Source organism: Argiope bruennichi, chromosome 2 (assembly GCF_947563725.1).
Source record: "Argiope bruennichi chromosome 2, qqArgBrue1.1, whole genome shotgun sequence".
Classification (NCBI taxonomy): domain Eukaryota; kingdom Metazoa; phylum Arthropoda; class Arachnida; order Araneae; family Araneidae; genus Argiope; species Argiope bruennichi.
In genome coordinates this window covers 50,271,591-50,343,679 of record NC_079152.1, presented here as the reverse complement: position 1 = coordinate 50,343,679, position 72,089 = coordinate 50,271,591, and the positions used below count along the sequence as shown (strand labels likewise).

Below are 72,089 nucleotides of genomic sequence, written 5' to 3'. Positions count from 1 at the left end.
TATATAATAAATCATATTTACTTTTAATAAACTGAATTATTGAATTAATAATATGAATAAGATTTAAGAGGTCACAGAAAATTTTTCTTGTCTTCAGTTCTTTTAGAAAATATAATATTTTATATTTCATTTCATACCGTGCCAAAAATGACACTCTTCCAGATTTAGTTTGCAGTAAAAGGTAACTTACTGAATCTTTAATTAGAATTTTTGAAAAACTAATTATTCCATCAATTGTTAAATCAAATCTTCAGGCGTGTGTTTAGAAGCTCTATTTCTTTTGATAATATCACATTATGTTGAAGATAAATTCTGTTAAATTTCCATGTCTTTCCTAATTGAAAGAAATGTTCATTTTAATAGATGTATCTAATTAAGTAGATTTTTAAATCAAATTTTTTTTATTATTTTAATTATTAATGGTAACATTAAAATTTCGTTTAAATCGTTTAAAAGACAAATTGGCGAAAATAAGTCTGAGAATCTATTTGAATTTAAATGAATTATAAATTTAGTTTTAATTTATGTTTTAGTGCTTTATTGTTATTCTGAAGTACATCATATTTTTGAAGACATTGATTTTCATGTATTTTGAACAATTTTTTTATACCAAATAACATCAGGTTGTAACCTAAAAATAAAAATATTTTTGATTTAGCACACACGCATACTTACACATATATTCTGTAATGATATTTTAAAATCCTATTTAAATTTTAATTAATTTCCGAATTTTTTTCTTAATTTAACCCACATTAACTTAATTCTAAATTGTTATCTTAATTCTATTTCCTGATCCAATTCCACCTTTTTTATTCAATTAATGCCACACGAGCTCTGTAAAACTGCTTTAATCAGCACTTTTACATGTTACAATGAAGGGATAAAAATCTGCCATTCTAAGCAAATTCTTTTAATAGATGCCTATATTTCCCTTTCCTATTTCTACACGTGTCAAAGAACCATTAATAGAATCTCATAGTATAAAATCCCCGGGGAAAAAATATTTTTATCTTCTTTTCAGTCGTGAAGTGACGTCTTTCTTGTACATATTATGCCTCCCGGGACGGAATGAATAGGAAGTTTTAAAAATTCAAAAGTGTCAACTGCTTAAAAAACATATTATATATATATATATATTACGAAACATATTAACAACAGTTAAAAGATGAGACACATGACTGACCGAAAACAATGTACAGTAGTATGAACCTGTTTAGCTAAGAGAATGATGGAAAAAGATTTGTTTATTTCTGTCAATCAGAGAACACATTTAGCCGATGCCAGAATGATTACAGAGAAATAAAACAACAATTTTTACAATCAATAAAATTATTTCCAAACAAAATTATTAGTAAAATAAAAAATAATTTTTCTAGTTTTTACTTCTGAACTTATTATTCATTATTTAAATGTTATAGAATATTGGAATCAATTTTTTTTCTCTTGAACTCACTAACAGAATTCGACAGTGTGGAATCAAAATTTAATTACATATACTATCTATAATCTGACAATTAAGTTTTGAAAATAGTTAAATAATATATTATCTTCGAAAATATTTAGGTACACATAAATCATCAGGAAGCAATTGAGCGGTTACAACATTCCATTTATATAAATATGAAACAAATCATCTAAATAAAAATAAAAGTTATTATGGCTTCGTATGTATGTTTGTATGCTCTGAATGCCCTGCATTAAAAATAATGAACATGAAATTATTTTGATTCCAAGAATCGAGTATATCTCTAAGAATTAAATAGAAATACACAAGAATAAAACAAGATTTCAGCCCAAGTATTTTATTCGGAACTAAAAAATTAAAAAATTAACAGAAAAATATTTATCAAAGTCTTATGAGAATGTTTTTTTATCCCTCAATTTTAATTTTAAATCATTAGCAATAATGAAAAAAAATGAATCCTTAGTTTAAATATCAAAGGACAGATATTTATACATAGGAGAAAAGCAGCATTTTTCTATTATTAAAGATTGCAATTGATAGTAAAAGTATGTACTGACTTAGTATCATGAAGAAGTTAATTGATAGTAAAAGTATGTACTGACTTAGTATCATGAAGAAGTTAATTGATAGTAAAAGTATGTACTAACTTAGTATCATGAAGTTAATTGATAGTAAAAGTATGTACTGACTTAGTATCATGAAGAAGTTAATTGATAGTAAAAGTATGTACTAACTTAGTATCATGAAGTTAATTGATAGTAAAAGTATGTACTGACTTAGTATCATGAAGAAGTTAATTGATAGTAAAAGTATGTACTGACTTAGTATCATGAAGAAGTTAATTGATAGTAAAAGTATGTACTGACTTAGTATCATGAAGAAGTTAATTGATAGTAAAAGTATGTACTAACTTAGTATCATGAAGTTAATTGATAGTAAAAGTATGTACTGACTTAGTATCATGAAGAAGTTAATTGATAGTAAAAGTATGTACTGACTTAGTATCATGAAGAAGTTTAATGTCCTAACTGTATTGAAGCCTTGCGATTGATTTTATTTCTTACTAAGTTTGGACATATTATATTTAGTGCAGTAAAATATTAGCTAAATCTGTAATATTTTCTGAAAAGTAGAATATCTGAAAATGGAATCATTATCTGAAACATAATTTCGCAACAGCATTTCATTACTTGAATATATTTCAATATGCATTTCAAAAAGCTTTATACAAAAATTGTATTTGCAGAATTTAATTGAAAAAAATAATCTGCCTTTCATAAAATCAAAAGATGTTTATATCAGATCAGGAGTAATCAGTTTATTTTATATATGTTTGATGATTTTTAATACAAGATATTTCGGGAAAAGAAATAAATTGAATTCCTAATCTCTTAACGAAAAATATCCGCGAATACTTTGAAGTTTTTTGAAAAGTGTACTACAAAGAAAATCTTTTGAATTTTTAAATGCGAGAAAATATAGGAAGAACGGAAAATTTCCGAGTAATATTAATTAACCAAGCAATTTTCGGTATCTTCGTCAAAAACAACTTTTAATTTATACCCCATAAAAAGTAGTTCGTTTCAAAATTGCCTCGTGGAGGCATCTGAAAATTCATTATCTTTTAGAAAAAAAAATATCCACGCTTGAAGATAAAAACACTGTAAAATGTTTCAAGAGCTACGTAGTTAAGATTTTTAAATTTTATGTTGCAAAAGATAAAATAAGGAAATAAATTTAGCTGTGTATTTTTATATTCTTTTTATCCGATGGAAATTAGAATAAAAATTCTTTTTCCAACTAACCGGCTATAAATTAGTATTTTTATTTTTTTCATATGAAATTAATAACATTGCGATTTTTTTTCTGAAATAACCAAATCCAGTGAATAATTAGCGAATGTAATTCATTCAAAGATGAAGTTTGATATCTACATTGTTTATTAATTGAATAAAACAAAAATTAACTCATGCTCTGATAAATGCCGAATTTCTTCTAAAGAGAAATGCTTGGATTTGGAATAAAAGATGTACTATTATAAATAGAATTATATTATCCAAGTTAATTGTCTGCAAGCATAATAAGGCTTATCAGCCTGGAATTGGTAGACATGAAATTTACAAAATCATGTGATAATACTTAAATATATGTATATCCGGATTAAAATAAAACAAAAAAATTCCTTTTATAAAATATGTCAGGCTATCAGAAACATGAGAACTTGTGTTCTTCACCAGACACCTCCCCCTTCTGTCAGATCCTTAGGTTCCTAATAGGAACACACATAAATATGTAGTCTTCTTGCATACATACTGTTTATTCTCAGATTTTGAAAACCTTCGCAACTATGCGCATGCGTCAGGAAACGTTTATTTCATTATAAAAGAAGAAAGTTGAAAAGAGGCGATGTTTATATTTAGCAACAGGGTGAATTCAGATTATTTGCAAAATTAGGAGGCGTAATAACTGCCCCTCCTTCTGCGTACCACCCCTTAGAGTAATACAAGCGTCGAAAAATGTTATCTTGAAACGAACAGTACTTCTTTTATAGCCATCTTTTCTTTATAACTGAAATTTCATCCTGGATATGATTATGAAACTGTGAAACATGCTGAAAGAGACATTTTGTAGCATTAGCTGTTATAATCTCATAAGATTGCTTTACTCGGTCACCGGATAAACGTTTCCTTCTGTACGAAATTCACAGCCAACTCACATCAAAAACTGAAGTCAAACAAATATCATTCAGAAAAAGATGCGGTTTTAAAAAGAATGCATTGTGAAAGGCAAGTATGATTGACTAATGACTTATTTCTTTTTACTAAAACGTGGTTAACTTTTTTGTACATATTTTATTTAATAAATGTAACAAAATTTTTAATACAATCTGTATTTGTTGCTTCTTATTTCTTTTTTTTTTTCAAATGAGCATTGAAAAGCTGAGTTTTCCGAAGAATATATTATCAGATCATTATGTGGAATTCCAATAATGGACACTTTCAACGTATAATTGTGGACAACCAGAAAAAAACTGAGACAAATATTAAATCTCCGAATTTGTTAAATAAAAAATATCAAGAAATTTTAAAAAGAATTTTGCAATTAATTTTTTTAACTACTACTCTAATATCATAGCTTCAGGCTTTCTTTCTTCAGATTTTGCTTAAAAGTTGATTAATCCATTCATCAGCCATTACAGCAGGATCGTGGTGGTTTGATGATAAAGTATCAACATCAGAGGGCTCTAAGTTCGAAACTAGGAATTTTCCTACTCCTCAATAGACGACAGGCAGGCCATATAAGCAAGCAAGACGTACGTTCAATCGGTTCGGGCAAAAAGCCTGGGAGTAAGGTGGTACAGTTGTTTGAACAGGAACGCGCCAATTCAGATATCCTCATCTTCTAACTGATTCAAAATCACGAGGTTTGCTCAAAAACAACCTTAGTGTAACTTCAAAACAAAATTGTAATATAATTAAACTAAATTGAATTAAATGCAGTGCAGTTGGCGACTTTTAACTTCAGGTTTCAAATCTCTGGCACCCTAAAAGTTGCCACTCGATATTAAGTATTTTATTGGTGGACCACATCAGAAAACAAGATTTTTATATTAAAATACAAGCAAAACAAAAAAAAAGTTATGATCGATTGGAAACATTATTAGAAGTCTTGGTTATCATTAGAACCATAATAAATGTGACTCTTGTGTTATGAAACTGTACAACAACAAGAAGAGTGTCATAAGAATCATACTGAAAGCGAATACTAGATAATGATGAAGAAAAAAATCGAAATAAGATACGAATTTCTAATTCGAAACATTATAGCCTAATAATTTCTAAGGTTTTTGTAAGTTTTTCGTTTTTCTTTGTACAATTTTTTATACTTTGTTGCAATTGTAGCAAGGTAACTTATTAATACACTCTCAATACACATGTATATAACCGCAGAATCCAAAATAATGAATGTAGAAAAACGCAAATTAAATTTTCAAAAATTTTAAAAAGATGTTTGATAATATATTTCAGGAAATCGCTATCCAAAAAAATAACAAAATCCAAATTTTGTCTCGTATTTTTTCTTTCCATCACGCAAGTTGCGTGTTCTATTTCTCATCAAAAAGGTAAGTAGAGATCCTACAATAAAAAGAACAAACAATTTCAAAGAAAAAAATTCTCTCTAGTGTCTAATGTCATAGTCGAAAAGTAGGATAAACATCTCCAAAAACTAAAAATTGTAACAATTTTTACTTATTAAAATTTAATTAAGACAGTAAAATTCACTTTTGGGGAGTTATAAAGAATTTAAACGTTGATTTTTTTAAACTGTTGCTGGCAGAACAGCACCAAATGGAGCTGAATTCTTTCATATCGAAGTAAAAAAAATAGCTTCTTAATCCATAGTAGATTTCTGCTGAATATTTTTAGATATCATACAATTCACGCACAGCAAGAGTCAGCCATTGTTAGATTGACTAGAATCGGAAAGTTCAAAAGATTTTTGGGCACCCAAATCTTCAACACAATAAGTCCAGCAACATATATTCACCTGAAGGCAGATTCACATTGGGAACGATATCGCAATAAATCACAATGTGGAATCATCAAATTATATAACATCTTTACTCGTGTTTCGAAATAAATGAGAATGTAGCATGTGAATTTTGTGTTTTTTCAAACTTGCAGATCAAAACACACTGGCTTAGCAACAAGAACCCTGTTTTCCAGATCGAGCTCCTAGACTTTACCATACAGATGAACGGGGAGGTCAATTTTACACTCTCTAAATTCGTATAAAACCTTTAACCCAATAGCCAAATCGAACCTAATTTTCTCATAAAATATAAAAAAAACTTCAGATAAATAAAGTCATACATTGACGATCAAGGGGATGAAACTTCCGATAGTTTAATTAAAGAGCGTAGAACAAAATATATTGAATCAATTACGGAGTGGATCCATCCACCGCAATTACTTTAACCCTTCCTAGGGACGTGGGAAGTATGCTTCCCACCAAATTTATCAATCTTTGTATGAAATTATGTAGGTTGGTATCAGTTCTGACAAATTTTTTTAGAAAGACAGAAACTTAGATGCTTCAGTTCTTTATCTTACACAAAATGATGTGTCTTGATTTGTTACTTAATTAATAATTAACCATATTAATTAATTAATCAAATTAAATTTATCTAATAAGCTATATGAATCCTTTTTCTTATTCTAATTTCAACCTAAAAATATTTTAATATAATATGACTAGAAAAAAATGGCCCTTTAAAGGATTAAGAAGCAATTAATATAACTTTCAATCAAACAGTGGCAAATAGGATGAAACTGAAGTAAAACAGAAAGAAAAAAAAAAAAAGAAAACAGAAAAAAATCTACGAGTACTTTTTTCGAAAATTTATTTAGCATCAGGCCCATGGCAGAGTTATGAAATCGTGTTCACCACAGAACATGGTAGTCCGTTTTACATTTTAATTCAAGCAGATTAAATCTGAGTAATATAGATATATGCGGATATGGTGGAAATGGAAAGCCCCTGAATGATGCCATTCCTGTCTTCTTACCACTTTCTTTCATCAGAGGGAAAATAGCATTGCTCTTAAAACTATATGGTACATTTCAAAGATACAAATCCAAAGAGTCTGAGGCATTTTTCTCTAATCAAATAACTTATCAAAAGAGAATCCTAAAAAAATCCGCCCGTTTTTTTACTAGACTTAAAATTAGTTTTTCAAGCATTATCTTATTTTTTTTAAGAAACTCTTTATTGTAGACACACATGCATATATACATACACACACAAAGAAACACGCACACACATACACATATATACATACACACACAAACATGCACGCACACACAAACAAACATGCACGCACACACACACACACACACACACATACATACATACACACACAAACACGTGCACACACATACAAACATGCACGCACACACAAACAAACACGCACGCACACACACACACATAAACAATGAAACACACACAAGCATGCACGCACATACACAAACATGCACGCACACACAAACAAACACACACACACACACAAACAAGCAAGCAAGCACGTGCGCACACACACAAACAAACACGCGCACTCTCATGCGCACACAAACGCGCGCGCACACACACACACACACACGCGCACTCTCATGCGCACACAAACGCGCGCGCACACACACACACACACACACACATTATATATATATATATATATATATATATATATATATATATATATATATATATATATATATATATATATATATATATAATTTTAGAACATTTCCTAGTCCTAAGAGATTCGTTAATCTCATCTAACCTTTAACCAGAACTTTTCTTAATATGAACATTCGAAATGTTTCTAATTTTGTATGATTACCCAATTTTGAAGGTATTTTATTTTTGGTAGTTGTTTTGTTTCGATGCTTCCGTTTGCTTTCTTTACGTTTAGTTTTTTTTTTTTCTTTCGTCCGTTCGTTTGTTTGTTTGTTTTTGTCCGCTATGTTTTATTTGATTTCAATTTTTTTAGTTATTATTCTATTTCCCATTTTCCTTCGAATTCGTTCTACAACAAGATTTTCCATTAAGCATAGTGCCTTTTTGTGCAAAGGCCCAATGCCACCAGGGACTTTTTTTATATTATCTTCTATAGAGATTTTTTTTTCTTCTTATACTTTTTCAAACAAATCGATTTCTTTTTTTCTTTCAGATTTGTCCATTTTAATGTTTAGGAATCCTAATGAATTTAAATACATAGGATAAGCAATGATGTTAAAAGTCATGTTAAAAAGGTAAATAAAAAAGTGGAGCCGTTGTTGATGAAAAATTAGCCGTTAGAATAAAGCCGTTATTGATGAGAAGTTCGGAAATCTTAATTTCACTATTATTGACAAGCATTTTTATTCAGTATTTTTTATTAGAAGAAATATGAATATTTCAGATTTGTAAAGACAACTGTTTCATTTTTAAGAAAAATGGAAATTAAATAAATAAAAATTAAATGTATGAATAATTTCGAAATAACACCATTTATAAAACTGCGTCCCATTTCTTAATCATACCTTATGTATTCTTATTTCGTAGAAATAAACTCCCAAATTTAAGTACGTGTCTCTTTACGGCAGATTTCTTACATCTTTACAAAGAGATTTTCCTGATGTACGTCAGGAACTCAGAAAGATCAATTTGCGTCAGGATTCCGTGACATTTTAATATAATGAAAAATCTAGTTTCTCTTCAGTTAAATTAAAACGCGAGATATTTAAATTTACAGTAACCAGGAAAGGAAAAAAGAGAATTTATCGTTTGCTAAAATAAGAAATTAAAAATAAAAGATAAAAATTAAGAAAGTAATTTATCAAAATTAGAATTCCTTTATTAAAAAAAATGAAATATTTAAATTATTACAACACATACGGATACATCTAAAGATTACTATTAATATGCCATTGTGTTTTATTTTATGAGAATTTAATTAAAGTAATTTTTTATATTTATTCTATTTGGCTTTTTTTAATGACTATTAGAAAAACGTTATTCTTAATAAAGTTACAATTTTATGAAACATTTTTATAGTAAAAGGTTATTTTAAAACAAACTATAAAAGAACATATCTAAAACTTATTCTGCGCATAGAAAAATTTTAAATGAAAAAAAATTATTTTCATAATGGATTTGAAATTTAATGTCATTCTAATTTCAAATTCAGAAAGTCACAGAAGAAAAAAGAAAAAAATTATCTTATTTTAAGATATATATATATTTATATAAGGATGAGATTTTCTTTTAAATAGAATCTCATCAGAATAAACTTGGAGCTATTTTTCTAGGAAGAAAATCGCAAATTCTTACCTTTTAAAAGCCATGAGTAAATTGTGATTAATTTCCAAGGCGCTCTTCAGCAAGCGTAACTTATTATTTACTATTGTTTATTCTACTGTTAAATTAACTTTTCCTCCGTAGGGATCGCGTATACTTTTTAAAAAATAATAAGGCAACGAATATTAGAGCATGAGAAATAACATTTATTTAAACGGAGAGATGGGAGAAAGAGTTTCACATCTGCATATAAATAGAAAAAATAAAAGCATTGTTCCATTATTAATTATGAAATAATTTGCGATGGCAATATGCTTCTTTTTACCGTTTATTAGCTGCACCAAATCTGAGTGTTCACCAATAAGAACCCAGAAAGGCATATAAGTAATTTGTCATTTTTTGATATGAAAATATTGTTTGTCAGGAATTAGTATGAAAGCCTTATTTTAAATATAAAAATAATGACATAGTCAATTTATTTTTGGATATAATTATGAAAGAGTTTCCTCTTTTGCTTATTTGAATCCATTTGCTTATTTTCCGATGTACCATTCGATTTCCGTGTTATGATTTGCTAATGATCTGCAATTTTTCGACATCCCAATTGAAAATTTTTATGAGCATTTAAAAGGATTTTTAATCGGCACAGTTAAAAGATATTCTAAAATTAATAAATCTGATGTTTTTTCCATTCCTATAAATTTGCTTGTTTTTCTGTTTATTAAATTCAAGTTTGTTTTTTTACAGACATGGCTGAAATAATTGCTTTAGTATCGTCATTAACACCGACATAAAATGAGTGTTCACTTTACATAGTAGACGGATATTACATTTAATGATTAATTACATCATTATCCATTAATTAGGGATATTTGAGCATTTCAAAAAAAAAAGAATACGGAGTAAATGGTTTTAATGAAATGGAGCAAAACTTCTGGAAAAATATGTTTGTGTTATGAAGAAAATCTATACTATTATTATAAATGTGAAATTTTGGATGGATGGATGGATGTTTGTTAGCCAATCACGCCAGAACGGCTGAACAGGATTGGATGAAATTTAGCTGAGAGATAGATTATAGTCTGGAATAGGACACAGGCTACTATTTATTCCGTTTAATTAAGTGCTTAATTGTGTATTAATTAAAAACTAACTTTCCGGCCAAAAATTGCCAAAATGAGCAAAGCTTCAGAGTTTTTTTTTTTTTTTTTTTTTTTTTCCTTTACGCCAATGAGATTAGGCTTAACATGATTTTGACTATTATTTCAAACGATTCTGTTTATTTTCTTAGTGTTTGATACATTTAAAATTAAACATTGTGAATTAATCGATCTTTCGGATTCATTCTGAAGTACTTTTGAATTAAAATAAAACAAAATAAAGGAAATTAAAAATTTATAATCTATATTGCGTTACCCCAACTGGCGTAGAAAATTCATACATTTGTGTTGTCCCAGTTGGCGTTGAAAATTCACGCATGCGCAGGAGTGACAAAAGATAAAGCCATTAATGCTATAAATTCTAATCTATTTCCACGCGTACGGAGTCGCGGATAAAAGTTAGCATTTCATATAAAACAAAAGCAATTGGTGGAGTGTGTAAAATGGTTTCTGCAATATAGTACGCTTGCAAACTAATGTATAAGCTTGAAATTTCTTTTCATGACTCAGAAGACGCACCAGGGGTGAATTTTTAAGCTTTAAATAATAAAGAAATCAGAATGGGGCTGAAGGTAGCTGGATATTTCCCATGCACTGAAAAACATACAGAGTATCATATAGAAAGTTTCTCAAGGCTGGAAAAAAAAATAGAGGCTTTGAAATAGATAGTCTCGTATTTACAATAAAGCAAGACGGCTGGTATTCTGTTCTGAAATATTATAGCAGATATATATGTTGTCGGTATCCAAGGATTTTAGTTTCAGGGCAAACTATTTAGAAAACGGTTGGGAAAGTTGGGTCTATATGACCGAAGACGAGTCCACATTTCTTGATTACAATAACTCATTGCTGGAACTTAGTTTGATGTAGAGAACATGCTGCCTAGACATCAGAGGAGTGGACTTATGTACTAATTTCTGTCGAATCCAGATTTTTCCTTTCAATCTGGATCGTATATCAGATTCATATGCGAAATAATAGGGATCGTTATAACCCTTTAAAACATCATCGAACATTATTGATTTAAGAGAGCATCATTCTGGGTTCTGGTACAAATCTTCATACCCAGCATGGAACAACTGCACATCCAAATTTATCGAAACATCATATTATTAAAGCTTATTCATCAATTCAATGGATGCAGACTTTTTCTTTATAGATAAAATGTCCAGCTTCACCGTGCGACAAAAATGGATGACTAGCTATGTTAGAGGATAGTACTGTATTGGCAGTTCAACTCGCTCTATTGATTTGAAACCGATTGAGTATTTATTGGGCTAACTGAAGGATTGTAGAATGTTATTCATCTTCTAGTTCTATTCTTCAATTTTGAATTTTAAAAAAATTTAGTGGAAAAACCGAATAAATTCGTGCTGAAAATGCCTAGATGTTGCATTGAATGTCTCGCAGAAAGTTTTGTATGAGCAAATTATGCATTCTGTTTTAGCACCAGGATTTTCCATAATTTATTTAGTACTATGGTATAATCATCAATAATATAAATTTAATACCTCTTCAACGTTTTTGTTTATTATCACAGCTTCACAAAATGGGGGTTGATGGAAATAACTCCAGACGACAGATTTGTTTACAACAAACAAAATTAAGTAAACTCAAGAGCTACTGTGAATTTCGGAATAGGATTTTATGCACATACATTAAAAGGCTATTGGATCGAATTGCTACAAAATCTCGATTTCCACAATGAAAAAATTTCGAGATACTCGTTAATTAACTTGACTAATAAATTTGCCGACCTAAATAAACCTATCCTTTTAAACCAATGCCATTGGCACTCATTTTATGAAGATGCGAAAACAAATAATAAAATTACAAGGGTTTTTTTTCTTCTGTTGACTGTACATTTATGTAGGACTCAGAAATCACTACTATTTTAGAACGCACATTTAATTACATTTAGGACGATTAGGACATTTAGGATATATATACATTAACATAAAAGAATTGAACATTCAGTAGATTTCGTCGAATACGTCGCGTCTCGTCTTTCGTCCAGATCCGTCTGATCTGCCACGTCTTTTCTCTCGTCCAGATCCGTCTGATCTGCCACGTCTTCACTCTCGCCCAGATCCGTCTGATCTGCTACGTCTTCACTCTCGCCCAGATCCGTCTGATCTGCTACGTCTTCACTCTCGCCCAGATCCGTCTGATCTGCTCTCCGTCTAACCAGCGTCAACTCCGTCTAACAACCAGCAGATGGCGCTCGTCACTACATTTATTATACTTATGGCTTTCATACTTAAAAGGCATTATACTTATCGTCGAACAATGTCTCATACTTCGTATCTGTAATTATTACTGAATGATTGAATGGATATGAAAATATCACCCACACATACATACAGAAAGGAAGGAAAAAATACGCTATAAATTTGCTTGTTACAATGCAAATACAGGTGGAAAGAAACCATTGGGATACCTTGCTTAATATTGGAGGAGATCTAAAAATAAAATATAAACCTAAACCTAGAAAAAATTATAAAATAAAAATAAACAAGGATCAATAAAAAGAGGAAACGCTTCACTTGATTACTATGAAAGATGATTAATAAATGTAAAAATAAAGCAATGGGTGTGATGTCCCAGAAGAATTCTTGAAAACTTCCTAATGAAGGTAAAATTTAGGCCTCTGCATAAGATTTTGGACCATGAGTAAAGTCTTGGATGCTACAAGTGCTCAGATTTTTATTTTGACGGTCCTGCAAGTAAGCGTTCTGTATTTCATAATATAATAAAGAAAGCCGAATGTGTATATCATCGAATGAAACCAAAATTTGATACCCAATTACAATGTTAATTATACTATCACAACCCAAATTTCATTCATCCACATTTGTTATGTCTATTCTGTAGCTGCAATATACAGATCCGCAGACAGTCACCCATTCGACGATTTTGATTCAAAATTTAATTATAAACAACATTTTAGATGTTAAAAATGTGTACAGCCACCAACAAAAATAATGGAACACCTCAGCAACTTTCTTATTTATTATCGCATTTTCAACTCAATTCTTCAACTTCATTACTCAAGAATATAAGTTTTTTTAATCGAAAAACTGATTAACCGAACAAATTAAGATATTTAACTAATATTTCGAAATTTGGACATTGCGGAGACTAAGATTTTTTAAAAATTCAATATGATATGCCATTTTATAATTGAGTACCAAATTTCGTCCCAAAATTAATAATTAATTTTGTTTATAATTATTTGTTAATTTTATTTGCTTAAAACTCCGCTTAAAAGAGCCGTCCAATAAGGACCAAATATTAAATAAATTTTGGATTGCGAAAAGAAAAATGCGCATTTCTTTCCTTTTATTTCACTGAGATTCAAAAAAAAAAAATATTTAAGACCCAGATTGATCCTTAGCATGAACATTTATTTTTAAATTCCAACTAATATATGATCTTTTCACTTGAAACTTAAGCATTTCATTACTTTTTAAAATGTTCTCGATTCCGCCTTTTTGGTTGGTCTAAATGTTTCAGTACGCCAAGGAATCGTTATTGCGAATGAATTCATAAGTAGAAAACTAATTCGTATGATGGCATTTTAAGCAAATAAATTTATTGACTTCTATACAAAGGAAGAAATTTTATTTTCCGGCCGTAGCGATTTTTAATTTGATATGAAATTCATTTATCTCAAAAGTACTTTTTTTTTGTAATATAGATAATACATACACATTTGTTTCATGCAGATTTCAAGAATATTTTAATCAGATCAATAGAATAAAAGTAAATTTAGGAGCTTATATTACAAAAATAAAGGGTAATTCAGAAGATCTTAACTGTTTAAAATAACTCCATACGTACAATAATTATTATGAAATAATTGTCGACTGAATTAACATTATTTTTTTTTATTTCGCAAGAATGAAATAATTTTTTTTATATCCTCGTATAGAATTGTAAACATCTAATAATTTTGCCTCGCGATTTTGCTGAAATTTTTTGCTTTTGCTCTTTTTAAAGTTAAAAAAAGCCCTTATTTGAAATTTTCTTCGCGTGCCTGTGAAAAGGCATGGAATTTCTTATGTGGTATTTACACCAAAAATGTAACATTGTATTAGGTTTTCACTATATCAAAATAAGGGAAGATATGTTTGCTTATACGATTGAAGGCATGAGAACTCGATAACTTAGAAAAGGCTAGATGAGTGAAATTCAGTATAAGGTTTTGCTATCAGATTAAAGAATCTGTAACAAAATTTGAATCAGTTCTATCAAATGATTAACTGCTTATGAGTTTGGCGATATCTGAGTGTTCAAACGGATTTGCTGAAAAATGCAAAAAGCTAGATATATAAAATTTTGTATGTAGATTTGACACTGAAAACTGCATTCATGTGTTGAATTTTCGATTCAATCATTTAATGCCCAAAAATTTATTTTTATTACTGTAAATTAAGCAAAACATCAATTGCCATTTAAAATATTTTCATTAACAGTGTTCATTTGTAATGCAGACCCAATATACATACAGCCATGAAGACAGCCTTAAGAAAAAAAAAAGGACTGCTTTGAACTTAATGTTTCTGAACCAAATAAATTTTTCCATAGTTTAAGGATTATTGTATTGTCAATTCCAGTAGTAAATTAAAAAAAAATCATCTAATTTAAATTTAAATTGCATTTATCAAATGTCATCAATACATTTTCATCATAAGATAGTGTAAAAATTATTTGATAATTCTCACTACTACAACCATTTGAAATATTTGATCTTAAAGTAAGCACATAAAACTGCCTAAATAACGTAGGAGATTAAAACTCAAATGCATCTAATATTGTTATGGAAAAAAACTGTAGCAAATTTTTCAAAATCTTCCACAGCGGAATTCCAAAAAAATTAAAGGTAATTTTATTCTTGTATTTTTCTACAGCATTCTCAATCTGAGCTTTAAATCTTAAATAAGAATCACAATCTTTTGAAGGTGGGTTTTCCTAATCCTCTTTTTATCCCAAAAATATTGACCACGGCGACAATATGATTTGAAAAATTAATAAGGGAAAGAGGTGTTATTTATTTATAAGAAAAAAGTAATCTAATCAAAAATGTTCATATGTTGTTACTGAATTTTTTTTTAAATCAAGATATTTTTCCCTTCATTATTTTAGTTTTAAAATAAGAAAAGCGTGCAAAAAAAGCAAATTGTAGCAGTTGCATTACTCTATCTTCTCTTTTGGATAACAGATGGCGATGCCTGATTAGGTACGCATCCCATAGTGCATTACGATTGTAATAACGATGAGATGAAATACTATTCTTATAAAGTGTGCGTGCGTAAATGTCTTCGAGTTTGTGTTTGTTTTGTGTGAAATGTGATCATTAAAGAAATGTTCCCGAAAACATGGGTCCTCTTGCTTCCAGTGCACGGATCATAATGATCTTCATGCCACCACAAAACTATGAAAGAGTCTGTATGACATTTCTTGGGGTTAGAATATAATATAAAACTCCCCGATCTATAAAAACTGCCTTTTTTGCATTTGCAATACAAAGAATGCATTTTTTTCTTCATTGCACGCATAAGAAGAAAGTAAAATTACCAGAAAGAATGAAATCATAAGCTGTTCCTGTCTTTTCAATTTTTTTTTTTAAGTTTTTTCCACGCTGTTTATTTAAAGCATTAAAACCTCTTACCTTTTAAAAAGTTTTGTTTTCATTCTTAGGAAAGAGTATTGTATTGCCAAAAAGCAGGTCAGAGGATATTCATATTCCTTTTTCAAAAAAATTGAAACAAAACGTAAAATTTATAAGATGAGATTTACTTAAGTGAATTCATCTTCCATCATCATAGAAAAAAAACTGTGCCATAGAACGTTCAGGTATTCTCTAAATCATAATCTGATAAATACTTGTTTGTTGAGTGAGTTCTCTCAATTGTTGGTTTGCATTGTTCCATCTCGTGCTGTGTCATCTAATTTTGCGAAGAATGATGCAGACGATAATGGAATACAAAGAATTTGTATCGAAGTAAAAACTATTTATAAATCCAAAAACGAGAGTTAATTACCGAATCTGTAACTTTCACCTGCGAAGCCTTTGCCTCGCTTATTTAGGTCGTCCAGAAATTATCAGCTGCAAGATCGCTTTAAAAATCTTTTACGTTCTTTTGCAGTTGTTCTTAGGCTTAATCTTTATCTAATCTAGACGGTCGTAAATTTAAACTGTAACTGTGATTGCAATAAATGAATTTGAGCGAGCATAAAACATTATTTCTGCATCTGATAAGTTACTTCCGTGTTGCCAATTTCAAAAGCAGAATTTATTCTCTTTTATGGTACTGATATGATATATGTATTCACCAGACGCAGGTACAATGCATTCTTTGCATACAAAAAAACTGTTAAGAAATGCTACCAACGTTTACTGTTCATTTTAAGATATTTCTTAGTATTAATTTGTCAAAAGGTGAAATTCAAGAATCCCGTTTTGTGATAAATGATAGATAATCCATTCTCAGTATTCGATTTCATAATCCTAAAAACTTATATTCATAATACACATTTAGATAACACAAACTAAATAAAATTTTTGCTAAGTTGTAAAAGCGGAAACGAATTTTTGACACTTTTTCTGCATAGATGTTGATAACAAAAATCGATGGAATTACAAACATCAACAAGCTTATTACTTGATATTTAGAAGTACTGAATTTCAATTTTCATTGATTATAATACTGGTCTTGAATTATACACTTCGTATTCTAACCATCGTTACAAAAAGAATTCTTTCTGTTTAACCCTTTCCCGGCGGAACGCTCAGAAATGAGTTGCTCTCTACGCTGTCGGCGTGACAGTCCTCCTCATCAAAATCAAAAATTTTTTGGGGCAAATTTTGTGCGTTCTAAAGAAAACGCCGCAGATCGATGTCTGCTAATTCCTCGATGTTTTCAGAATCAGATTCCGAACTACTTGGCAATAGGCGTCTCTAGTTGTATGTATTTTGAATTTTACCATTGTATCCAATTTCCCGAAGCAATTCGGAAAGGTCAGAATCCAATGACAATTCCATACCATTGCAGCTCATATCCTTCATCCATTTTTTTCATGATCAGGACAAAATTTGTATATAATTATATTTGATTATGTATAAAAATTTCTGCACAAGAAATGTATGCTGCTAGTGTGTAAAAAGAAAAAACGACTTTATGGACATTATTGGGCAATTACTGATAACAAAATGTGGTATCCTCCAAAATTTATGGCGGTAATTTATTACTGTTTTGGTTCATTTGTTTTTATTTTCAATTAATTATTTGATTTTTAATTTTTTTTTTACAAAAAACTAAAAATAATGCAAATGATAATTACCAAGTAAAAATTCAGAACAGGCGAATCGACACCACAGCATACTAGAACTTAATAAAATCTGCAAACATTTTGGAAACCTATTTCAGGGTAGGATATGTCACAAATGAACGACTCCAAAAGACGCTGTTCGTTCGGAGAGAGCAACTCTGACTGAGCGCTTATAGGTGCTGTTCGCTCAGAGTAAGCGTCTGTAACTGAGCGCCTAAAGGTGCTGTTCGCCGCGAAAGGGTTAAGATCCAATAAAAGTGGAAATTAATGCTACGCTTACTCTCTAACCGTCTTTCACTACAAATCCGTCATCATAACATTTTTTATCGCGATAGTAATTATTTTGACTTAAGAAATTAATTACATAAAAATTTCTGATGTTGTGGTTACTCAAAGTAAATGTACAATTTTTGTGAAATTATCAGTATATCTTAAAAATAATTAGTAACTTCTCTGTACTTTTAAAGAATTCCTTTTTATGTATAGTAGCATCCTTTGGCGACCAGTTTGTTTTCCCAGACTGATTTTTCAAGCTGTTAACACTTAATATATAACTCATTTTTTAAAAAAATTTCATCTTGGTACTTGATAGAACTGAGAAGTATTAATAATTAATATTCTATAAATAACTGTAAACGGAAACTAAGCAGTGTATATTCTTCGAAATAATAGCAATATCCCAATCCGGAGTTTATGTCCAAAAATCAATCTTTTTAATTTTAATTAATTTTAGCAAAAGTATACAATTGAATTTTTGATGGATATGATTGAATTTAAACATAAAAATATTGTTACTGTTTATATTTTAAAGTTAAAAATTTATTGAAAATAAAGAAAAGAAGCTGGATAGGATTAATGTATTGTCGCCAAAGTTGAATTCTTTTGTAGCATAAATCGCCAAATGTTATCGTGGCATTTTCTTAAAAGCTGTTTGTTACCATTTCTGATAAACGTCCAAAATGATGGATTTTAAGTTAGTTTTAAATGACTGGCATGCATTTTCACATATTTGGCGAGAAACCGTACATAAATTTTTCCGAAAAACCTCGTACAGAAATGAAATTAACATCAAAAGATTGTGAGTTTGGATATAATACAAAAACTGTTTTTATGATATAGTTTTGGAAGATATGGTTATCAATTTCCGTAGTTAAATCATAGCAATTATCTATCTGGCGACAGTAATGCCTATTTTCGCGCTCAGTTAAACTTTTTTTGTCACTTATTTATTGATTTCTTTTACGTTTTATTTCCTTTATCAAATGGAGTTATAGGGAATACGACAAGCCCCTCCAGAAATGTTTGAATATCATATTTTGAAGTTCCATTAATTAGCGAAATATTGAAATTAATACATCCGTAAACAGTTCAATGAAGCAGTCTGAAACATTAGTATAACGATTTGTTTACATTTGACTGCTGCCATTCAGTAATAAAAAATATGAGCGATTTCTATGCCACGTACGTTAGCATTATATACATATACTTGCGTCTTTTGATAATTATAATTAATTTCTAGCGTTCTTTAACATTTAAAGCGTTAACTAAAATATTACAGTATCAGATATGTTTTGTTGAAAAACTAATAAATCACATAAAACTTCATCTGTATTTAAAGGCAGTAATATGGAGTCAAAGGATTTTAATTACACATTCTTTATACTTAATTAAATTTGAATTAAATTATTACATTAAAGTTTTCTTACGCGGACTAAAATAAATAAGTATTACTATAAATTAATTTGAGGCATTAATGAGGTATTTCTTCATAAAAAAATGAAGAAGAAATTAATTTACCACAAACGCTTCTCTGCTGATTAAAAGATGATTAAAATTATCTTTTGCATGACTTTGGATCTTTTCGACAACAACTAAATCTGATCATAAGTTTATTCGTTCAAAGGATCATTGGCAAAGCCTGTTTTGTATTTTAATATAAACCAGTAAAAACACTCTTCAAATTCAGTTTCAATTAGTTTATTTATATTATTTTTATAGCAATTTCTAATAACTCAAAGGTAAAGCTCCAAAACATTCTATCATATCACACGAAGTCGATGTAATTAATATTCTTTTGAATTGCTTATATTTTAAGATATTTGACTTTAACCGTCACTGCTTTTACAAGAAATTTTAAAATTTCGTATTTGTAGTGGCAATATATTTTTGGTTGAGTTAAAAATTTCATTTTAGTAAAACATTCCGATTCTTTATTAATAAAGAATTATTTGATGTTTTAATTATCTAATTACTTATAACTGTCATGCCTTATTTACTCAAAGAGCTATGACTGGAAAACCAGCTTGCTTAAATATCTAGTATATCTTTTTTATGATGGAGATGAAAAGTTTTATGTTTCAATACTTACATTAAATCTGTTAGGTGTTTTCTTCGACAAAAAGTATTACCAAAAGCAGATTTTATCATTTCAAGAAGAATTAATTGCAAAGATATCAAGTAAAAGAAATAAGTGGCTACACAAGTTAAAAACTCTTTAAAATGTTTCCGACATCATTAGTTCAATATGGTAGTCCTCAGAAGGCTATGCATCATTCTACGAAAGTAGATATTGAAACGAAGAGACAAAAAGGAGCAAAAATTGTTCCAGTTTACGCAGATGAACAAATAACAATGGGTAGCACGGAATTGTTGGATGTCCTCCTGCCGCCTCGAGCCGTTGAAGAAGACGGTCAGTTTTGGTATCAGTGCGTCAGCCGAACCCCTGGAACTCCCAGTGACCTGTTGCGTCTCCAAGAGCAACTGGACGCAGAACTGCTGCGCAAAGGAGCTAGAGAAATTGGAATTTGTCCCACAAGAAGTGAACTTTATACACAGTGTTTTGAGGAGTTGATTCGGCAAGAAGTGGTTGCTTGTCCCGAGCGGGGCCGACTCCTGAGGATGGTTCAGCTGGAAGCGAAGCTGTCACTTTCATCTGCAAGAAGCTGTTACGAAAGTGCTTTGGCATACGGAATCAAAAAGAAACTGATGTCCAGCAAAGAAGTGTCTCGCCTCACGGAGGAAGTGACAAAGCTTCTATCGAAATTGTCCCAGATGGAGACTGTTCAACAAAATCTCGAACTTCAAGTGCCGAAATTGAAAGATGTTGGTGAGGCGCGCGAAAAAGAGATACAGCAGAATTTTGAAAATGAGGAAGCAAAAATCCGGAAGGAAAATGAAGTTTTAGTAGCAGAAATGATGGAGTTTATAGAGGTCAGCATAGAGGAAGAAAAGCAGTTATAAGTTGTAAAGTTAAAAGTGCTATTCCGTATGTTCTTTTGGTTGATATCTAAAATCCCTTCCATCTACTTCATCAAAATATACCAAACCACACCATCTCAAGCGCTATCTTATTCTTCGACGTTAAATTGGCGATAGGGCGAATTGGAATGGCTAGGAAAACAGTATTACAGATTTCCGAAATTTAAACCGTAATTTTAGTTACTATCTTCCTCTTATAGGAGTGAATGTATTATATTTACTTTTATCATGGAATTTTTTTTCCTTTTTTTATTTTATCTTGGTAGTTTTCAGTCAGTATTTGGGCAAGCTTTTATTTGTTGTTGAGCAAAAAAACAAGTATGCAAACGATTTCCCGATGCTATTTTCCCGTTAGGTGGCCCTAATCACTGTGAAGCTTAAACTGCTTCCATTAGCATCAACATTCATAGCTAATCGAGATACCGCTTGGATTTCTGAAAGATACTGCCTTTATGGAAAATGTCATTTCCTCTATGCATCATCTTGTTCATAATTTCGTTCTTGCTTATTAATCGGATCCGGGACAGTTCTAGGGACGGATAACATTTGGCGATTTTCCGCCAAATTTTTCTCGCCAAGCCCCGTGAACGCAGTAATCTTCAGATTTCTCAATATTATGACTATTTTCCAAGAGATTTTGGCGCCAAATTTGGCGGTACCCGTCCCTAGGATTTAGCCATCAGATCCTATTATTAAATACAATTAAATTTTAATTTCAGAATAACTATTAGAAAGCGATATTTTGTCTATTTATTTTGAATATTGTCCCTGGCATATAGTTAAATGCTATAAACCATGGAATAATTGGCGATTTTTTTTGGTAATCAATCGCTATTAGTATGTATTCATCTTTAGTTAGTTAAATGTCTGTTTTTGAATCTAATGTACAGTAAAGTAATTGTACTACTGATCTTATCAACTAACCATAAAGTACATTATATTTACATAAACCCATGTTAAATATGTGTCTCGCCAGTGCTGCCTTTAAAGTCGAACTTTAATAACTATTGTATGAAATTTTCTAGTAATGCCACAATATTTGTCGTTCAGCATAAAATGTGGCGAGAAATATTTATTTACTTCCACGACAGTCGCCAAATATTGGCAGCTATTACAAGAGAAGTTATATTACTCCACAAAATTGGCAAAAAAAAAAAAATTAAGTATTGTTTGCGGCATTTGAAGAATTTGGGAAATATTTCGGTTATTTCGAGCTGATGAAAAGGAGCACAATTGCCAAGTCCGCACGTATTCTCTTTTTCTCATTGAGGTCTTATAAACTAAGACATGTAAACTGCATTTAGCATTATACTTCCCGAGTATGATTGTTAGTTTTCCATTTATATAAAGAGGCGTTGTTAGTAGTTTAAGCATTTTGACAGAGTAAAATAGTCATTTATTTTCCAATACAACAACTGTTTTAGTATCTTTCCAATAACTCCTGTCATGCGTTAATTTTATAACGCATTAGTGCATCAAATAAGCATACCTTATGAGTATTTCGTAGTATATTATAAGACAGAAAATGTTTAAATAAAGCTATTTTTGAATTGAAATTTTTGCATTCGATTAATTCGTAGTATTTTATTTTTCCCATTTTTCTTTTGAACTTTTTCAACTTTTTCAATTGCTGCACAATTTTTTAAAGCGAAATTACGCTGTTTCAAAAAAAAAATTTATTTTCTCGTATACGAAGCGTAAAAAGAAAAAGTATTATGATCATAATAAAAGCCCGACAGCAAATTTTGTGGGATTGAATTGTACACTTTCATAAGTCAAAAGACGCCAAGTTCGCCAAACGGTAAGGAAAAAACTGCACTCAAGCTGACATAATTACTGATTAAAAATTTGTTATTTCACTAGAGAATTTAAATGCGTAATCATCATAGTTAAGGATTTACTAATCTGTAATTTTCCTTGAGAACTTAAATATATAATTTTGGATTTTTTAATCGTTATCCATTAGAATAGCTATGCCCTGTGAAATCTGCATTTTGAGCCTGTATAACGAGCGATCGTTCAGGTTCCTTTTAATTCTAAAAAGAACAACAACCACTTGTAGCTTCGCTATTAATGGGGTTCTTCCCGACAGTATTATTATCATTATTATTTTTTAAAAAAATATTTCTACTTGCGTTCCTTCCACTTCTCAGCAATCAATGAATGTACAGAAATACCAAAGAAACCTTAAAATCAGTAAAAGAGGAGCAAAAAATTCGGTACATTTCCGTTAGCCGTGCGCAAACGAAAAATCGCCAAATAATGTAGAATTCCGCCAAATTTCTTACTCCAAATTCGCGTTTGATTCACAATTGGCGACATTTGTGCCCGGAAAAGTACCAAACGGAAAAGTACCAAAAATTCTATGAATTCCATTAAAATACAGGCTTCATCTTCAAGAACAGTGAATAAAACAAACCATTTCAAACAGCTCTAGATTAGATGACATTTATTATAATAATAAACTCAAAATTCGTTTATAAATTAGCGAAAAAGAAAAAATGATTTTTTTTTCAAAGAAACACTAAATTTTTTTTTATTATTCAAAACAATCTTATATTTTCATTTTCAAATCGCAAATCACGTGTTATTTTTTTAAATATAAGTTCTTTTAAAATTTGGCAAGTAGATGGACCAGCTCAACAATTAAAATAATTGGCCAAACGACTGCAAACGGAACTACTTCTTTTGATTATTTGGATCACCGTATTGGCGACAAACCTAAGGAGCACTTAAAAATTTATGTCAGCGTTTTGACGTATATTCACCTTTGGCATTTTCCAGAACCGCCAAAAAATTATATTTGGAATCTATTTGCTTTTATGCTTGTGAACACGATAAATCAAAATCGTAACAACCAGAAGATTAAATCTGGTATTTGTTCTCTTCACCTGAAATTTATTATATGACTTCTGTGATATAATAAATCCGTCAGCTACAAATCTGTATCTATCCATTTTTATTCCGATTGAAATCAGATTTTGGCACTGATATTTTTTGATACTTTTTTTGACATTTGATATATTATATAGTAGCAAGATCGCATATTAAATGTCATTTATCATGTGTTTTTGAATTAGCGTGTTTATTTACATGGAAATGTGCAGAAGATATTTTGATACAGGCTATCTTGGCGCATTTGGTTCAACAATTGATACGGATCAATACATTAAGATGTTAAGTTTGGATACCGAATTCCAACCGTTTTATTTACATTTTCGTAGTGAGTGTAAGTTAATAGCGTGACAGACTTTTATTGAATGGGATTTATTAAAAATTTTATAGGAATCCACAAGTTTAGTGTAAAGATTACATATCAAATGCTATCCAAATAATTCAAAACATTTTTTAGTTTTCGTGTTCACAGACGTTATAACAGGCATAATGTCCAAAAATATATTTTTCGAACTCAAGGAGCCAATGCCATTTTCTCAAACAGGAAAATTCATCAACATTTCGTGTTCGGACATTTTGACGATTGCAACATACACCAGAAAATGAACCTTCGGGAGAATGGCATTGTATGCAATAGTTAAGGAATATTAACTTTGGCGTAAATTTAACATTTTTACTGAATCTTTTGTGCCATTTCTGGATATTAATCCCTGGTATGCGGTTGAAAGTATACGAAAATCAAATTTGTGTTTTAGACGCCTTTTTATAAACTAATTGAAACAAAAATTTAGCACAAAACTACATTTTTAGTCATAAATCCGAAACTAATTTGATTTATTTAAGTCCTTGCGTTTTCAAGTTATCGTATTTACATGTTTCTGAAAATACAGACAGACAGATGTTCAACCTGTTGTAGGATTTAGCACAAAATTTGGTAAATGTCAACACTATGTATTTTAAATCTGTGTAACGAATTTTATCTATTTAGCTCTTTCCATTTTGTAATTATTGTGTTAATCTATATTCGGACATACGGACTTCCTTTGAATATTCACTAAAAACTAGATAGAAATCTGCGAATACCAAATTTCCGTATCAATAAATTGAAATCGGCAGAAAACCGAATACCAAATTTCAACCGTTCAACTCACAATTTTTTGAGTCACAGATGGACAGACAGACGAATAGTTTTGAAATTTCGGTAAGTATCTACAATATATATGTTAAATTTGTGTGCCGAACTTTATTTATCAAACCCTCTTCATTTTGCAGTTATTGAGTTAATTTTTATTCAAACAGGCGGATGAATAGATTTCCTCAAACCGGAGTGTGTTCAAAATTTGATAGAAATCTCGACAAATTTGGTGTAAAGACCGTATAGCAAATTTCACCTGTCTAGTTCAAAGCGTTTGTAAGTTATCGTTGTCATAGATAGACAGACGAACATTTTCCAAAGTTGTGTTTATTGCACTTAGGGAGGTTTAAAACGTGGAAATTCGACAAAATCTGGAATTCAGATTTTTGGGGGGATTACAATACATTCTCTATATTACGCATACGAAGGAGTAAGCCAGCGTCCTGTCATAGGGGAAAGCGCGTCTTCCCCGTGATCTGGGCGTCCCGGGTTTGAGTTCTGATTCGGGCATGGTTGTTCTTTACCCTGTGCTTTATCTGAGAGGTGTGTGAAAGAACCCCTCCCCCCTGTAAAAAAGGGCTGTGCAAGCGAGTGTGTGAGTGTCATCATCATATGAGCTAGAAGTCAGACTTCTGCACTCGGGTGCTCAGGGGTCTTCACCCTCAGAAGCTACTGCTCAAACTCGGCTTAAATCACTGATGTAGTCTACGACGAATACCTTAAGTAAAACAACAACGAAGAAATAAAAATGATGCGTATATAATAAATGAATTAGCTTTATAAATGAATGATACAATAAATTAAATAAAACGAAAAGTGTCCTTTATCCGAATCTCACAAAACGACAGAAATTGTTTATTTTTAAAGGATATGGATATAGATTTCTGTGAAAACAGTTTATTAAGAAATTCCCCACACTACACAAGAGTAGAGTAATGAAATTCGATATGACACCCGTAGCGAATGGCATAACATCAACCGATTCATTACTTTGTACGGATTATTAATTGCGTTTCCTCTTCCTTATCATTATTTATTCCGTTAATTAGTCCGGTGATATGTCAACCATTTTCCAAGTCATCATTCATCAATTAATCAAGTCGGCACTTTCCCAATCGATTCGTATATTTCAGGTCAAGAAAGTTTTGTTCCACCCGATGAATGAATGAATGAGTGGGCTAATTTAAATTCAACGACATTTACGACAATGTGTTCTTTAGGTGTGGAATATTCAAAGCATGCCACAGATTATTTTTTTACACTAGTTAACATTTTTTATTATTCTCTTATATGTTTAGTTATATTAATGTACCGTTTTAAAGCAACATTAGGGCTATTTTGGCCATGTAATTTTGAACTGCGGTCAGTTGACGAGGACCTAAGCTGGCATCTTCTCTCCAAACTTCCACATCACACCAGCGGGAGGACGTTTCGCCTCGACGGATTTAACGTGCGCCAAAGTAGCTTACACGATGGTTCTTCGGAGGAATCGGGTCCCGAACCCGAAACCCTCCAGTTCCGAAGTCGACCAATCAAACTATTCTCCATACAAAGTTTCAAACAAGCATCCTCACCCAACTTCATCAACTCGTAAAGAAAAAAATATATTCCACTCACCCTTAATCCATTCTACAGGTTCGAAATACTGTTTTCCATCCCATTTACCCGACATCCATTCTTGCACAATTGCCGACATAACAAATTATCAAGGGAACGAACCGTTAGAGCACCAAAAGAATTACGAGAACTGCGAAGAACTTTATTGCAGTTGTCTTTTGAAGTGAGAATGCAGACGATTTCGTAAATTAATAATGCAGACGATTTTTTAAAGCGCAAACTGACAATTAAAAATTGCAAAAGAATAAATATTTTCTGTTCGCATTCACATTAAAAAAAAGAAAGAAGAAAATAACTTATAATTATAAGCTTAACTTTTAATATTTAATAAACTTTTAATTATAATAAAGAACAAAATTAAAATCTTTAATCGATATTTATTTTTAATATTTCTAATTTAACATTTTTCATAATACAGTTGTAGTTCATGTACAACTCAACCATTGCAAAAAAATAGTTAACAAAACAGCATTAGGGTTGCTAGAACATAAGTAGACTAATGGCTGCTGGTGTTGTTGTTGTTGCTGCTGCTGCTTATCCTCAAAAGATCAGGCATATGTCAAATCAGCACCAATCTATAAAAATAAGGGGATCGAATGTTAAGTCTCCCTTAGAAAGTCCGATGCAACCAAGAATGTGATCCGGTGAAGCTGGATGGTCACAGCATTTTTTTACAAGTGGGATGGATTTTTCCCGCCACTTTAAAAAGAAAGGCATTTAAGGTGGCCACTTTTTAGTCTAACCAGAATAGCTTGGGACCCACGGTCATATTTGATTTCCGGCAGGGTACCAGGGGATATTCCTGTTTACCATTGGTGCGCAGGTGGCATATGCCATATTAAATAGAGTTTAGATGTTTCATTTGCGTATAGTTCTTGATAAGTAAGTGAAGAGCCAGTAGCCGTTTCATACTCAGTCCCTCTTTGGCCAATCTATCAACGACCTCATTACCACTAATATTTACGTGTGACGGGATCCGTTGGAGGAGGCTTTGGGAGATCTTTCTCAGTTTGAACAGAGTAGATACACTGGTTTCACTAATGTGGTAGGTGCACTGGCATATACTCATAAGAGGAATGGGCGTTTGAAGTGAAGTGAAGTGAAGAAATCAGATATATAATGGTGCCCAAAACTAAGCAATGGTGAATAAAAGAGAATGTGACTATTTCTGGATGAGTGCTTATTAATTCTCCACAGGACATAGTTGAATATTCTAGAAATATTCTCGAATATTCTAGAAATGAATTCTATAAAAATTCTAGTGTTCACTTTCATTGACAAACAGACAAATTTCATATGAGTGGATTTCGTTTAATTTTGAAATAAATCTAGAAATTTGGTGTAAAAACCATGTACCAAATTTCATTCGCCTGATTTAATTCGTTTTATATCATCATGTTCACAGACAGAAATAATTCCAAAATGTGTTTCATCATTCGGGAAAATTTAAAACGTGGAGATTCATCATAATCTTGACAACGAATTTTTTTTTTTATTACAGTACTTTTTCATTCTATATTTCGTGCACGACAAAGTAAAATTTAGCCCTATTTCCATATTTCAAGAATTTTTTTTTTTATCATAAATATCAGCTCGTGATTTTTTCTTTTTTTCGACACTAGTTGATAAAATTCTACAACATGCATTAGAGAAAATGATAAAATTTTAAATAAAGAAAGTTTCAAAATATCGGTCTCCATCCTGCACATGGCTACACCTCTATGATGTTAATATACATAACATACGCATTCGCTGTTCTGCTACTGCTTTTATTTAATAAGAGATTTGTTATCTGCTTATGATTCCTTTAATTTTTGTAAGTTATGTTCTTTGTGTACACCTTGGATTCATGTATTTTTTTCAACCGTGCATCGAGTTTTATATTGTTGAATGAAACACCTATTTTCATTATTCATATTTTTTGTGCATCTTTCACCATAACCTACCAGAAGATTTCCTTATTAAAGTGTAATAATTTCAATTTCACAGCAGAGTTTATTAAAATTAATAGCTTGAATTCAAACCACTTTAATTTCTAAGTTGCGCGCTTTTTGTTTCCCCCGCTTCTAGAGAAATTACATGCGCCTAAAAAAGAAACACAATCACATCAAAACTATAACGAAAATATCTCTTGACATTATTACAAAATGCATTCTTTCTTGTGGTAGTTTTCGCGTTTGTTTAAAAAAATTAATAAACAACTTTTAAAAGAAATCTAAGAATTGAAACTTTGGCTTGGACATCATGAAGAAAATGCAGAAATCGTTCAAAGAAATCATCGACTTATACCTTTCCCAGAAAAACAATTTCACACACACACGTAACATAGACATTATCTCTTAGGGTCTTGACTTTGAGATTCCTGTAGAGATTTTTTTTTATACGTGTCGATTATAGAAAAGGTATCTAAAGTATCTTCAAAAAATGCTATGTGTGTTAAGTATTTTTATCCCTTCAATCGGAAAAGGAACCCAGAATATGTGCAGAAACTAAAACAACGAGAAAATTTGAAATATCAATCGGCCTTTTTCTTATTAAAAGTTAAACATGAAACCTTAAACAAAGCCTACGAAAAGCAAAATAATCCTTCATTTACACCTTGAAATATTTACTTTATATTTGTACTGAGGTAGCGACTTTCCTATTTGCATTGAATTAACTCCGACATTTTAGAACAGAATGAGTTTAAAAGCTTACCATTCTATTTAAATAGCTATTCCTCTTTCAGTTCACCTTTTCTCCTAACTAATTTGAAAAGACGTATTCGATGCTAATTAGTTCATTATCATTGCTCGCAGAGTTGAAAGAGTATTGGGAATGTGCATATAAACAGAATTCATTAAAGAACTTCATGTACTGAAACAGACAATAATATGGGCTTTTACGATTCAATGAAAATAACAGTAAAATATTTAGTAAACATTATGTAGATCTTGTATCATGTTTTCTTTCAATAATTAAATTTTAGTTCATTTTCCGCCGATAAATCAAAATTAAATTCATTTTAATGAAACAAAATTAACATTTCATATTTTCGTAGTTGAGAAAGAAAAATATTTTTAAAAAATGTTAAAAAATATGTTCGTATTTTATAAAGAATGAATCTGAAATAACAAACTGCACTAAATATATATCATTTGATTAAAGTAGAAAAAGATTTAGATCACATCATTTAAGTTAGAAAGGAAAAGACATTTTCTGTAAACAATTATTTTCTATTGTATAACATAATAAAAGATGAAAACAAATTTCGATTGTAATTACATATTTCACTTTTTGTAGATAAATATTAATCTTAAAAAATAAAAGCAATTTAAATGTTTTGTTGTTATAGTCCAACAGAGCCGAACAATCAAGTTTTTTTTAAGTATATAGTCATGCTAAAAATCTAAAAACAAAAAGTGCTAAACATTACTCAAAAGGGATAAAACTCAAAAGGAAATCAATTAGTAAAGTATGAAAATTTTCCAAAATGCCAATGATAATTAACTTTTGTCATTTATAGTAAATAAATGTCTATTGTATTGTGAAGGATATTTTGTATTTGATAAAAATAAATAAGTCTTTACCAAATTCTTTTTGTAAACAATATTTTTTTTCAAAATATAACATGACATTTTAAAATTTATCTTTTAAAAAATTTATTTAATAATTTTTATCAAATACTTCAAAATAAATAATACAATTTCCTGCAGATTTTAAAATAAAAAAAAGAAAGTTTACGCAGATTAAAAAAGCTTTTTTCGAAGATAAAAGATGCTTTTATTCTTATCGGGTAATGCTCTTCATCTTCAAGAGTTTTTAAACATGGCTTAATTTAAAGATGAGTGCCTGCTATTATAAACTTAACAAAGTGCATATAATTGCTTCTTCAAAACCTGACGAAACTTACATCAACAATTCTGATATTAATAGAAGGGTTTTTTTTTTTATGACTAAGAGAATAATTTTTCCAATATTATATCCCTGTGAAGAAAAACTTCATTCATAATTTCGTTGGAAACTGATTAACCATGAATATTCTTAATAATAACATTTATTTATTTTTTAATTTGATAAATTAGTTCACAATTGCCTTTATACTTCTTTTTGAAAATATCTTTCCGAATGAGAATTCATTTTTTAAAATCTTTTTACTCCGATTTAATCTTTTACTATTGAATCGATTATTCAGTCAGAAAAAATTAATTAAAGGAAAATAATTTTGAGAGTCATACTATAAGCAACAAAAAATTACACCTAAAGCGAAAACTTAGTAATTACTTTGGCGCCCAACTGGTCCGTTGGGGGTTATTGATTATATTTCAATTAAATCGTCCTGACATAACAAGATCCCTGATTCCCTCAAAATGTCAGATATTAAAACTGTGTAATTTTAAGATCTTCTCATCATTGTGTTCACGAAACTTTCTAATGAACACCCATCCCTATCGCATCATAGCACTATTAAAAATATAAAGTTGCGATTCCTTTATCTTCAAAATTTCGGAATATTGGTTTTGTAAACTACGCCAATATTAAGCAGAATCCTTCTTCTTTAACTTTCAACAATGGAAGATAATCATGCGATTAAATAGTTGAAAAAATAATGAAAACAATCTGAATTTAAATCAAACATATATTTTTGAAAGAAAATCGTCAAAAATCAGGTAAAGTTGGCACGACTATTAAATTGGTGCATTAAGAAAAAAAATTAAAACGGTGTTAAATTTATTTTTGTGTAATAATAATTTTGGAAATTATCGTGGGAAAATGTCGAAAATTCGCCCAATTATTTATTAAGGATATTTTTAATATTATTATAAGAAGAAAATTTATGTTATTAAAAAAATCGCCAAACTTCAGGTAAAGTTTGCACCATTATTAAATTGGTACATTAAGAAAGCAATTTTAAAACAGTGTGAAATTTATTTTTGTGTTATAATAATTTACAAAATTATTAGGGCAAAAAACGAAAATTCACTTGATTATTAATACTTTTTTTAAAAAAATTATTGCAAAAAAAAAATTTATGTTACTAAAAAAATCGCCAAAATTCAGGTAAAGTTTGCATCACTATGAAATTGGTACAATAGGAAAATAATTTTAAAATGGTATGAAATTTATTTTTGTGTGTTATAACAATTTACACAATTGAGGCAAATGTCGAAAATTCGCTTCATTAATTATTATTAAAAAATGTTTGATAAATTATTGCAAGGAGAAAATTTATGTTACTAAAAAAATCGTCGAAATTCAGGTAAAGATTACAGCACTATGAAATTGGCACATTAAATTTTTGTTTTAAACGGTGTGAAATTTTTTTTCTGCTATAATAATTTACAAAATAATTGAGGGGAAAAGTCGAAAATTCGATTAATTATTAATAAAAAATTTTAAAAAATTATTCCAAGGAGAACATTTATGTTAATAAAAAAACCGCCAAAATTCAGGTAAAGTTTGCACTACTATTAAATTGGTACACTGAGGAAACAATTTTAAAACATTGTGAAATTTATTTTTGTGATGTAATAATTTACAAAATAATTGTGCGCATATTTTTAGCAGTTTGCATGGCCTAAGAAGACATTAACGAAAATTTTAAAACTTCCATCCCGGGTGGCTTAGTTTAGTTTAGTTATGTTAGAGTCCCGTTTAAAGCAACACTAGGGCTATTCCATCCCGGGTGGCATAATTTATGAACAATAATAAGCGGCAAGAAATACGTCAGTCTACATCGCGGCACAAGAGCAAAGGAGGCAGAAAATTTTCCCTCGGTGATTTTAAGATGAAATTTTGATAGGAATTTCTTTGACAGGTGTAGATTTAGGGTAGGGAATTTTAGGTATCTTTAAAAGAATGATGCAATAATTAAAGATTTTTATACCTTCACTCGAAGAGTGAAAAAAATGTAGATATAAGTAGAGTAGCGTGTAGGATTAATTAAATAAAATAAAAAGGAGGAATTGGATCAGGAAATGAGAGAATATTTTAATATAAAATTATTATGGGCTAAATTAAAATAAAAATTAGGTAATTAATTAGGATTTAAATTAGATTTAAAAATTTCATTACATATATATTTTATTAATAGCAAACCTTTCTTTACAATATTATTGAAAAGTGAACAATTTGCATAATGCAGTATGTCATTCATTTACTGCTCTCCGACATATGTTTCCTGTGAAGATAGGCTCAATATAAAAAAAAATAAATAAACACGAGATCTTTAAATAAAGAACAGATGAAAGGCATAATTTGTCTTCCCAACTTACCTTCGAAAATCTCTTCCGATGCAAACCGGAAGGAAATTCACTCTTTCCGGTGTTCACTCACATTTTTTTTCTTCTCGATTTCTTGGAAGCTGATATCACACCCAACACATTTTTTTAATCGATGGGTACCTCGGTAAAGAGCATTCAAAACCTACTTCCTGAGAAATCATGGCCTAAGTTCAGATATCTTTCGTTTATTTATTTATATTTGAGAAATTCTTTTTCATCCGGGTATAATTTTTTCTCTAAAATTACATCTACTGTCAGGGTGTTTTTTTTCCTCCCAAAATTACATATCTATGTGTTACTGCCAAAATCCGAAATCAGTCAAAACGCGAAATAACTAGGTAAGACGCGTTTTAACTAATAGCTTTAGGGAGAACCTGAATTAACCAGGAAAACGCGTTCTGACAGTGCTTGAGAGAAATAGTTCTCTAGTTATTTTTGGTATTGTTCAGTTAAAACAGTATGAATCTGGATTTGTTGCTTATGTGATAATAAATAAGTATAATAAAGCATTAATAAAGTATAAATAGAAAAATGAAATTAAAGTAAAATTAAAAAAGTAAAGTAAAATTAAAAAAGTAAAGTAAAATTAAAAAGTAAATAATGAAGTATTTTTTCCTTCACTGATAAGTTCTTTCCTTGAAAGCTGTTTTAATAAGTATAGTTTAATACAATAATTTTGAATAGATACAAATAATATCTAAATAATCAGTCAAAAAACGATTGGTTTAGTTATATTAACGTCCCGTTTGAAGCAACACTTGGGCTGTTTTGGGACGGACCTCGTAATTTTGAACCGCGGTCAGATGTCGAGGACGACACTTGAGCTAGCACCCCCCTCTCCACACCACACCACACCAGCGGGAGGGCGTTTGGTCAGGACGGATGTAGCGTGCAACAGCCCCCCTTACACGGCGGTTCTTCGGTGGAATCGGGTCTCGAACCCGGTTCCTCCGGTTCCGAAGCCGAGACATTACCACCAGGCAACCGCGGCCCTCCCAGTCAAAAAACGGATTAAATGGGTTAATTCTAGCGCTGTTAGAATGTGTTTTATCTAGCTAATTCGGGTTCTCCCTAGCGCTGTTAATTAGAACGGGTTTTTCCTAGCAAATTCGGGTTTTAACTGATTTCGGGATTTCACTGTAATATATGTATATTGATTTACTAATAAAATTAAAAGAAACTGCTAAAAAATATATTTAAAGCAATCAAGTAATTTTGAAGAGAGAAATAGCTTATAAACTACCAGTTGCAGAAGCAGTTTGAATATTATTTTTGAATATTTTAAACATTATCTGATGTATTGTAAAATAATCACAAATTGACAGGTAATAAAATAAATACTACCAGTTGCAGAAGCAGTTTGAATATTATTTTTGAATATTTTAAACATTATCTGATGTATTGTAAAATAATCACAAATTGACAGGTAATAAAATAAATTCTGATTACAACTCAAAAATTTATCCGATTGAAATTGAACGAAGCCAGTTTTCCGAAGATCTTCTCACTCCCTACAGAATATTTTTCTTTTTATTTACCATACATCTTTTCCCCATTACTGCTACTTGCAATAGCATCCAAATAAAATTTACTGTAAAGCACCATTTCCATATCTTTCGAGAACTGTTGTAGAACGATAAATGAAAAGACATACGATATAAATATTAATAATTTTGAATATTGCAAATTTAATGTTCCTAATGCAAGTTTAAAAATAATAATTTTAAAAGCGTTTTAAAGATAAATCTATTATATTCCTGCACAGTATCATAAATGACAAATAAGTTTTAAAATTAAACATTGATTACAAAAAAATGATTTGAAAATACTGAAATTACAAAAAAAATGATTTGAAGATACTGCTGATTTTAGAATTCCTTCGATGGAGTATTTTTGCAACTATTTTTCCCGATTTTCTATTAGATTGCTTTTTATAGAACGTTAGATAATGAAATATAATATTAATATTTTTAATATTTCGATCTAAATATAGAGAACTGTTGTCTTATCCGATTATAGATGCTGGTATCCTATAAATTTTAATTCACTGGAAATAAAATATGCACTGAAATTTTTAATAATGGCAGTAGATTTCAAAATTTTAAATAAAATTAAATTTTTTATTCCATTTAAGCTCGTTAACAAAAAAGTTTTTTTTACAGCCAAACAATTTTATAAACTCTTTGCAATTAGTGAAATCCAATATTAATAGTTTAAATATTTTAATAACATCATTGTCAAAATGTAAATGTTTGTTAAAAAATATTACTAAAATAACAAGCATTAAAAGTTTTAACAAATAAGAGGTAACTATCAATATTTTTTTTGAGAACTCGAATTGTAGATAACCTTTTTAAAAGGTATGTTTTCTAAAATTAAATATTTTGAATTTATTTCTTTTTCTAAACAGTTTATTGTAGGACAAACTTAAAATAACTTATTTCCTATTTATTTATCATCATTTAGCAAATACTCTAAATTAAAAAGAACATTTTTAAAACTAACATTGATTAGTATAATAAAGATAGAAATATTTTGAATTCAATCATTTTCTATAGATTAATCTTTTATTTATAATTCCTTATTATAAATATTATGGAATCAACTTTTGTTACAATTCTCTCGTATAATATAACACTCATTTGAGATTAATATATTTAATATATTGATAAACTGATAATTCATCTCCTAAAGTTAAAGTTGTCCATCTGTTAAAGTTGTCACCTAGGATACACACATTTCCTAATTTTCAAAACTTAAGAATCTATTAAAGGATAAACCAGGTGGGGAATTAAACGAATCAATTACAAAATGCCATTCTTATAAAATTGAAATAAATCAAATAAGAGTGTATAACTAATATATATGAAACCTTTAAATCACTATGCTTTATTTTCATAGCTTACTGGCAATATCTTAACGTTTTCAATACGTCTTAACTCCCGTGATTTCTCTGTAGTAAAAGAAAAAAAGGCGTGAGGCTATCTTTAGAATTCTTTATTTCATAAAATCTATAATTATGGTGATTCTTGTAGGCATTATTTACAGGAAAGTAAAGGATATTAAATTTCATGTAAATAATGCCTTAAATCGATTATATCAATTTTTACATGACAAAATTTTGAATCCTTTGTCAATTTTTTTCAGCTGGAACATGTATAGCTTCCCCGTGTGAGACGTAATTTGAAATTTCATGTCCTATTTCAAACTCATAAAAAGCTTCAATTAAAAAATGAAATACCATCAGCTTCAAAACAAATCCTTTTCCTGCTTTTTGTAAGAATGCATCGCTCCAGGAGAATATATGATTCAAGATATCAGATTGAAATTTTAATCAAAATATTTCTATTTCAAGAACGTGCAATTTCTACAAAGAAGAGTTTTAGCAAACTTTTGCTTTAACGTTGATTTTTTTTAAAGAAAATTCTTTTCAAAATTGAAATTGGGATACATGGTTTTTTAACCAATTCTATTTTTTAATCCAATATTCTTGTTAAATTATTTAAATTTTATGTTCCAATAAAAGTGCGTTACGCTTTCGAGACATTTTAACTTTTTAGGAAGTAAAAAAAAACAGCAATATGGAAAAAGATGGGTGACAAGGCACGAGAACGAGGAAATAATTTGTTTATCAGACAAATGATCCAGTGACCTGAATTGATTCTCCCGCTGTCCTTTTCCACCCTCACCCCTCTCACAACCATGGAATGCTCCAAAACTTTACCCATTACATGGATATGGCATGGAGAAAAATTGCGAATTTTCAAAATCAGAAAGATGACGTATAATCGAAGGCATCCTTTAAGCTTAATACTTGATCATTACAATGGTTACCAATAAATTAGGACTTTGGTAAAAGATGCATGAATGTAAATGATGTATAAATGAGAAACATATAAACTATGATTTATCGCAATCAAAAGTCATTTTTAACTGTTTATTGGATTATCACTTAATGCAAGTTATAAAATATTTTTATAAATCAATGAGCTTATATTTTTAGAGAAAGCTAGTCATTACCTGACTGTAATTTTAGGAACTATATAGAGTTGCTTATTTCAATTGCTTCAACAGACTACCTCGATTGCAATTTTTTTTTTTTTTTTTTTTTCAAAACTGTGCCTCTATGTTTAAAGCATATTTTATAAAACTTTTATCGAAGCTTTTTGCAAAACTGGCAATATGCACCTTTGCTTAATACTTTTACTGGATATCCCTACATTCACGAATCAGTTTTCTATTTCGTATACAAAATATATATCCTGTAACCGACCAGAGATTTTCTATCTCTGGATGGTAAGTCAACCATCTAACTCTCCTACCCGCCACGAAGGCACACGGATTTAAATCATAAAACTGAATGACCGAACTACCGCAACAGCAACATTGGTGGGAACTGGGGTTGAGTCTTAAGGGCCGTCACCGGCCACGGTACAACCCTCCCCGAAGGAAGTACTTCTCGTCATCGATGGCAGGAGTCAGATCCGCCAGCTATTTGTGTACTCTCCAGGGTGGCGAGATCCAACCACCATGCCGGAAGCATCACATCCTCATTTCGAGGTGCCCCCCGGGGGTCTATCTCTAGATGGTAAGAAATTTTTTCTCATTAGAAGTTTCCTAACCTGAAAAACCTTTTTTTTTTAAAAAAAATTGTGTCTCAGTATATTATTCACTTTATCAATTGATTAATCAAAAACTCTGTGCAAATATGGATGATATTTGGTTCATTGAAAAATTTATAATAAATTCGCAGATCTATATTAAATTCGTAATAAATTACTTCAAAAAAGGCAATGATCCTAAACACTTTTTCTCCATAATATTACGACTTAATACATTTCATTAACTTGACCAAAAAAGCATTACATATATTATTTAAGGAAATGGGTATATTTGTATCTTCAAAACATTTATTTTTCAATTTTAGTTTAATAAAAGAGGGGGGGGGCATTTCAATGATAATAGAAATGTATAACTTGTATAAATTTGAGAAATAGAAATTTTGCGTTTTCCTTTAACACTGCATCTAATAATGAGCTTCTCTGATAGTTTTTTTTCCTGCTTTTTCACAAAATACGTTTTCTTAAAATTTCGATACACATAGATTCATGTTCATTACAATCGCATGAAATTTTATACAACTGTATTTACAAATATCATGCATCTGTTAAATACATTTTTATTTTATCTCTGCAATGGTATTAAGAAGCTATTTATCATACAAAATATCATATATATATTTTAGAGTTTCAAGTTATACAATATTCAATATTTTTTGAAATTTTTATCATTAGCATATTTAAATGAAATCAAATTCATTATATTTATTAAATCTATAATAATTACAATAAACTTATAAATATACTATATTATGCTAATATATACTATATATTTTGCTAATTTTGGTGGGATTTTACTCAGAATTACTTTATCTATGCATACTGATTTGGTATAATGAAAATGAAAATTAGTGCAAATTGAGTATTTGTTGCGATGCCATTAAAAACAAATATTTTCTATTGTTTTATAATTAAAATACATGATTTGTTTTTATATGGTTTCTATAGGACATTAAATTTTTGATGCGAAAAAGTAACCTTTATTTACAGCAGAAATTGCATCATTTTTCATTGTTGAGAACGACCCAATTCGCTAAAAGATTTAAGCTGATTTAAATTAGAGGCAGTTTTTAACCTGCTTATCGCCATACATGCTCAAGAAAAGAATGTACGAGTATATATATATATACATTTATACTTACTGCATGAAACTTAAAAGAAGTACGCATTTGTGGCAAAAATGGCAGTTACCCCCTGCTATCCTAGATGTAGAGAGAGAGAAGTTTGATATACAAACACAAGAGCACGCACAAAAACAAAGTTAGACAGTTAGCAGTTACAGAGCAGTTTCGCTGATGCGAACTGCTAACTGACTAACTTCAATTTGTTTCATTGCTTGAAGAGAAACCTGAAGATTGTTTTTGTTTGCAGTTATTTTTTCCCAGAACATTTTTAAAGGTGACATCTTGTTTATCTAATTCTAGAAAAGTCCACAGTTTGTCCCTATAATAAATATATAATTATGTGTTCAGTATTATTAAGGCAATAACACTCATTACAAAGGGGATCGCCGGCGTCCTGGCATAGGGGTAGCATGTCTTCCCCGTTACCTGGGCGTCTTGGGTTCGAGTCCCGGTTCGGGCATGGTTGTGCTTCATCTGTTCTATCTGTGAGATGTGTGAATGTGCCCCCCTGTAAAAGGGGGCTGTGCAAGCGAATATGATGCGTGAGTAGCTAAGACATACTCTTGGCCCTAGTTGGCGCTACTAAAACAAGAAACGCTCCCTTGGCTTAAAATCGCTGATGTCGTCAGCGAGCTTGTCCATGGTAAGTGCCATTATAAATAACAACAACAAAGGGGATCATTTTGGGGGTTAAAACGATTCAAAAGTCCTGGTGTTATAATTGTTTTGCTGATTAGTCTGGCCAAACCAACATCTTACCTCCAATTTTCGGAGCGGGAAGAGAGTGCTTGAATTCTAGGAATGTCTCCTAAGGAAATGAAATATTTGCTGTTTCGATAATTATTGATTGTAATCTGATGCATCACTTTTTTGAGGTTTGAAATAATATCTTCAGGAGAGATCCATTCAATCCAATGTGCATTTTCTGTAACTTCTTTGGCTAAACGAACTGCAAGTTCATTCCAGATTATGTTCGAAAGACCAGGTACCCACAGGAAGGATATTGTTTTGGTTTCCTTTGATTTAAGCTTCAACTTTGGAAACTATACTTTGAATAAGTTTTGACGATTGGATTGAGATACTTTTCAAGGATGTAAGAATCAGAGTAGCTATCAGTAAAAATCAGGCATTCTTTTTCAGGAACGACAAGAATATCTAGTGCTTCAGCAATGGCTAAGCTTTCTGCAGTAAAAATGGAATTAACAGAATGGATTCGAAAAATTAATTTTTGAATAGAGGAAAAACTATCAGTTCAAGTGTGTTCGAGGGGTTTGGATGCATCAGTAGCAATCATAAAAAGACAAGGAAAGAAATTTTGAATGTATTCTTCAAAATAGTTATTAATTTCAATCAAAGGTAGATTTTTATTTTGAAATTTAAAATCCGTATGGAAAATGTTGATTTTATTTTATTTGTGAGGTTTTTTTTTTGGCGCAAGAGCCACATTTGGCTACGCTGCGCCATATGGAAAATGTTGAAGTGATTAAAGTTAGTCGATGGGATTTCAAGCAAGGTGATAATCTGACTGGAAGATACGTTTAAATTCTTGAGAATAAACGAAATAGATTGTTTGTCTTTGGAACTTAATTGAATTTCCCGATTATTACGGAGCGCTCTCTTAGAAATGGAGAATGTAAACCATTTGCTATTTGCTTAAGAAAAAATTAGGAAGAGAGTCGCTTGATTTTTTCAGAAAGAATTTCCTGAGAAGCAATCTTCTGGAGGATAATATTCGGGGTCCATTATGGGAGACCTAGAGCTATTCTTTGAATAATGTTGCATGCTTTAAACTGAGTCTCAGAAAACTAGTTAATAACGGTGCAACTATAGTAAAATATGCTGAAAATGCTGTTATCTGTGATATTGATATCTTTAGTTCTGGGGCCATGGTTTTTTTAATGCAAATATCTTGAGACTATTTTGAGTCTTAGTGCATTAATTGAGTCTTAGTATCGTTTTGAGTCTTAGTGCATGATTGTAAATATTAAATAATTTTTAGGTCTTACCTACACGTTGCCACGCCGTCAGTGAAATTATTTAATATTTTTTTTATTTAAGTGCAAGTTGTCCGGATAAGAAATGAAAATAAATTTTTTAATACCATTTTACAAACGGCCTCATTCTTAAACCGTTATTTTTGTCGCACAAGAAAATGTAATTTTCATGATGTCGAAAATAGTCGAGCAAAGTTAATTGGAATAAAAATGAAATGGAAATGCAAATGCAAATACACCAAACTAGTTCATATTATATCAATTTTAAAGATAAAAATTGCATCATTTCACTGTCTGCCACCTGAATTACTTAGATAAATTTCATTTTATAAATGCATATTGACACTGCATCATGAAGAACAACATGCAGCACATACTGTGTCGCAAAAAAGTTATCTCCAAGAAGGGAGGATCCTTTATTTTTGTCGAGAACGAACTTCAGTTCATGTGTCAGTAGGTTAAAATACTCGGGCACATACGTGACGAGAATGTTTTACTCAAAAATGATATCCTTGTACTTATTTTTTGGTTTCTGTAAAGGAAAAAGGAAGAGGCAGTGCTGTTTAACACGACAGAAATGCTAACTAATTATTGTTCTCGGCGACAGTTGCAGTTGACGTTAAGGAATAGAATTTTAACTAGATTTGGAAAATTAGGAATTGTTGAGGATTTTTATCTAGAATCCTCCTTTAAAGTTATTCCAAAGTTATTTTAGGATGATCCTTGTAATTATGAACTATAATCAAAGGTCGAAAATGTTTTTGAAAAGACATCTCGGTCTTCTAACTTCCTTAGAATACTACCAGAACGCGTCGGAACATGCCTAACGGCATGTCTGTGTGAAAATGGGTCTAGAGCCAGCGACTTTTCCATAAAGGCTTGAGAATTCTGTGGATAAGAATACAAATGGGTAATCTGAAAATCCGCATGCGTAGAGCTCATATAAGATTTTCCTTCCTTCATAGGGTGTCCCAATTACTTGCAAAATATAATGTCAAAACATAATATTTCAATTTTTAATTTTCATTGAACATAATAATTTTTCATAATATTTGAGCAAATATTAATTAATTTTCCTATTTCCTAAATAATTCTTATTTAGGAAATTAGGAAAGGTTATTTATTTAGGAAATTCCTAATAATTCTTATTTCCTAAATAATTCTTTTCCTAATTCCTAAATAATTCTTCATAATATTTGAGCAAATATTAATTAATTTTCCTATCTACAAGTTAAAAAAGACATTAACAAATTTTTGTGCCCCCCTTTTTTTATTTTACGTTTTAAGAATGAGCTAGTTAAATAGCAATAAAAAAACTTCAGAACAATTATCCAGAAATCGAAAGGATTTTCTTTTTATTTCAAAAAAATCCAATGTCCCCTTAATTTGTCGATATCCTTAAATACAGAATTAATAAAAAAAAGAAGTAGATTTGCAAAATGTGCTTCTGCAACAGATAGATACATATTATAGTTCATCAATGGATAGAATAAATTTCAAAGTTTTTTTTTTTTTTTTTTAAATTTGGATTATCTTGGTAAAAGGGGCACTGCAGTTTGCTTGTGAGAAAATGCAAAAGCCTCAGGAAAAATCGTTCTATTCTGCAGAATGGAAAGAATGACTCCATTAATGTTTTGCAATGCGCATTTCGTTCAACAAAGAAACTCCGCATAGCGAACAGAGGTACAATCGATACAAAAATTCATAGAAGTTGTTTGTATATCCATGGGAAACGCATTTGTCGTCTTCACACGTCAAATAAAGATGTTAATCGTATCGAACTACTTTTGAACATAATCATTGGAAAACCGGAAGCAGAGGAACCAGAAAGCCTGGAATTTCGGAAAACTAGAATGAAGGGCACAAAATAATTTATGTCTGTTATTCTGAAGTATTGGCAATATCGAATTATCACAGCAGTAATTTTAATTATCAAGACTCATTAAATCGTGTGTGGATAGAAATTAATTTCCGATTCAACGTTTTTGCTTAATAAATAAACCTCATCTAAAATGCAAAGACTAAAACTTCTGACTTTCCTCTATCAAAGGGTATATCGTATGCATCTCTATCTACTGCATTCATATAAATAAGAACTTTAAATTTACTCCTTCCTTTTAAACAACGCTTTATTGCGTATAATTGTGATCAAGAAGTACCTGGAATGCTTCATTTAAAATACATCTACAGTAGATATCGTTCGAACACATTTATCGCATATATATATTTTTACGACTTCTGTAAACATCTGAAAACAGAAAGGAATGAATTTCATTTTATCGTCTGAAAATAAATTTATCTATACTTATAATAAAGCTCAATGTGTGTGTGTGTGTGTGTGTGTGTGTTGGCGCTCTACAGGCCAGACCGTTTGCCCTACAGCTACCAAATTTGGTACATGTATACTTTAGAGGTCGGAAATGTGCACCTGGGGTTCCTTTTTTCGAATTTTTAATTAGAATTTTAATTATTAATTAAAAACTAACTTTCCCGCCAAAAAAATCTTCCAGTTTCCCCACCGCCAACTTTTCCGCCAAAAAAATCTTCCATTTTCTCCACCGCCGAATGACTAAGGCTTCCGGGGTTTTTTTCCCAACAGTAATGAGGCTAGGGTTAATATTTTTCGGCGGATTATTTCAAACGATTCTGTTTATTTTCTTAATGTTTGATGCATTTAAAATTAAACATTTTTAATTAATCCATGTTTCAGATTCATTCTGAAGTACTTTTGAATTAAAATAACACAGAATAAAGGAAATTAAAAATGTATAATCTGCATAGCGTTACCCCAACTGGCGTAGAAAAATTCACGCATTTGCGTTAACGTAACTGGCGAAGAAAATTCACGCATGCGCCCTGCATTCTGATTGTTGCCATGACAACCGTTATGAACGGATGATTTAAATTATTTTTAGGTTAGTTGCATGCTTTTGTAAGTAAATTGTATTTATGTTAGTTATATATTTTTTGTATATGCTTATAGTTTTAAGTACATCGTTTTTTGAGTAGTTTTTTTAAACCTGTTTTCAATGATTTAAATTATTTTTAGGTTAGTTGCATGCTTTTTTTAATTAAATTGTATTTATGTTAGTTATATATATTTTTTGTATATGCTTATAGTTTTAAGTACATCGTTTTTTAAGTAGTTTTTTTAAACCTGTTTTAGACCGATTATTTTAAACGATTCTTTTTATTTTCTTAGTGTTTGATGCATTTAAAATGAAACATTGTTAAGTAATCGATCTGTTCATGATGAATCTGAGAAAATTTTGTTGACAAATTCTTGAGATATTACATAAATTAAGAAAGATATTCTTTAGTGCCCATAAAGTTTAAACGCTCAGTGACTCTATTATCAGTAATCATATTATTAAAAAAATGCTTTGTTTCAGTAAAAAATATTATTATATTAATTGCAGATTAGTCATTTACACTTTAATTTAAAGCATGCATTCTACGAGGGGTAACAGAAAATTAGAGAGATACATATCACGTTATGACTAAAGGCCTTTATAATATTATGAGTGAATTATATGACTATCAAAATTTGAAGTTTTAAAATATTTTGCTGAAGAATCTATTAAAGTTGGAATTGCATAAAATATTTAATTATTAAAATTTTAACGAACATTAAGATTGGCGAACCGGCTGGTCGCCAAAGGCGGCTAGTTTTTAATAAGATAAGAATTTTAATTTTGTGGATATTTCAAAATAATGAACGTATTTGTAAAGAATATGCATTCAACTTCGTCTGTGCAAAGCAATTCTTGAGACAAAAATTTTTTAAATATTGCAAAAGGCTTTTAGAAACAACTATTTATGCAAAATAGTGTTTGAGTGTAATGAAATGTGTGAAAAAGAGCAGAGAATGCGTTATATAGGAATCACTTTTTGAAAGATCATTCATTTCATCTAATCATCAAAGTGCCGATCAGATCAGAAAATTGGCACTTAATGATAGTTATTTAAAAATTGGAAACACTAATGAAAAAATTCCTGTACGAAAATTGTTGAAGCCCACGTAAACGAGGGATAACTCATGGAATTTGATCCATGATGCATCTTTTCACAATATCATTATTATTCAGGCAGTTTTGAAAAAAAAATCATTGAATATAGTTCTACAAGCTTTGTTGTTATTGTGTTGTGACTTATGGCACTTTACAAGCCCGCCGACAGTTATATGTCAGTGATTCAAGCCGAGTGAGCGTCTCTTGTTTTTTCAGTAGTGCCAACTAGCGCCAAGAATACGACTTAGCTACTTCATGCTTCACATTCGCTTACACAACCCCTTTTTACAGGAGGGCACATTCGCACATCTCACAGATAGAACAACGGAAGAACAACCATGCCCGAACAGGGACTCTAACCCGGGAGGCCCAAATCACTGGGAAGACGCGCTAACAAGCTCTGTATTACCCTGATGTATTATCCTGTGATTTCTTTTTTATTGCCATGGTTGAAATTGACTTGGTCACCATTTTGAGTCCATAATTTCGACAGTAAAAAAATTCGCTACAAACTCTGAAGGGGTTTCATAAAAACAACTTTAAAACATTTCTTGATAATGGAAAAAACGTTGGCAGAGGTACATTGCAGTCGGAGAAGATTACTTTGAATGATATGCAATAAATTTTGACCAAAAAATATTTTTTTTATATTATCATTCCGGTTACTTTTTTATTACAATACTGCATGATTTTAATGTTTAACAGCATCATGACTGAGCTTTCACTTGCAGAGCCAATTTTGAAATAAATAAAATTTTCTTATTGTGGCTGATGGTATTCATAATAAATCATTCAAACCTATTATATATTATTGACATATCTTACCGATTGCATTAGAATTTCAAACAAAAAAAAACTCGCTTGGTGCATGTGGGTACATTGTCTAAAACTAGTAGCAACCAGTGTAACTTGTAAATCAATAAGAAATCGAGGTCGTTAGAGAAAGCTATGAGACAACATAGATTCTCTTTCGCATTCAAAACTTTTTTGTGTTTCAGATAAATTTCCATTCAGTAACATGTAACTTTGCCCCACCCCTTTGTCAGAAAAATGTTTAGTTTTTGTTTTGCAATCATTTTGTATCGGCTGTATTTCAATTTTTTTATTGGGTGTTGGTGCTTAGTTTAATCGTTCTTTTGAACTTTATCATAAACGTTGACGCACGAAGATTTCAAGCACGGGAATCGTTAAATCTTTTTGGAACGATGTAATTTCATTGTATCGCGTCAAGCCTTAAACCACTCGTGAAAACTGGTTTTAAAAACTGATTATTTAGTCAAGAAAAATTTATGAATGTTGAATGATATTTAGCTCAATATATATTTTTACATATGTCGAATTTAGTAATTTATTTCATTTTGTTTTGATTGAATTTGAATTATTTACTACATCATGGAATATGAAAACTAAATTTAAATTAAAACAAATATTACCCAACCACATGTAATTTATAAATTTATATATAAGTAGCTTTTCTTTAAATTTCGAAATAAGCTCTATCGAACGCACCAGGCACCTGTAATTACATTTAAAATAAAAACAGTTTTTAAAACTACTAACTTCATCTACTAACTAAAAATAGAAATTTATTTTAATTATTTTATTACTTTTTAATCTTTAATTTATAATTCAGCCCCATTTAGGTCAGCTTGTTCACAAGAATTAAAGGTAATTAAAAATTTGAATTAAATTACTTATATAGCTTGTTCTTTAAGGGATTCCAAAGCGAACTTTTTTAAAAATAGATTTTGATATATATATATATATATATATATATATATATATATATATATATATATATATATATATATATATATATATATATATATATATATATATATATATATATATATATATATATATATATATATATATATATATATAAAGAACTCATACTATTTTAAAAGTTTTACATCATTCTGTTTCATTAATCATTAGGTTGTGCATCTCCCGAATTTTCTGCAGTCATTCTCAAAGTTTAAATTTTAATTTGAAACAAAATAGATTAAATTTCAACAGATAAAATAATCTCTTTACAGAAATTATACATAATTATCAAAAATATAAAAAAAAATTATACTTGTGCAGTAGTCCGTTTTTTTAACAGTATATATTTTATCACATTATCTCAGAGTAACTGATGAACTAAAAAACTATATAATGAAGAAAAGCATGTGAAGTGAAAATATATGATTCTAGAGCTATTTTTAATTTACTATTTTTAAAAATAAAATAATTTTTTTAATTATAACAAATTATAATGACAAATATATTAAAGTTTTGGTTAAACATGGCATAAACGTTAATATATATTAAAATTTTTCCGATGCCCTAATATAATAAGGCAGTGATGTTTTGTAAAAATAAAATTTTCATGTTTTTTGACGATAGCTTCAGAAACTAAATCTACGATTTTTACGACATCTTAGAATTCAAAATATTATCTATTCAATGTATTCGATTCTTGAATTTATTATTAATTGCCACGTGCACGTACACACTCACACACACATGTATATAAAGGTATTTCTTAATTTAATTGTCATCCAAACTAATTTTTAACTTAAATTAGTCCATATTACTTTATTCTCTTATTTCCTGATCCAAATCTCACTTTTTTTTTCATTTTAATATTTTCTAACATGAACTCTAACAAACTTCCAAGTCTGTATTGCTGAAAAATTGCCGAAAAGACGAAAAGTGATAAAAAAATCCTTAACATCCACGGCATATCTTTAAAAGATAGCAAAGATTCCCTTTCTAAAATCAGCATGTGTTAAAGAAAATTCTTATAAGAATTTCTTATTGAAAGCACTAATGTAAAACTTCCTATGTAAACAGACGGGTTTTATTGTTTCTTCATGCCCTCCCGTGGAAAAATAAATTGAATTTAATCCCAAATGTGTCTTCTTTTCGACCACGTATCTGCAAAACTATGTTGTGTGTGTGTGTGTATGTGTGTATGTGTGTGTGTGTGTGTGTGTGTGTGTGTGTGTGTGTGTGTGTGTGTGTGTGTGTGTGTGTGTGTGTGTGTATTTAATATTTGCACAGTAAGGAATGTCAAGATGAGAGTGATTAAATGTAATAATTAAAATATATATCATTTCCTGCTGTTTTTAGTTTATAATTTTATATCACAACAAAACTTTGAAATTTCAATAATATAATATTAAAATAGGTTAAAATTTGAAAGAAAGTATATTATATTTGGGGGATAGAAAATAAGCCCAACGTAGAGGGATTTATAAAAACTAACAGTTATTTTATATATCTTTTTATGATAATTTTCCTTTAGAATGTCCTCGTATCGCCTAGTTAAAATATTGGCACCATATATCGTCAATCGCTTTATCATAGTCAAATATTGGCGACAACATAGCTAAGCAGTTGAAATAGTCGTATACATACAGGTTCATATTGGTAAAAAGCCTTGGCACATTAATGTTGCTTGCAAGCAAGCACGGAATCAATCGTCGCCAAAATTTGGCGACCTAGTATGAGTCATTATCATATATTGGTCGCAACATAGCAATGTAGTTTCAATAGAAACCAAATATTAGCATGAGAGCTTGGCGCATTAACGATAATAACAGTTTTAACTGAAAAATACCATTTTTATACTCAGAAAGTAGTTTTCATATCATAATAAACAAGTTCATGTAACTATACAGTCACATGGCAAAATCGACTGCTCTTGTGATTTCGCTGTGTTCTGCTAACTGTGATATAACAGGATTTTTATTGGAAGATATGTATTAAATACAAATGGATTTCAATTGATTTCTATAACTAAGACGATACAGAAATATCTACAAAAATACTTTTATGGCAGCAGAAGTGGAAATATATAAATGTAATGACATTTCTTAATTTAATTTAAAACGTAATTAATTTCCTAATTTTTACATTAGCCCATATTACTTTATTCTAAAATTTTCTCTGATAGCATAATGTCCCATATTTTTTATTTAATTATTGCTAACACGCGCTCTAAAAATTGCTTTTTCTCTATTTCCCACGCCACTAGTAAAGGGATAAAAATCCCTGGCGCCTACGCGATTCTTTCAAAGATGCCTAAGATTCCCTTTCCGGAATCCTTATCCGGACAATCCTTATAGAAATCTCGTAATAAAAACTATTAAAGGGGAAAATTCAGACTTTCTCTCTTGTCTTCTGGTGCGAATGAAAGCAATCCGCTCTCGTCTCTGTATACAAATTATGCCTTCCGTGGTAAAAGTGGTAAAATAAACTGAAGAACATTCATAAAATTTTCTCCTTACGGACACGAATCTGCCAAAATCCTACTACACGCACGCACACACACACACACACACACACACACACACACATACACACACATATATATATATCACATACACGAAATCGGAAGCACACATCATTTGTTACTATGGATGTTAATAGTCTGTACTTTTTTTAACGATCTTGACAACTAATTTCCTCAACGGTTTGACGGGATGTTAGGGAATGCAGAGTAGATAAAATTAGTTAACTATTACTTGGGAAGTTTTGGTTTTGTGTACTCGCAGAATGATTAGTCTAGGAAGGTGTCTGAATAATTTTAACCAATATAATGCAGAAAAAAAATATTTTTTTTTCATTGAAGTAAAATATATTTATTATAATTTTTATAAATAATGATAAATATATTTTTGTTATTATAAATAATATTTTAAATAATAATTATTATAAATAATAATAATATTATTATAATTTAATATAATAATATTATAAATAACAATTATTATTATAAATAATATTTATTATTATTAATAATCATAAATATATATATTTTTAAAATATATTTATTAATATTTTTTTCATTGCAGTCTTTTTATATTATATTACTATTTTCCATCGCATTAATTGCTATTTTTGTCATAAACAAGTAAAAGAAATATTGATCATTCTCTTTAAAATGTGAGATTAAAATCTGGGTTTTTATTTACATAATACACTTCTTAAAAACTGTACAATAGCATTATAAATGACAATTTTTTTTCCTTATTCCTAAAAACAAAGTAAAAAAAGATAAGTAAAATCGCTCATTTTCGTTCTTTTTACGCTTGTTATATAATGTGCCATGTAGAATTAACAGAACGAATAAGGGAAATTCATTAAATGGATTACATTACAAAATAGACGATTCTAGATTATTAAAACTGTTGATAGAAAAATAATGACATCATCTGTATTTTCTGTTCAGTTCTTTTCTTTTTTCGTGCCGTTTTTTGCTTACTTGGCGTCGTTTTTTAGTAATGAAGATTTTTTCAGCTTAGTGACAAGAAAAGTCTCCAAGATCAATTTACAAAAACTATATTAGTATGCAAGATAACCTACAACTGAGTAAAGCTGCTAAAATGTCCATCCCAAATCGCCAAAGGAATTCGATTAGAATAGCATCAATAGCTAACAGAAACATAAAAAAAACAATATATGAATGAGAAAATTGGTTTCAATTAATTTCAGATTGTGTTAATTCTTTTAATCGAACTGTAACACTCGTATACTAGCTATCATTCATATAGTGTAAGCAACAATGTAAATTTAACGCCATTTTTATGTCTTCAAGTGAATAACAAGTTATTACATTAAACAAATTTGAAAATCTCAATTTAGGTTTAAGGCATATTTAATCACCAGATCACAATCCGTTCAATATGTATACTTTTTCTGATTTAATGACATTTCCATGATTTGATACAAATCAATGAATAAAAAAAATAATATTTTAAGATTAAAAAATATTGAATTAAATTGGAAAAATAAATAACTATTTCAATGAAAGATAACGAGTGACTTATTACAAGAAAAAAATGTAAGAAACCGCAGCAGTTAATTGAAAATTTATTCTATTCTAGTTGAATAGTCACAAAACTTTGAAGTCATCGCGGTTTGCTTTCTAAGTGTTTTATAATACTTTTCAAATATTCGTGTTTTCTCAAAAAAAATGAATGAAATTTTGAGTGGATTTGTATGAAATCGAACTTTTTTTTTTCCTAAAGTTTTAGAACTACACCATCCTTTAAAAATAATACTTATAGCTATGAAAATGATTATTTAAAAATTCTAGGTATTCTACTGTGATTTTGAAATAATTTGGTGCTTTTAAAGTTAAACCTCAAGTGTTTCTCTTATAAAATATAAAACATTTCTTTTACGAAATATCCAATTTTAATAACAGCATATTTCTAAAGGAAAAAAAAAGAATTTTTTTAAAAAAACATAATTACAAAGCAATCTTTCGAATTCACTGAATGAAAATAAGTGCTTATAATAATTTTTATTTTTATTTTGTAAAATTAATAACTCTTTACTTGTTGATAAAGATAAAAAAAAATGTGAATGAGCTGTACAAATTAATTCAAACTGACAAATGATTTAATCTGTGCAATATTAAAAGAGAATTTTTCGGTTGACTGTTCTAATTACTCCTGACATCCTTTTAAAACTTTATATTTCTCGCATATGCTTTTTATTCATTTTGTTCTGGTTTTTAAATACTGGAAAAGATAATATTTCCTCCTTTTACTTTTTGATGCGCAATTATTTCACCACGATGCACACATTTCAAAATTAAAGAAAATGAGAAAAAAAATATGCCTCAAAAAGAAATTAAGGATAAATGTCATATATACGTGTGTATTTCTTCTTATATTTACTATGCAAAATCAATATAAGCATAATAATTAATTTAGTATCATTTTCTCGACATTCAATTCTCAACAAAGTTAAGATGATATATGCTTTATCGGAAACTCAACTAATTTTGTATAGCATATTTAGCAATAATTAATCTATAAAGTATATTTCATATTAATACATAAGTTTATTTTTAAATATAAATTATTACCACCTTACATCAAATATATCACATTTGGGGATGGGAAGTAGTCATAAATAGTTATAAGTTTTCGTTTTGATCACTACAATAATGTTGGTGTGCTCTTCTGAATCCATATTCGACGACAAATTGTATTTCTTCATAAGTCATCGTTTCAAAATCCGAGATTAGCACTTTTCGACGCTTGCATTTCGCTAAGGGGTGGTACGCAAAAAGAGATGAGGGGTTATTACACCTCCGAATTCCGTGAATAGTCTGAGTTCCCCTTATTTCTAAATATAATTTCCTTTCATCTTTCCTTCTTGCCCCCCCCCTCCCTTTTTTTTGACGAAATAAACGCCCTCTGACTCATGCGCAAAAGCGCGGAGGGTTTCATAATCCGAAAATGAACAGTACTGCTCGTAATGGCATATAATCCAAAATATTAGTAAATGTGGTACGGAAATTTGGAGAGGGGGTGCCAGCTCAGGTATCGTCTTTGTCTTCTGACCGCAGTTCAAAATTACGAGGTCAGTCCCGAAACAGCTCTAGTGTTACTTTAAAAAACGGGACGTTAATATAACTAAACTAAACCGAAATTTTACTATTATTGGGGAACCGGTCATTTAATTCACCACAGACGCTAAGAAAGGATGGGGTTAATTCACTATAATTAATTCCCTCCTTCCTTATAATTCCTTAGTGTAATCCTCCCATTCAAATAATATTCTACTTTCAATTTTCTATATAAAAGAAACTTTTTCAGTATATTGCAAGTCATAATTTTCATGACTAATTAATTATAAATATAAACACAAGATTCAATTTTCATTTCACTGCTTAATTCGTAAATGTAAAATGTATAGAATTTATTTCCTATCCTCTTCAAAGAAAGCATAGATGAAATAAAGTCTTTTGACTTAGGTCGGCTTTTAACAAAAATGCATATTTTCTTTAAACAAACTGTGGAAACAATTAGTTGCAGTATATTTACAAAGAACTCTAATTTATTATAAACAAAATATCACCTTGAAATAAAATGAATTATATATTTTTTTCTAAAAACATTGTCCCAGTTTTTCTGTCTAGACACGACGGCGCATCCTCAGATAAGTCTTAATTCCCTTTTTGAGCGACACTCAGACAGATAGGTTTGCATATTCATTTTTGTGAGTGGGCGACGAATTTAAAAATTTTGATTGCTCATAAATTATGACACGTTATATTTGTTGAATTCAAATTAGAGATGATTCGATTTATCTTTTTTTTATTATTTATTTGGGGTTTTTTTTTTGTGTGTTTTCATTTATATAATTTTTTAAGAGTGTTTCTTGAAACGAGACGAACAACATCAAATAAAAAGTTTTTAAGGAGAGTTCGTACAATGCGGGTGCAAAATTGCATCAATCCTTCAATTATATTAATTCATTTTCTTTTTTCATAACTAAATTTTCTTACTGATATTTTAATATTACTCGACTAGTAGTCTCAGGCGGCCACATGGAATAGGAATATTGATTTTATATAATTTCAGAGCATTCGTTTAAGATATAATTTTCATGTCCATGATTCCACCAAGTTGAATGACATTAACGCCATGTTATTTTAATTGCCTTATTTAAGTTCTATTTATTGTGAACATGGACCTTTCAAATGCAAAGAGTCCTATAGCATCGCAGCGCTATTTAAAATGCAAATGTCCGAATCATTATTTTTCTAAATTTCACAATACTGTTTCACTTTTTTATAATTGTCTTTAAATCGCACATATTTTAAACAGAATAATTTTTTTTAGCTTTAAACAATGGAAAAAAATATGCGATTGAATATTTGATAAAAAAAATGGAAACAATAATAAACAATTTGAATTGAAGGTAACCATGTAATCTATTAATGAAAATAAAGCGACGTAAATCTGTAAAAAAATGCCAAAAATTCAACAGAATTTTTTATGAGTATCAGATTGGTATTACTAAAAAGATGATTTTTTTTTAAATTTTAAAACTAAGCAAAATATATTTTTGAGCGATAATATTTTCGGAAGTTGTAACAGAAAAACGGCAAAATTCAGCTTAACTTTTAGTTTAGTTATATTAACGTCCCGTTTTAAAGTAACACTACAGCCTCGTACTTTTGAACTGTGGTCAGATGACGAAGATGACATCTGAGCTGGCTCCCCCCTCTCCATACCACGCCACACCAGCGGCAGGACGTTTAACGGGCACCAGATCCGCTTACACTGCGGTTTTTCGGTGGAATCGGGTCTCGAATGAAACTCTCCGGTTCCTTAACTTTTCACCATTTAAAATTCTGGAAAAACCAATCCGATGTGCATATTCCTACCCACCAAAGTGTATATGTGCCAAATTTAGTAACTCTTAAGTCAAACGGTCTTAGATATAGAGCATCAACACACACATATAAAAACACATATTTTCTGTTATTAGCAGTGATTAAAAGAAAATTAAAAATATTGTAAAACTCTGCTGTCATTCCAGGATATATCAACTCCAGTCGAAAGACTACTTGGAGATGCAACTCAGAGTAGTTTCAATCTGAGCTCGAAATTGCTTATCACCCATCGCTAAATAACATAAAATAGGTAAATACAACGTTTTCGTTTATCAATTGACATTGAATAGCTCAACACCCATGATTTGATGATCTTCAATCCCTTCATATTTCTATATTTCTTTCAGCAAAAATAAACCAATTATTCTGATAAATCTGATGGTTTATCAAAGCAAATTAATGCACACATTTTGAGAAAAGTTCTCCTTTGTAGCTCAAGAAAGAAGCAGATTAAACAGATATGAATTCTTTCCCATTTAAAGCTGAAAAGATATGCAGAATTTAGCAGCTAACATCAGGGCAAGAATTTTGTTTTAAAACAAATTAATAGATTGTTTTAAAAATATATTTCATACATAATTGATTATTTTGATTAGTTACAAAGATTAAACACATTCTCTTATCTGACATGATTAATGACAAAAAATGAAACCTTAATTAAAATATTTTTTTTAATGTTAATTGTTTTTATCAAATTCTTTTACTATCATACCTATTTTTTCTTAACTTTGATAAACTATTATTATTCTTTTATTATCTTAGCTATCAAATGCCGTTAAAAATCTTCACACTTAAATGTGGCGAACCTGTTATTTTCGTATTGTCATTAGATGATATTTGAAAAGCAACCATCATTCGTAAGATCTAACAAAAATGAAATAAGCTCTTTTACACGATAGGACCCATAGTAATAATATGACAAAATACTTCTACGTATTCAATGTAGGAATTTTATTCAATGATGTTAATATATGAGATTTATTGTGCCATTTATTCGTTTCTTTAAATTATTATTGATGTTTTCTAACATATAATTAATCTAACTGGTGTTAAACTCATAGAAAATTCAATGTTTCCTTTGAACGGAATTCTTAGTTACCAGCGCGATAAATCTTGAATGTTTCCTATTACTACCGGTTTTAAATGTGTTATTTTCGCAATAAAAGGCCAAAGAAATAAAATAAATTGTGTTTTTCGGTACTATGAATTTAATGTACATAATTTTAGTTTTGTTTAGAGTTCTGATTTTCTTGTCAGTCACATTGTAGATCGCTAAACAAAATCACTTCATACGTTCCAACGAACAATATTTCTAAAACATACTTTAGATACATCGACCAAACTTTGCCGGGAATTTTTAAATCTAATTATCCTTCTTGAAATCAAATGACTAATTTATGAAGTTCGTCTATTATCTTTGGGATACGTTACGCTACCAAATGGAACCACCACCCCATAATTCTTTTTTTAATTAAATCCATTAAACAATTGGAGAAATGAGAGAGCCACCCACTTAGAACATAAACTAGCCAGAATGTAGCATTCGTCTGATTTCTTCTGCCATTTGTAAAACTTTTTGCTGTCGCTTTGCTCTCCACCCATCTCACGCTGAGCATATTCTATTCCACACCTAAAATTCCAAGCATACCTTTCAGCAAAACTCTTTCTAAAATGCATGACCACAGATGTCGTTCCACCTACCTCCCAGCAGAGTCATGACCTACGTGATCCATAAAGTTTAACAAAATAACTAAAAAGTAGAAAAATGTAAATATGACATTCCGTGAAAAGATTTCTTAAGCCTCAATTCTGATGTCAGCATTAAGGACACAAAGAACAGTCCAAATTCAACTGTCAATTATTACTGTGATTTGTTCAACATAATTTTATTTAATATGATCAGATTTCTTGAACTTTCATTCGGAATGCTGAGCGTTCTTAGGGTGGGGAATACTGACAAATAAAAATATATGAAATCTAAAAAATTAAGTTCAAAATAATGGGTTCAAAAATGTAGAAATGTCCATTGTTAAAACATTTTCAAAAACGCGGAAAGTAATAAAAGTAGAAATTACATTTTGGTGTCATTAATTATTCCCTTTTTCCGTCTAACATAATCATTCAGATAGCTCAATGTAGGGTGACCATAATTTATGTATAGTAAAAGGAAAGGAAGCATTTCCTAGAAACTCACTTTTTTCAATCATAAATTTAGAGAAAGTTAATACTTTTTTAATTTAATACTAAGTTTAACCCTTTAAAGGACCAATTTTTTCTAGTCATATTACGTTAAAATATTTTTAGGCTTGAAATTAGAATAAGAAAAGGAATTCATTTAGCTTATTAGATAAATTTAATTTGATTCATTAATTCATTTGGTTAATTAATAATTAAGTGGCAAATCAAGACATATCATATTGTCTGAGATAAAGAACTGAAGCATCTAAGTTTCTGACTTACTAAAAAAATTTGTCAGAACTTATGCCAACCTACATAATTTCATACTAAGATTGATAATTTGGTGGGAAGCATACTTCCCACGGCCCTAGAAAGGGTTAACCAGTCAGTAAGAAAAGGGCATTTTATACATATTTCTAGATTGTTTTGAAATGATCGGTCACTATATCTGAACATCTCAAATCTTTCCAGTTATTGTGAGAGTGCGACAGCCGTAGAAAAAGTCTACAGCATTGATGCCAAAATACAACATGTAATTCATGATTCAATCTAGAAAAATATGCAATAGAAGTAAAAATATGCAATGAAAGTAAAAATATGCGATAGTAAAAAGAAAGTAAACGATGCTTCACAAATTAATAAATGAAATAAGTGGTGGAATGAAGATCATTATGATCCATGCAATGGAAGCAAGATGACGTATGTTTTCGGGAATATTTCTTTAATGATCACATTTCATACAAAACAAACACAAATACGAAAGACAAGACAAAGCATTAATTCGTGCACACCTTAACAGAACAGCATTATTATATCATTATTACAACCGCAATGCACTTAGGGATGCGTACCTAATCAGGCATTGCCATCTATTATCCAAAAGAGAAGATGCAACTACAACACCTATTTCTCTGCCGCTTTCCTCTACTAATCTTTGCCCATATCATAAAAGAATACGTTTGTTTTTCAATCATAAAAAAGTAATAACAGATTTCACTTTCTTTCTCCTATTTTCTATACATCGTATAATTATCTTCTATACATAGTATATGTTGGGATGATATAGTACATTTTAGGATGGTATACTTTTACTTTAACCAAATTTAATATCTGAGAAATAACAATTTAAATTTGAATCATTTATTTACAAACTCAAACTGCTACACTAAATTAGAATTTGGAAATATACAGATATTAAAAATTTGAAACGTCTGTTAACCTTATTTTTCCATATAACATTTTATTCCTTTTATTAGAATTATTTTTAAAATATAAATCATTTATTTAAGAACGCATTTCGAAATAATTGATACGAATTTGGGTAAAATCTGGAACAGATAGTCAAAATTTAGGACGTCTGATAACCTTATTTCACTTATTGTTCTTTTATTTCTATCCGTTAGATATTTAAATTTAAAATATAACGCATTTTAAATATGAATCATTTATTTGCGAGAGCATTTAGAAACCGTATTATTCGAATTCAGATAAAAGTCAGTATAAACAGTCAAACCTAAGAACTTCTGGTTATCATATTTTACTATACCATTCTTTTATTCTAAAAAAAATCTGATTTAATAAATCGATTACATTTAATTTATTAATGAGATGCCTTCCAGTTCTTTATATGTATTAAATGTAAAATTTCAAATGCTTCATGAACATTAGAAGAAAATATGAAATTCTTTTTTTAATTGTTAACTGATATTTCAATTGTGAATCACTTTTCGTAGTTATAAATGATTTATGAATGATACCTATTTATGATTTCATAGTTATGAATTATACATTAATTGCATACTTTTCACAATTGCAATTGTGCCCATACATGTAACACTGCAAAATCAAGGCAAAGAAAACTGCACATGTCATATAATATCTGAATGCACATTGTTCTACTTTTCTTTCCAATGTTTTCAACGACTAATCATTTAACAACAATTTAACATTTATCACATGAACATGAAACGATTTCATTAAAACTTTCAGTTCAAATGCATGGTTACTTTAATTTTATATGAATCAACTATTCAAACATGTAATACCAAAGAAAAAATTAAAACTTATGCAAAACAAATTTATTTACTTTATAAATAATATTGAATAATTTTTTTTTGAAATTCAGTTCAGTCAGGAACTGAGAGTCTTAATGTAGAATTGATAACGTACTTTGGTAATCCATCCATCAAAATTCTACGTATACGAATGTAAGCAAGAGCCGCGGTGGCCTGGTGGTAAAGTCTCGGCTTGTTAGACGTAGGAATTCGGGTTCGAGACCCGATTCCACCGAAGAAACGTTGTGGAAGGGGGTCTGTTGCACGTTAAATCCGTCATGCCAAACGTCCTCCCGCTGGTGTGGTGTGGAGAGGGGGGTGCCAGCTCAGGTGTCGTCCTCGTCATCTGACCATGGTTCAAAATGACGAGATCCGTCCCAAAATAGCCTTAATGTTGTTTTACAACGGGACGTTAATATAACTAAACTAAACAAATATAGGCAACATATGAAAAAAAAATCTCAATTTTGTAAATTAAAATTAGTCGAACTTGAGACATTTTATAATATGGGCATAATTTGGAAAATTTTTAACAGATGTAGAAACATAGACATTTCATAATGCAAAAAAAAAGCTTTATTTAAAAAAATCCACAAATGTAGTTAGGAAAAAGAAATTGTTTTTTCAACTATCGTTGATCTATTCATTAATAAAAGATTAAAATTGCAAAACCGCTTTTATATTTTAAGCGTCCAGGACTTTTGTCCTCATTAAATATCTTGTGTTTTAGCTCATTACCTATGGTTACAAAACAGGACATAAAGAATTCCTGTTGTATTTTCTCAAGAAAGATTTCTTTTTGTTAGATATTAAGCTTACAATTACAGTTTAGTCAAACGAATGGTAAATGAAAGAAAAATAAAGTACCAGTTTCTAAGCAGAAAATAAATTTTAAAAAAAAAACGAAGAATTTAAATATGACTTTCAGTCGGAAAGCTTTATTGACCTTTATTTTATGTGATCATTAAGAATTCATAATGATTACATTGAGTTTCGGTCTCGGGTTTTCTTTTTTGAATGTAATTTGCGAAGTTTTGAATATCTCTGTCTTAAAAAGACATAAATGGCACTTTCTCAAATTCTAGTATTTGAAAAAGAAAACCGTCTTGAAGGATCGTAATTAGAAAACTTTCTTCTAATTGCCTCATTTCAAGGAAGTCATCAGTAACAAAGACTCAAAATGGCAAATGCTGCAATTAAAAACAAAGAAAACTTGAAAATAATAATCTAGCTTCTTTATACAGAAATACCAAATCGTTTAAGATACATTTTTAAAATATTTTTTTTCTTCCAATGTTTTAGAAATAAGTATAACTTCTGTTCTCGGATAAAGATAAATAATTCATTTTTGAAAATGATTCATATTTTAGAAGAGTAGTATAGATAATAAAATTTGTATGTGAAACCGAAGACTGCGTGCCGTGTTCTTTAAAATCGTAATTGCTAAAAAAATTTTTAAGATTTGTCTCGCATTCAGAGCACACAGATCAGAAATGAGAAAGGATCATTCAGATCCTTAAATAGACAGGACTTAGTATAAGAAAAACGAAAAAAAGAAGGTATTGCAACCTTCAAAAAAAATTCAAGATTTCACTGAATTAAAAAAAAAATGAATTTTATGCAGTAGGTAAGTTTGTCTCTCTGCGAACTTGGGAATGCGTAATTGCAATGATATTCAACATATTTTCCCCTTAAAGACATACATTTAGTTTAGTTATACTGATGTCCTGTGTTAAGGTAACACTTAGGGTATCTTGGGACGGACCTCGTAATTCTGAGCCGCGGTCAGATGATGGGGACGGTACCTGAGCTGCCACTCACCTCTCTACTTCGCGCCACACCAGCGGGAGGATGTTTGGCCCGTACGGATCTAGCGTGCACTATACTCTGTTTCACCCTAACTTGGCAGTATTGTAAAAGGTAGAAAATGTGACGCTCCGCGTTGAGAAAGAGTTCCCCATGAATTCCGACTTTAAAATAGTTAAAATGCGCAGAAATTTATCAAAAAATATCATAAATTACAGAAATCCTTTTGTTATCAGTATGTATTTAAAATTATTCTCAAGTTAGAAGTGCTTATCTGTTAAGTATTTTGTAAATAAAGCGAACGAATAAAACTAAAAGATTGACATAATGAATTCCACTTTGGCTAGAACCGGTCTTCAAGGTCAAATATTTGGTGCGCTTTTCTTTTACGTCTCCGCCAACTCAGCTTCATTCAGTCCGCAACCATTATCATCTTTCGTACTTTTTTATTCTCATTTTTTTACCAGCTGATATTTTTGATACTATTAATCGCATTAGTAGTTATTAGTTTTGTTTGGTGAATATGTATTCGATTCGTCATTTCTATTCACTACTAAAATGTCTGAAAAAGAGAAAGAGTTACACCGACTACGCTGTGCACATCTTCAAGACGAGTGAAACCAACAAAAAGTGCAGCATGCAGAAACATATTAAATGTTTATTCTCGATTCCGAGAAAACCCTCAAGATTCTATTAATCAAATCGTCGATAAAGTTTCGCATCTTACAGGTGCTCCGCAATGAACAGTTTTCCTTTTGAAAAAAAAAAAAAAAAAAAAAGGCATCCAGTCCTTTAAGTGCCCATGGAAAGAAACGACCGGACTCAATAGGTAAACATTCAAGTCTTGTAAAATATGATGATTTTACTTTATCCTGTATTTGACGAAAAATCCATGCATTTTTTTCGTAGAAATGAGATCCCAACAATAGATAAAGTTTTAAAAGATGTGAACGTTGATACAGATATCTTTTCGAAAAACATTAGCCGAACTACGCTTTACAGAATATTGAAAGATTTAGAGTTTTCTTTTGAGAAACGATGAAACGAAATGAAATAACTTTAATGATTTATTAAAATAATGTATCAATAATATTGAAAAAATAAAGAAAATAAGGAAACAATTAATTCTCCGATAAAGTGATAATATAATAAAGTAGATAAATATTTACTATTTGGCGAAAAATTTGCGAGATAAAGTTTCGCCAGCGATCCGCATTTCTAGTAACTTAGTACTGTAAAGTAACCCAGTTCCCCTGACAACGACTGCGATTCGGCATGCCTAGAATATGCACTACTGCCAAGTTAGGGTGAAACAGAGTATAGTTACGCTTATGCGACGATTCTTCGATGGAATCGGGTCTCGAACCCGAAACTCTCCGATTCCGAAACCGAGACCTTACCTCCAGGCTACTGAGAGGTAAGGTCTCCACCCAAAAATTTCTTTTGGAAGAAATCAGTCTTTAAAAATGTATGTGTGTGTCCGCGAGCATGCATGTAAGTGTCCGTTGTGTATAAAAAAAATAAGGCTGAAGAACGAAACTATCAATAAAGAAACCAGCGGCAACGGTCACCCCAAAACTTTCTAGCATACTCTCTCAATAAAGATGCCTAGTCGCGGTGGACTGGTGGTAAGGTTTCGGCTACGGAAGGTTTCAAAGTTCGAGACCCGATTTCACTGAAGAACCGACATGTAAGCGGGTCTGGTGCATATTAAATTCGTCGGGGCCAAACATCCTCCCGCAGATGTGTTGTGGAAGTTTGTAGACAGAGGTGCCAGCTCAAAGGTCGTCCTCATCACCCGATCCCCTTTCAAAATGATGAGGTCCGTCCCAAAATAATACTAGTGCTGGTTAAAAAAGAAACGTTAATATTAGTAAACTAAACTAAACTCATAAAGATGGTGCTTTTTACATGGCATTGGCTTTCAATGGTTGCTCTCTTCTTTACCCTAGACCCACAATTATTTGTGGAAGGTGGAGGATGACTTCTTTATTAGGGAGTAGGAAAAAAAGTTTTCGGGAGACCACTCCCTCTAGTTTTTATTGGATAGGCATCGAAATGATTATTTCCACCTCAAGCCCAATTGTTCAGGAAATTCAAGCCATTCTGCTCCCTAAACCTTCTATTAAGTTCGGATGGGTTAAAGCACATGTGGGCCACAACGGAAACGAGGTTGCAGATTCCCTAGCCAAACAGGCCATTTCTGCAGGTACGCCCGTTCAATACCCAGCTCCTAGAAGACATCTGAAAAGTATTGTAAATGAATTGAGCCTACAGCGATGGCAAGAAGAATGGGATGATGGCTCAACTGGCAGAAACATCCATCAAATCATCTCGAAAGTGTCCTTTAACCCATCATCTTGGAATAGGCTTGACATTATCTTTGCAACTGGCCATGGCCCTTTCCCTTCATATTTCAAGAGATTCCATATTAAAGGATCGGATCAATGTGGCTGCGGCGAAGTAGGCGATCCCCTTCATTATGCCACTAGCTGCCCTCTCACCACATCTTTCCATCTTAACAAACCCACCCACGAACTTGAAAGAATCTGGGGGATCAACGTTATGGGAAACAAGATGTTCGAGATCAAAATTAGAAATCTTGTGCAATTCCTACAAGACAACGAGGAATTGATTTCTCCAGGCCCAAGCCCAGTATAAATTTTCGTTTCATTTCTCAACCAAGTTCTTCTCCAGAATATATTACGTTCAATAGATTTCATCTACTCATACTCCCCACCGAACACCTCCTTCATCATTATAATACTCTATATAGTTACTTTTTATGTGTATTGATGATATTTTATGTCTTTTTATGTGTATTGATGATATTTTATGTCTTTTTATGTGTATATTGATATTTTATGTCTTTTTATGTGTATTTCTTTTATCTTAATAAATACTCCCACGTATATCCTTTCAACCGACAGGGAATCCTAGAGATTCCAAGTTCGGGGATATTCTGTGGCGAAAGAAAGAAAGGATCTTTTTTATTAATCTTTAATTATCTTTAATTATTTTGAATAATAGTCAAATGAAAAGAATGAGTTGTCATACACCTTTCCAAACTTCCATTTCACATCAAAAGGGGTAATTTTCATTCCCCTATATTTAATATACCACAGATCTTCATACATGGTGGATCTTAGATGGAATCTGAAACTTTCCTTTTAACTCTTTACCACTAATCCCTTGAGCCATACATTGATTGAGAGATATATAAAGAGAACATTGAACAAACCACATGGAAATGTTTTATAAGTTTCAAGCTTCTGGCTTATAAGGTTATCCATTGACTCTTGATACAATGCAACATTTTTCTGAATATAGACCAATTAATTAATTATGTAAATGAGATGAATAATGAATTGAAAAATAAACCCGCAGGATTCTATTAATATCAGCCATATGAGTAAAATTTTGTTAGAATTAATTTAATTTATTATACTAAAATGAAATTGCTGCTTTTAATTTCATAAATCAATTTTATTATCTTTTTTACTTTCTCGTTTAGTATAAAGAGAGTGCAGTAACCATCAAAAAATTTAAACTCGAGATTTTGGCAAATTTCCACGTTTTAGACCTTCCTGAGCTCGAAAAACATGTTTCTGAGAAATGTCCGTCTATCTGTCTATGATCAAGATAAGTCAAAAACGCTTTGAGCCAGATGATTGAAATGTGACAAATGTACGTCAAATTTTCAAATTTCTTTCAAATTGTTAGCAAAATCCGTTCAGAGGAAGTCTATATGTCAGGTTCTTCGAATATAAGTTAGCACGACAGTTGCAATATGAAGAAAGCTAGACAGATAAGATTCAAAACACAGATTTAACATTTATAGCGTAGACGCCAACCAACTTTTGACAGAAATCAAAGAAGGGGTTGACCGTCTGTCGTACTGTACTTTCAGAAACATGTAAACGCGTTAACTGAAAACCGCAAGGACTTAAAAATAACAAATTTGGTATGGGATTTTTTGACTGCAAGCGCAGTTTTGTGTCAAATCTTTGCTTCAATAGATCGAGAAAAATGTGTCTAAAACACAAATTCCATTTTATGACATTATTAACAGCATACCAGGGGTTAGTCGCCAAAACCCTCGCTAAGTATCACACAACAGACTCAGTAAAAACGCTAAATTCAAGCCAAAAGTTCGTAGCTATATTAATTTTATTAATTTAACTTTATTATTAATATTAACAAAAGATAATATTTTGTATGCCAATGCCATGCAAGGTATTCTCTGGCATGACAAGCTCATTAAAGAAAATGAGAGAAAGTTTTGGCAGAAACCAATCCCTCTGGTTTACTGTATTTTTTTACTGCATTTATTTTAATTTGCATTCTTGTTATTATAAAACTATTTTAACACTTTATTTTTTTTTCAAACAATGATATTTAATTTTTATTTACTCTATAATGTTTATTTTTAATACCAGAATTTATTTTCTGTGTCTAAAGAAAATGCTTATTTTGTGTAGACAAATTCTCCATTGTTTCAAATGTTGTTTATCGGAATCTTTGTCCAAATGATATTTACTACTCATTTGAAGAAATTTAGTATTTAAGCTTGTGGCTTAAACGAAATAAATGATGAGGAATGTTTGCTTTTGTCCTTTTTTTAAAAAATCTAATCTCTGGATTATTTGATAAATTATTTTTAAAGCAATGTAATGCAAATAATTTTTATAAGTGCAACAACGTAGTTTATGATCTAGGAATTTTCCTCTTTATAATCGGTTATTTTTCATTTGTCTATATTTTGTTAATAATACTAACAAGTCTTCTTGGTAAAGACTACTAAGCATTATCATACCTTCTTAATCGTATTACTCCAGTTGATATCACTGCATTTCAAGCACAATTATTTGAAAAGATTTGAAACATTACTCAGATAGACTTTTTATTCAGTCTTTTTATTTTGGAAGCAGCAATTAGAATCATGAAATGCAAAAATAATAATAATAATTACTCTGAGGAAACGTTGCCTTTATCTAGAAATTCTTTTATTTTATTATCATATTTCGACAAAAGGTTGTCATAAATTTTTAAAACCAGTTTATTTGTTTAAAAACGAGAATTTTATTGTCATAATGAACAATACAATTTTTTAAAGTTTCAAAGATAAGTGTTCCATTGTTCTTGCAGCGCGAAGAAGAAATAAAAAACAATTTCAATTTCTAAATGCAAATCATATGAAAAGGTTTCAAACAACTCGAATTCTATAGAACCACAAGATTTCATTATATTTTTCCAATGGATTTTTTTTATCATTCCAAATATTATGCTTATGCTTTGAATCTTCTATGGGAATTTTAAAACTCCCAGATAAATAAATGCATATAAATAACTTTTGGAATACTTAGGAGAGTATAATAATGGATTAAGAGGTCAGTATTTCAATTAAGGAATTTAAAGAAATAGTAAATAATGCAATTTAAAAATGGTTGTTAAAATGTCCAAAAAATGAAATGAGATCTGATTCGTAAAATAATAAACACTGAACAAAATCTAACTTCGTTATTTGAAAATTCATTATAGTTTTGTTAGATGAAGATTACTAGCAGGGTTAGTGCTTTAAAAACGGAAAAAATGATAAATCCTTGAAATGTGTCCGAATAAGTTCAGCTATAGTCTTCCAAAAGGGTTTGCGTGATTTTATATTCAGCAAAAAGATGAGATTTTTTAAAATCTTGGATACACCATCAGATTATCTGCAAAATGATGTGATAGAATGGTAAAAAAAGAATCTTCTAAGAAAAGAAAAGAAATAGTCAATTCATAAGAACAGAGCATAGACTAGCACTAATGGAAGAATACAACAAAATTCAGAAAGAAAGTAACGAAGAAAAAATATTTACTAATAAAATATATGTAAAATAAAAAATATGTTAATAAATAATAATAAATATGTTAATAAATAAAAAATATGTAATAAAATATTTAATAAATAAAATAAATTTAATTAAAGTTATTTCAGTTTTAATTTTCCCTAAATTCGAAACGTTTTCAGCTTCAGTAGCAACCCTAAAACTCGTCTTAAAGTTTTGAAAAAAAAATTTAATAATTTTTTTTTTATAAATTAAATCAAAATAAAAGGGTTTCCCATTCAGAATTTGCAAAATAAATAAATAAATAAATACTCTAATATAATCTATCCTAACGCAGATACACACACACACACTCATATATATATATATATATATATATATATATGAAAATCCTGTATCTCAAAATCCTTGACCACGGCTTTTATTCCTTAAATATTGATCATAGACATATACTGTAAATTACAAAGTTACGTAAAAAAAGGTGTAAAATGTTAAGAAATCGATTAAAATTTTCAGGGGATTAAACTTCAAACAATGCAAAATTTAACTTTTTATACGGACCCCGTGCAAAAAATTCCCAGTGGGTAAAATATAATACCCATCCTCTAATAAGGTCATGTACAAAATTTCAGCAATTTATCACAAAAATATGAAACTACATAAATGCTGCCTTAAACCACTTTTCGATGCCTGGATATGAGTTCACAAAGAGGAAAAAAATCATGTCGTCTTTCGTGTTTTAGGGGTCGTACACAAATTAACAGAGAAAGTGATGATTGAATAAATAAATAATAATTTTGCTATTTATTGGTTCAAAAGTATTAAATATTTGTAGAAATAATAAATTAAGGAAAGATTACATAATTTAAAGGGAAGATTACATAAAGAAAATATTACATAAGGAAAGATTACTAAAAAGAAAGATTACGTAAGTTTTTTTACAAGTTCATTGACGGGGCTATTTTTAAATTATATTCTGTACTTCATGATATAAAATTTTAAAGTAGTTTTCAGGAAACATAGATTTTAATATTTGTATTTAAAACTAAAGATATAAAGCATATTTTATTTCCTTGTGATGCATTCTTGCGTCGTGTCATCTGCACTGAAGCAGTAAACATTTGCATTTTAATTTGTGATTGACCCTTCACCAACTTTTTTTTAACATATCTTTGAGCGTTTTCATGATAAACTGCTGAAATTTTGTACATGACCTTATTTGAGGATGGGGCATACTTTACACACTGGGAATTTTTCTGTACAGGGTCCGTATAAAAATTTAAATTTTGTATTTTTTAAAGTTTATTCCCCTGAAAATTTTAATCGATTTCATAACATTTTGCACTTTTTTTACGTAACTTTGTATTTACAGTATATGTCTGTGATCAATATTTAAGGAATAAAAGCCGTGGTCAAGGATTTTGAGATACAGGATTTATATATATATATATATATATATATATATATATATATATATATATATATATATATATATATATATATATATATATATGTGTGTGTGTGTGTGTGTGTGTGTGAGTGTGTGTGTGTGTGTGTGTGTGTGTGTGTATGTGTGTGTGTGTGTGTGTGTGTGTGTGTGTGTGTGTGTGTGTGTGTGTGTGTGTGTGTGTGTGTGTGTGTGTGTGTGTGTGTGTGTGTGTGTGTGTGTGTGTGTGTGTGTGTGTGTGTATAAATATCTTCGAACCGATGTTTACTTATTTCTTTAATTTTGTTAGTTTCCCCAAAATGGTACCTGAGGTTGTTTGAAAAGAAATTAAGAAACGAGAAAATAATGATTACTTTTGAAGACTATGATCTTAAAGAAAGAACTTAATCATTTCTTAAACAAAATAAGTGTTTTTTTTTTAAATAAACAACAATTATGTGATGAAAAATTCTCTGAAAGAAAACTCTATGTGAAATAATTTTAATTGCTGCTTCTAATCTTCAAGTGTGAGTAATACAAAATATCTGAAGACTCTTATTTCCTTATAAAGCAAGCATTTTTTTTCCTTGAGAAAATATTTAAGTCTTTGTTTTATGAATCACGCAACGAAATAAACAGAACAATCCTAGTGTAATTTAAAACTGTACGCCTTTTTGTCTTTTGACATGTTTTAAAAAAATTATTTCGCTCTAAAACCGTAGACAATCATAATTTATTCACAGTTAGTCCCACAAATCTTGCTTTCAGGAATATTAAATGTAAAGTTTTTTCCCTTTTTCTAAATATGTATTACTTTCAAGCTGCAAGAGATAGGACGTACACACAAAAAAAGTAAGTGCCTAAAATGAAGAAGGAAAGCAGTGTGTTTACATAATGGAAGGGAGAAGAAAAGAGAGAAACGAAATACATCATCTTTTACCTTCTTCTCTAAGGAACGTTCTTAATTATGGAAATTACTCATTTTTCTTTGATACTGCAACTTCTTTTTCTCACATTTGAGATTTTTGAAAAGCTTTGTATTCTTGAATTCATAATTTTCAAATGAATTTTCTAAAGGTTATTATTTTCTTCTTACTTTTTTTTAATCAGAAATTATTTTTCTCGTAATTTTTATTTTAATTATTTTTCTGCGAAACTCTCTCTCTCCCTCACTGTTTCCTCAAAAAAACTTCCTTTTTTTTCATTTTAAAGAACGAGTTTTTAATTAAATTTACGTCGCGGCAACCGATTTTGAAAGAAAGAATTCCAAAATGTAAAAAGAGAAAAAAAAGGAAGTTTGATTCAGTCTTTGCTAATGCTATTTAGAAATATAACTTAATTAAAACGAATATATTTTTTCTGATGTTCCATTTTTTTTCAGAGCATATGCTATTGAAATAATTAGAAGTATTAGGTTTTTACATTATTACTTTTTGTGCGTTTAACTTTTCATCCTGTTTTTACAGAAATAGTAAAATAATATGTTTCTGATGTCATTGATCTTCAAGCATATTTTTAATTTAAAGCAAATGTTAACATTAATTTCATTTACTTTAATATATTTGAATTTTTTCAATCAGAAACCAGTACTATAAGTAAATTTCATTAAAAATCTATTGTCTTTTATTTAAAAAAGTAAAAAAAAAATCCATTTCTTAAAATTTGTTATAAAATGCTTTTGAAAATGTTCCCTACTCAATTTCCTATTAGAAATTTATCTGTAATTTTTCGATAAAAGATTTGAATTTATCATAATATTAGCTTCAAAAATATTTCGAAAATTTGTACTCAAAGAATATACATTATTTATTTCGGAACAGTAATATGATGGAATTTATTTGCATAAAAAATTAAATTTACCTCTACTTAATCTAGCATTCAAACTCAGTTCCTTAAAAATAAAAATTTTTGCAATTTTGTTAGGATGTAAATCCAAATATTCTGAATGATATTCATTTGAAAAGTGAAAAAGAGGTACGAATCCCTTTACGTACTTCCCTTTATTTTATGAAAATATTATTGATGCTTTTTATTAGTTCTGAGTGAAACATATCTCTTATATTTAAAAAATGAATTTTGAGGTGAAGTAATAAATATTTTGATTATGTGATAAATTTGTTCATATTGGTATCATTGAATTGGTAAATTCTAAAATATTCTATTAATACTTTTTATTGATTAAGATAATATTTTCCAATGATTAATATAATGTTTTTTAATGATTAAGATAATATTTTCCAATGATTAAGATAATGTTTTTTAATGATTAAGATAATGTTTTTAATGATTTCCTAACAATTTTTTTTTGCGTGATAGCAGACGACTTTTTAAAAAAACAATTCAAAGTATTTTTAAATAGCAAATTATTTCAAAAAAATTAACCATTAATCAATTTAACTTTCTCGTATACGTATTATAGAAAAAGTATAATAATCGCCAAAAAATTTGAAGTCGAGATTTGGACGAATCTTCATTTATTAGAACTCCCTAAGTTTAAAAAAAAATTAGGAAAATGTTAGTAGGTCTATTTGTCTGTTTGTGACAAGTATATCTTAAAAACACTTTGAGCTGTACGGATGAAATTTAGTATACGGTCAAATTTTTAACTAATTCCGCTCAGAAGAAATACGTCTTTTCAATTATCCGAATATAATTTAACACTATAACTACACACCAAAGAGAGATAGATAAATAAAAGTATATGCACACAATTAACATCTATAATCTAGATATCTATCAAATTTTGAGCCAAATTCAACAAGGGATGGGCCGTCTGTCGGTCTGTTCTTTCATAAATATGTAAACTCAATAACTCAAAGACGCAATTACTTAAATATATCAAATTATTCTGTGTGATTTTATGATTACAAGTGCAGTTTCGTGTCAAATTTTTGTTTCAATTGATTGAGAAAAACGTGTTTGAAGCCCAAAATCGATTTTTGGATACTATTAACAAATGCTAACGATTAAATTTTAAACAACTCGTCAAGGATCATACGATAGAGTCAGTCAGATAAAACGGTAAACTCGCGCCAAAGGTTAATATTTTGTAACCAATGTACGCCAATGCCACCCAAGGAGTTCTCTGGGAAATCATTTTTATTAGAGAATATGCAACAAAGAATGGAAGGGACAATTCCCTGATGGTTTATACTACTTTTCATTCTTATGAATTCTAGAAGGATGTATATCTTCTTCGTTGTATATAATTAATTTCTATTTTATATCTTTAGGATAATTTTTATAAAAAAAGTATCTCAGAATAATACGAATGGTAAGGCATATATTTCTGTTTTTGTAATTACAGCGTATATTTACATGTTTGTTATCTTTTTTTAATGTTTTAGATGCTCCATGGCGGCTTACATTTTTAAACAATTAGTTACTAGGCGAATATTAAGAGAATTTATCATTTACTTTGGCAAAACAATCTTTAAAGCACGTTATATTTTCCAATTTCTTTAATGAATTCTGATATAATGTGACTTTGAAAGTTTTCATGCAAGGATAAAGAAGGCTCAAGCGCTTCGAAGAAAAAGATACCAAACTACTTAATCATGATGCCATTTTTTTGAAATCAGATTTCCTGTTTCATAGCATGGTTATAAACCAATGAAATTTCTCGGAATATTCAAAAGTTTTCACTGCAAAACTTGATTAACGAATGTGGACGTTTGCAGACAATTTTTCTACTACCACAAATTCGCCTTGTAAGTTCTTACCACTACAGAATGCAAAAAGAAAAAAAAATGTTCTTATCTAATAAACAATTTATTATATGTTCGGAAAATATCAATAAAAGAAAAAAAAATACTTGAATAAAATAAAAATGAATGAAATAATGTAATAATATGTGTATAGTTCCTATAATTTTTCTGGTTACAATTTCATTCATACCAAACAAAAGGAATAAAATATCACAAATTTAGTTTTTCATTTATGTTAATTCATATTTTTGTGTCACATACAAGCTAGTTACCACTAATTTAAATTTTGGAATCTATTTAGTACCTAACAAAATGGGAAATGACGTGGTGACAAAATATAAAATAGAGACTTTTTCATTGCAAGATAACATAAACAATTAATAATGTGAGAATTTGTAATATGATTCCAATGTTATACGCATTTATTGTTTTAAATTCTGTGTAACAAAAATATATAAAAATAATAATAATACGAGTAAAATATATGAAAACTGGAGAAAAATTAAAATGAAATCTGCGATCGCAAATTTCAAGTTATCATGTGAGAACATTATTATTTTTTAAGTCATTATTATTTGTCTTAATTAATTTAAGTCATTAAGCAGTTTAAACCGGCATGAAACAACCACGAGACTTCTCTATCTGTCTGTATCCCTCTCTCTCTCTGTATATATATATACATATATATATATATATATATATATATATATATATATATATATATATATATATATATATATATATATATATATATATATATATATATATATATTTCATTTTTAATTTTTCAATATTTCTACCTGGCAAACAAAGTTTTGGAGCTCGACTGATTTTGAGATGAAATAACAGCTATAATGTCATAGTTATACGACAACTTTTGAAAAATGCATCTGCTTTCAAAGAAGCATAAGTAATAATAATGCAATACTGGTAAAAGCAGGTAAAAAATACATGCGATTAAAAGATGATGATGAAAATTGTCATTTATGCTTTATTCATTGCCTACACGATTTCGAGCTTCAATATTCATTGCCTACGCAATTTCGAGCTTCAAAACACCCTAACCAAATCAATATCATGTTCTCACATGATAATAAAAGCAGGGAAACCATCTTTGGAGACCAGTTGTTCGCCCATTCTATTGATTTTTTTAGACTGTTAATGATTAATATGGAAT

The 72,089-nt window shown here is 29.9% G+C and overlaps 1 protein-coding gene across 1 annotated transcript; it reads left to right on the top strand.

Moving 5' to 3' along the window:
• Positions 1–20,301: 20,301 nt before the first annotated feature.
• On the top strand, positions 20,302–21,042 carry LOC129962185 (33 kDa inner dynein arm light chain, axonemal-like). The gene has a single exon (XM_056075924.1). It carries the CDS (start codon positions 20,302–20,304, stop codon positions 21,040–21,042), a length of 741 nt encoding a protein of 246 aa, XP_055931899.1.
• The last annotated feature ends 51,047 nt before the right edge of the window (positions 21,043–72,089 follow it).

What these genes read in the sequence shown, in the direction of transcription:
- LOC129962185 (XM_056075924.1), top strand. Translation starts at nt 20,302, where the DNA reads ATGTTTCCGACATCATTAGTTCAATATGGTAGTCCTCAGAAGGCTATG.